The sequence below is a fragment of the Ranitomeya variabilis genome, chromosome 4 (assembly GCF_051348905.1).
Source record: "Ranitomeya variabilis isolate aRanVar5 chromosome 4, aRanVar5.hap1, whole genome shotgun sequence".
Classification (NCBI taxonomy): domain Eukaryota; kingdom Metazoa; phylum Chordata; class Amphibia; order Anura; family Dendrobatidae; genus Ranitomeya; species Ranitomeya variabilis.
In genome coordinates, this window is record NC_135235.1 from 742209317 (window position 1) to 742281405 (window position 72089).

A 72089-nucleotide genomic window follows, 5' to 3' on the forward strand; every position below is an offset into this window, starting at 1 on the left:
ACGATTATTTTCAGTGAATTTGGCTAATGGTAAATAGGTAAACCAGTTTTTCTGACTTTCAGAAACGAAACCCCTTAGATACGTCTCTAGCTTCTGTTAACCTGTTCAGTCTGTCCAATAGACTGCGGGTGAAAAGCGGAAGAAAATGACAAATGAATCCCCAGACGGGTGCAAAATGCCCCCCAAAACTTAGAGACAAACTGCACCCCCCGATCAGAAACAATATCAGTCGGGATCATATGCAATCATAATAATAATAATAATAATAATTTATTTATATAGCGCCAACATATGCCGCAGCGCTTTACAAATTATAGAGGGGACTTGTACAGACAATAGACATTACAGCATAACAAAAATCACAGTTCAAAATAGATACCAGGAGGAATGAGGGCCCTGCTCGCAAGCTTACAAACTATGAGGAAAAAGGGGAGAGACGAGAGGTGGATGGTAACATTTGCTTTCGTTGTTCGCACCAGCCTTAGTGTAAGGATCGGGTGTTCATGTAAAGCTGCATGAACCAGTTAACAGCCTAAGTATGTAACAGTACAGCCCAGAGGGCTATTAACTGCATGAAGTGTGTGAGAACATGATGCAAGGAATCTGATTATGGTTTAAGTTTTTTGAATGGGCCGCACAGGGATAGTTAGGTTAATGTGTTGAGGCGGTAAGCCAGTCTGAACAAATGTGTTTTTAGGGCACGCTTAAAACTGTGGGGATTGGGGATTAATCGTATTAACCTGGGTAGTGCATTCCAAAGAATTGGTGAAGCACGTGAAAAGTCTTGGAGATGGGACTGGGAGGTTCTGATTATTGAGGATGCTAACCTCAGATCATTAGCAGAACGGAGAGCACGGGTAGGGTGGTAGACTGAGACCAGGGAGGAGATGTAGGGTGGTGCTGAGCTTTGGAGTGCTTTGTGGATGAGGGTAATAGTTTTGTACTGGATTCTGGAGTGGATGGATAACCAGTGTAATGACTGGCACAGGGTAGAGGCATCGCTGTAACGGTTGGTGAGGAATATAATCCTGGCTGCAGCATTCAGGACAGATTGGAGCAGGGAGAGTTTGGTAAGAGGGAGGCCGATTAGTAGAGAGTTACAATAGTCCAGATGAGAATGAATGAGTGAAACAGTAAAAATTTTTGCAGAGTTGAAAGTAAGAAAAGGGCGAATTCTAGAAATGTTTTTGAGATGCAGATAAGAAGAGCGAACCGGTGATCGGACGTGGGGGAGTGAGGGAAAGCTTGAAATCAAATATGACCCCAAGGCAGCGGGCATGTTGCTTGGGAGTAATGGTGGAACCACACACGGACATGGCAATGTCAGGCAAAGGTAGGTTAGTAGAGGGAGAGAACACGAGGAGTTCAGTTTTTGACAGGCTCAGTTTCAGATAGAGGGAGAACATGATGTTAGAGACAGCAGTAAGACAATCAATAGTGTTTTCTAAAAAGGCAGGCGTGATATCAAGAGAAGAGGTGTATAATTGGGTGTCGTCAGCATAGAGATGGTACTGGAAACCAAATCTACTAATTGTTTGTCTAATAGGGGTAGTGTAGAAAGAGAAGAGGAGGAGGCCTAGGACTGATCCTTGAGGAACTCCAACAGTAAGGGGAAGGTGAAAGGAGGAAGAACCAGCAAAAGATACAATGAGGGAGCTGTCAGAGAGATAGGAGGAGAACCAGGAGAGAATGGTGTCCTTGAGGCCGATGGAGTGTAGCATAGTGAGGAGGAGCTGATGATCTGAGTCCCCTGCCAGGGCCATGAGGTACCCGGTACCGGGTCCGGTGCTCACAGAGGGATGTCATGGTGGCGATCCAGTCCGTGGCCCTGGGCACCCATGTAAAAGGGAAATTGATTAAAGTTCGTATTTGTGACACCACCATTGGTATTCAGTCAGTAGGGACCGACCCTGCTTTAAGGGGTCCTCTGGGGTGATGTTATGGCAGCTAGATGGTATAACTTCCCACAGGTGTAGTATATCCCCAGGGCTCCCGGTGTGTAGATGGAAGATGGTGAATGGTGCAGTAATGAATGAGGACACAGGTTTGCAGTCTCTTTACCTGGTTTATTGAAGGCTTCAAGCAACCGCAGTCCAGGGCACCAGATCACAGGACAGGCAGGGTCCGGCCGGCTTAGAAGCAAATCCAGAGTGTTATGATCCCAATGGCAAAGGATCTCAGAGATTACAGCAAAGTCTGCAAACATAAATACCAGCTCATAGGGACGTGGTAACTAGGCTGACCATATACCTGATCCTAGCACAAACACTAACAGTAGCCGGGGAACGTGCCTACGTTGATCCTAGACGTCTCGCGCCAGCCGGAGAACTAATTAACCCTATAAGGGAAAGTAAGACCTCTCTTGCCTCCAGAGAAAAGACCCCAAAGTAATACAAGCCCCCAACAAATAATAACGGTGAGGTAAGCAGAAAAGACAAACGTAAGAATGAACTAGATTTTAGCAAAGAGAGGCCCACTGACTAATAGCAGAATATAGTAAGATGACTTATATGGTCAGCAAAATCCCTGCAAAATATCCACGCTGAATATCCAAGAACCCCCAAACCGACTAACGGTGTGGGGGGAGAATATCAGCCCCCTAGAGCTTCCAGCGATATCAGGAATCACATTTTGTACAAGCTGGACAAAAATATAAACAATGCAAATGATCAAAAATAAGAAAGCAGGACTTAGCTTATCTTGCAAAGAACCAGGACCTGAAGACAGGAGCAAACAGAAATGAACTGATTACAACGATGCCAGGCACTGGACTGAGAATCCAGGAAGTTTAAATAGCAACACCCCAGGCCTAACGAAGCAGGTGAGTACCAACCTGGTAAAAGACAATCCAAGTGCCCTCACCGAACCCTCACCAAGACCACCAGGGCGACCAGGATGAGCAGCATGGAAGGCACGAACCAAATCGGCCGCATGAACATCAGAGGCGGCCACCCAGGAATTATCCTCCTGACCATAGCCCTTCCATTTGACCAAATACTGAAGCCTCCGTCTAGAGAGACGAGAATCCAAGATCTTCTCTACCACGTACTCCAACTCGCCCTCAACCAACACCGGAGCAGGAGGCTCAACAGCAGGAACCACAGGCACAACGTACCGCCGCAACAAAGACCTATGGAACACGTTGTGAATGGCAAACGACACCGGAAGATCCAAACGAAAAGAAACCGGGTTAAGAACTTCCAAAATTTTATAAGGACCAATAAAGCGAGGCTTAAACTTAGGAGAGGAAACCTTCAGAGGAACATACCGAGAAGACAACCAAACCAAATCCCCAACACGAAGTCGGGGGCCCACACCGCGGCGGCGGTTGGCAAAACGCTGAGCCTTCTCCTGTGACAACCTCAAGTTGTCCACCACAAGATTCCAAATCCGCTGCAACCTATCCACCACAGAATCCACCCCAGGACAGTCAGAAGACTCAACATGACCCGAGGAGAAACGAGGATGAAAACCAGAGTTGCAGAAGAATGGCGAAACCAAAGTAGCGGAACTAGCCCGATTATTAAGGGCAAACTCCGCCAATGGTAAGAAGGTCACCCAATCATCATGGTCCGCCGAAACAAAACATCTCAAATAAGCCTCCAGTGTCTGATTAGTTCGCTCCGTTTGACCATTAGTCTGAGGATGGAAGGCAGATGAAAACGACAAATCAATGCCCATTTTAGCACAAAAAGATCGCCAGAATCTGGACACAAACTGGGATCCTCTGTCGGACACGATATTCTCCGGAATGCCGTGCAAACGAACCACATTCTGAAAAAACAAAGGAACCAGATCGGAAGAGGAAGGCAACTTAGGCAAGGGTACCAAATGGACCATCTTGGAAAAACGATCACACACCACCCAGATGACAGACGTTCCTTGAGACACCGGAAGATCAGAAATGAAATCCATGGAAATGTGTGTCCAAGGCCTCTTCGGGACGGGCAAGGGCAGAAGCAACCCGCTAGCACGAGAACAACAAGGCTTAGCCCGAGCACAAGTCCCACAGGACTGCACAAATGACCGCACATCCCGTGACAAGGAAGGTGTTATGGTTCTCAATGGCAAGAGAACATAGCCCAGCATACATAGGAACTAGCTCTTGGAAGGATGGAAACTTAAACTGACCATGAACTAAACCTGCCGCACAACTAACAGTAGCCGGGTAGCGTAGCCTGCGTTTTATCCCTAGACGCCCAGCGCCGGCCGGAGGACTAACTAATCCTGGCAGAGGAAAATATAGTCCTGGCTCACCTCTAGAGAAATTTTCCCGAAAGGCAGACAGAGGCCCCCACATATATTGGCGGTGATTTAAGATGAAAATGACAAACGTAGTATGAAAATAGGTTTAGCAAAATCGAGGTCCGCTTACTAGATAGCAGGAAGACAGAAAGGGTACTTTCATGGTCAGCTGAAAACCCTATCAATACACCATCCTGAAATTACTTTAAGACTCTAGTATTAACTCATAACATCAGAGTGGCAATTTCAGATCACAAGAGCTTTCCAGACACAGAAACGAAACTGCAGCTGTGAACTGGAACAAAATGCAAAAAACAAACAAGGACAAAAGTCCGACTTAGCTGGAAGTTGTCTGGTAGCAGGAACATGCACAGAAAGGCTTCTGATTACAATGTTGACCGGCATGGAAGTGACAGAGGAGCAAGGTTAAATAGCGACTCCCACATCCTGATGGGAACAGGTGAACAGAGGGGATGATGCACACAAGTTCAATTCCACCAGTGGCCACCGGGGGAGCCCAAAATCCAATTTCACAACAGTACCCCCCCCCTCAAGGAGGGGGCACCGAACCCTCACCAGAACCACCAGGGCGATCAGGATGAGCCCTATGAAAGGCACGGACCAGATCGGAGGCATGAACATCAGAGGCAGTCACCCAAGAATTATCCTCCTGACCGTATCCCTTCCATTTGACCAGATACTGGAGTTTCCGTCTGGAAACACGGGAGTCCAAGATTTTTTCCACAACGTACTACAACTCGCCCTCAACCAACACCGGAGCAGGAGGCTCAACGGAAGGCACAACCGGTACCTCATACCTGCGCAACAATGACCGATGAAAAACATTATGAATAGAAAAAGATGCAGGGAGGTCCAAACGGAAGGACACAGGGTTAAGAATCTCCAATATCTTGTACGGGCTGATGAACCGAGGCTTAAACTTAGGAGAAGAAACCCTCATAGGGACAAAACGAGAAGACAACCACACCAAGTCCCCGACACAAAGCCGAGGACCAACCCGACGCCGGCGGTTGGCAAAAAGCTGAGTCTTCTCCTGGGACAACTTCAAATTGTCCACCACCTGCCCCCAAATCTGATGCAACCTCTCCACCACAGCATCCACTCCAGGACAATCCGAAGATTCCACCTGACCGGAGGAAAATCGAGGATGAAACCCCGAATTACAGAAAAAAGGAGACACCAAGGTGGCAGAGCTGGCCCGATTATTGAGGGCAAACTCCGCTAAAGGCAAAAAAGCAACCCAATCATCCTGATCTGCAGACACAAAACACCTCAAATATGTCTCCAAAGTCTGATTCGTCCGCTCGGTCTGGCCATTAGTCTGAGGATGGAAAGCAGACGAGAAAGACAAATCTATGCCCATCCTAGCACAGAATGCCCGCCAAAATCTAGACACGAATTGGGTTCCTCTGTCAGAAACGATATTCTCCGGAATACCATGCAAACGAACCACATTTTGAAAAAACAGAGGAACCAACTCGGAAGAAGAAGGCAACTTAGGCAGGGGAACCAAATGGACCATCTTAGAGAAACGGTCACACACCACCCAGATGACAGACATCTTCTGAGAAACAGGAAGATCCGAAATAAAATCCATCGAGATGTGCGTCCAAGGCCTCTTCGGGATAGGCAAGGGCAACAACAATTCACTAGCCCGAGAACAACAAGGCTTGGCCCGAGCACAAACGTCACAAGACTGCACAAAGCCTCGTACATCTCGTGACAGGGAAGGCCACCAGAAGGACCTTGCCACCAAATCCCTGGTACCAAAGATTCCAGGATGACCTGCCAACGCAGAAGAATGAACCTCAGAAATGACTTTACTGGTCCAATCATCAGGAACAAACAGTCTACCAGGTGGGCAATGATCAGGTCTATCCGCCTGAAAATCCTGCAAGGCCCGCCGCAGGTCTGGAGAAACGGCAGACAATATCACTCCATCCTTAAGGATACCTGTAGGTTCAGAATTACCAGGGGAGTCAGGCTCAAAACTCCTAGAAAGGGCATCCGCCTTAACATTCTTAGAACCCGGTAGGTATGACACCACAAAATTAAACCGAGAGAAAAACAACGACCAGCGCGCCTGTCTAGGATTCAGGCGTCTGGCGGACTCAAGATAAATTAAATTTTTGTGGTCGGTCAATACCACCACCTGATGTCTAGCCCCCTCAAGCCAATGACGCCACTCCTCAAAAGCCCACTTCATGGCCAAAAGCTCCCGATTCCCAATATCATAATTCCGCTCGGCGGGCGAAAATTTACGAGAAAAAAAAGCACAAGGTTTCATCACGGAGCAGTCGGAACTTCTTTGCGACAAAACCGCCCCAGCTCCGATTTCAGAAGCGTCGACCTCAACCTGAAAAGGAAGAGCAACATCAGGCTGACGCAACACAGGGGCGGAAGAAAAGCGGCGCTTAAGCTCCCGAAAGGCCTCCACAGCAGCAGGGGACCAATCAGCAACATCAGCACCCTTCTTAGTCAAATCAGTCAATGGTTTAACAACATCAGAAAAACCAGCAATAAATCGACGATAAAAGTTAGCAAAGCCCAAAAATTTCTGAAGACTCTTAAGAGAAGAGGGTTGCGTCCAATCACAAATAGCCCGAACCTTGACAGGATCCATCTCGATGGAAGAGGGGGAAAAAATGTATCCCAAGAAGGAAATCTTTTGAACCCCAAAAACGCACTTAGAACCCTTCACACACAAGGAATTAGACCGCAAAACCTGAAAAACCCTCCTGACCTGCTGGACATGAGAGTCCCAGTCATCCGAAAAAATCAGAATATCATCCAGATACACGATCATAAATTTATCCAAATAATCACGGAAAATGTCATGCATAAAGGACTGAAAGACTGAAGGGGCATTTGAAAGGCCAAAAGGCATCACCAAATACTCAAAGTGGCCCTCGGGCGTATTAAATGCGGTTTTCCACTCATCCCCCTGCTTAATTCGCACCAAATTATACGCCCCACGGAGATCTATCTTAGAGAACCACTTGGCCCCCTTTATGCGAGCAAACAAATCAGTCAGCAGTGGCAACGGATATTGATATTTAACCGTGATTTTATTCAAAAGCCGATAATCAATACACGGCCTCAAAGAGCCATCTTTCTTAGACACAAAGAAAAAACCGGCTCCTAAGGGAGATGACGAAGGACGAATATGTCCCTTTTCCAAGGACTCCTTTATATATTCTCGCATAGCAGCATGTTCAGGCACAGACAGATTAAATAAACGACCCTTAGGGTATTTACTACCCGGAATCAAATCTATGGCACAATCGCACTCCCGGTGCGGAGGTAATGAACCAAGCTTAGGTTCTTCAAAAACGTCACGATAGTCAGACAAGAATTCAGGAATCTCAGAGGGAATAGATGACGAAATGGAAACCAAAGGTACGTCCCCATGCATCCCCTTACATCCCCAGCTTAACACAGACATAGCGTTCCAGTCGAGGACTGGGTTATGAGATTGCAGCCATGGCAATCCAAGCAGCAACACATCATGTAGATTATACAGCACAAGAAAGCGAATAATCTCCTGATGATCCGGATTAATTCGCATAGTTACTTGTGTCCAGTATTGTGGTTTATTACTAGCCAATGGGGTGGAGTCAATCCCCTTCAGAGGTATAGGAGTTTCAAGAGGCTCTAAATCATACCCACAGCGTTTGGCAAAGGACCAATCCATAAGACTCAAAGCGGCGCCAGAGTCGACATAGGCATCCGCGGTAATAGATGATAAAGAACAAATCAGGGTCACAGATAGAATAAACTTAGACTGAAAAGTGCCAATTGAAACTGACTTATCAAGCTTCTTAGTACGCTTAGAGCATGCTGATATAACATGAGTTGAATCACCACAATAAAAGCACAACCCATTTTTTCGTCTAAAATTCTGCCGTTCGCTTCTGGACAGAATTCTATCACATTGCATATTCTCTGGCGTCTTCTCAGTAGACACCGCCAAATGGTGCACAGGTTTGCGCTCCCGCAGACGTCTATAGATCTGGATAGCCATTGTCATGGACTCATTCAGACCCGCAGGCACAGGGAACCCCACCATAACATCCTTAACGGCATCAGAGAGACCCTCTCTGAAATTCGCCGCCAGGGCGCACTCATTCCACTGAGTAAGCACAGACCATTTACGGAATTTTTGGCAGTATATTTCAACTTCATCTTGCCCCTGAGATAGGGAAATCAAGGCTTTTTCCGCCTGAAGCTCTAAATGAGGTTCCTCATAAAGCAACCCCAAGGCCAGAAAAAACGCATCCACATTGAGCAACGCAGGATCCCCTGGAGCCAATGCAAAAGCCCAATCTTGAGGGTCGCCCCGGAGCAAGGAAATCACAATCCTGACCTGCTGAGCAGGATCTCCAGCAGAGCGAGATTTCAGGGACAAAATCAACTTGCAATTATTTTTGAAATTTTGAAAGCAAGATCTATTCCCCGAGAAAAATTCAGGCAAAGGAACTCTAGGTTCAGATATAGGAACATGAACAACAAAATCTTGTAAATTTTGAACTTTCGTGGTGAGATTATTCAAACCTGCAGCTAAACTCTGAATATCCATTTTAAACAGGTGAACACAGAGCCATTCCAGGATTAGAAGGAGAGAGAGAGAGGAAGGCTGCAATATAGGCAGACTTGCAAGTGATTCAATTGAAAGCACACTCAGAACTGAAGGAAAAAAAAAAAAAAAAAAAAAAATTTTTCAGCAGACTTCTTTTTTCTCTCCTTTCTCTGCCAATTAATTTAACCCTTTGTGGGCCGGTCAAACTGTTATGGTTCTCAATGGCAAGAGAACATAGCCCAGCATACATAGGAACTAGCTCTTGGAAGGATGGAAACTTAAACTGACCATGAACTAAACCTGCCGCACAACTAACAGTAGCCGGGTAGCGTAGCCTGCGTTTTATCCCTAGACGCCCAGCGCCGGCCGGAGGACTAACTAATCCTGGCAGAGGAAAATATAGTCCTGGCTCACCTCTAGAGAAATTTTCCCGAAAGGCAGACAGAGGCCCCCACATATATTGGCGGTGATTTAAGATGAAAATGACAAACGTAGTATGAAAATAGGTTTAGCAAAATCGAGGTCCGCTTACTAGATAGCAGGAAGACAGAAAGGGTACTTTCATGGTCAGCTGAAAACCCTATCAATACACCATCCTGAAATTACTTTAAGACTCTAGTATTAACTCATAACATCAGAGTGGCAATTTCAGATCACAAGAGCTTTCCAGACACAGAAACGAAACTGCGGCTGTGAACTGGAACAAAATGCAAAAAACAAACAAGGACAAAAGTCCGACTTAGCTGGAAGTTGTCTGGTAGCAGGAACATGCACAGAAAGGCTTCTGATTACAATGTTGACCGGCATGGAAGTGACAGAGGAGCAAGGTTAAATAGCGACTCCCACATCCTGATGGGAACAGGTGAACAGAGGGGATGATGCACACAAGTTCAATTCCACCAGTGGCCACCGGGGGAGCCCAAAATCCAATTTCACAACAGGAAGGCCACCAAAAGGACCTAGCCACCAAATCTCGGGTACCAAAAATTCCCGGATGCCCTGCCAACACCGAGGAATGAACCTCGGAAATGACTTTGCTGGTCCATTTATCAGGAACAAACAGTCTGTCGGGTGGACAAGAGTCAGGTCTACCAGCCTGAAATCTCTGCAACACACGTCGCAAATCAGGAGATATGGCCGACACGATTACTCCCTCTTTAAGAATACCAGCTGGCTCCGAGACTCCAGGAGAGTCAGGCACAAAGCTCCTAGAAAGAGCATCAGCCTTAACATTCTTCGAACCAGGCAGGTACGAGACCACAAAGTCAAAACGAGAGAAAAACAATGACCAATGAGCCTGTCTAGGATTCAGGCACTTAGCAGACTCGAGATACATCAGATTTTTGTGATCAGTCAAGACCACCACACGATGCTTAGCACCCTCGAGCCAATGATGCCACTCCTCAAATGCCCACTTCATGGCCAACAACTCCCGATTACCAACATCATAGTTCCGCTCAGCAGGCGAAAACTTCCTAGAGAAAAAAGCACATGGTCTCATCACAGAGCAACCAGAGCCTCTCTGCGACAAAACAGCCCCAGCACCGATCTCAGAAGCATCCACTTCAACCTGAAAGGGAAGTGAGACATCAGGCTGGCACAAAACAGGCGCCGAAGTAAACCGGCGCTTCAGCTCCTGGAAGGCCTCCACGGCTGCAGGGGCCCAACTAGTCACATCAGAACCTTTCTTGGTCATATCCGTCAAAGGTTTAACCACGCTAGAAAAGTTAGCGATAAAGCGACGGTAGAAATTAGCAAACCCCAAGAACTTCTGAAGACTCTTAACAGACGTGGGCTGAGTCCAATCATGAATAGCTCGGACCTTGACTGGGTCCATCTCCACAGCAGAAGGGGAGAAAATAAAACCCAAAAAGGAAACCTTCTGCACTCCAAAGAGACACTTTGAGCCCTTCACAAACAAAGCATTATCACGCAAAACCTGAAACACCATCCTGACCTGCTTTACATGAGAATCCCAATCATCCGAGAAAACCAAAATATCATCCAGATAAACAATCATAAATTTATCCAGATACTTCCGGAAGATATCATGCATAAAGGACTGAAACACTGAAGGAGCATTAGAGAGCCCAAAGGGCATCACCAAGTATTCAAAATGACCTTCGGGCGTATTGAATGCAGTTTTCCATTCATCTCCCTGCCTAATGCGCACAAGGTTGTACGCACCACGAAGATCTATCTTGGTGAACCACTTGGCACCCTTAATCCGAGCAAACAAGTCTGACAATAGTGGCAAAGGATACTGAAACTTAACAGTGATTTTATTCAGAAGCCGATAGTCTATACAAGGTCTCAAAGACCCGTCCTTCTTGGCCACAAAAAAGAATCCCGCACCAAGAGGGGAAGAGGATGGACGAATATGCCCCTTCTCCAAAGACTCCTTGACATAAGAACGCATTGCGGCATGCTCGGGTACAGACAAATTAAATAATCGTCCCTTAGGAAATTTACTGCCAGGAATCAAATCTATTGCGCAGTCACAGTCCCTATGAGGAGGAAGAGCACTGGACCTGGACTCACTGAATACATCCTGATAGTCACACAAATACTCAGGAACCTCTGAAGGAGTAGAAGTAGCAATAGACACCAGCGGAGAATCGCAATGAATTCCCTGACAACCCCAACTCGACACCGACATAGCCTTCCAATCCAAAACAGGATTATGGGTCTGTAACCATGGCAGACCCAACACAACCAAATCATTCATTTTATGCAGAACAAGAAAACGAATCACCTCCTGATGTTCAGGAGTCATGCACATGGTCACTTGTGTCCAATACTGCGGTTTATTTTCCGCCAGTGGCGTAGCATCAATTCCTCTGAGAGGAATAGGAACCTTTAAAGGCTCCAGGACAAAACCACAGCGCTTGGCAAACGACAAGTCCATAAGACTCAGGGCAGCACCTGAATCCACAAACGCCATAACAGGGTAGGAAGACAATGAACAAATTAAAGTCACAGACAAAATAAATTTAGGCTGCAAATTACCAATGGAGACAGGACTGACAACCTTGGTTAGGCGTCTAGAGCATGCTGATATAACATGTGTAGAATCACCACAGTAGAAACACAGCCCATTCCGTCGTCTATGATTTGGTCGTTCGGTTCTAGTCAGGATTCTATCACATTGCATTGCTGGATCGGGGTTTCTATCACATTGCATTGAAACAGGTGTCTGTTCAGACAACAGCGCCAGAGGATTAGCGGATTTGCGCTCCCGCAAACGCCGATCAATCTGAATAGCCAGCGCCATAGAATCATTCAGACTTGTAGGAATTGTGAAACCCACCATCACATTCTTAATGGCTTCAGAAAGACCATTTCTGAAATTTGCGGCCAGAGCACATTCATTCCATTGAGTAAGCACGGACCATTTCCGAAATTTTTGACAATACACTTCGGCTTCATCCTGGCCCTGAGAGATAGCCAGTAGAGCTTTTTCTGCCTGAATTTCAAGGTTAGGCTCCTCATAAAGCAATCCGAGCGCCAGAAAAAACGCATCAACATCCGCCAATGCTGGATCTCCTGGCGCTAACGAGAAAGCCCAATCCTGAGGGTCGCCACGCAAAAAGGAGATAACAATTTTAACTTGCTGAGCTGAATCTCCAGACGAACGAGGTTTCAAAGATAGAAACAATTTACAATTATTCCTAAAATTCCTAAATTTAAATCGATCTCCAGAGAACAGCTCAGGAATAGGTATCTTAGGCTCAGACATAGGACTGCTAACAACAAAATCCGGAATGCTCTGCACTCGTGCAGCAAGCTGATCCACACTAGTAATCAAGGTCTGAACATTCATGTCTGCAGCAAAGCTTACAGCCACTCTGAGAAAAAGGGGAAGGAAGAAAGAGGAGAAAAAAACCCAAAAAAAAACAACTCAGAACTCCTTTTCTTTTAATCCCACTTCTGCAATGCATTAACTATTTATTGGCCTGGCATACTGTTATGATCCCAATGGCAAAGGATCTCAGAGATTACAGCAAAGTCTGCAAACATAAATACCAGCTCATAGGGACGTGGTAACTAGGCTGACCATATACCTGATCCTAGCACAAACACTAACAGTAGCCGGGGAACGTGCCTACGTTGATCCTAGACGTCTCGCGCCAGCCGGAGAACTAATTAACCCTATAAGGGAAAGTAAGACCTCTCTTGCCTCCAGAGAAAAGACCCCAAAGTAATACAAGCCCCCAACAAATAATAACGGTGAGGTAAGCAGAAAAGACAAACGGAAGAATGAACTAGATTTTAGCAAAGAGAGGCCCACTGACTAATAGCAGAATATAGTAAGATGACTTATATGGTCAGCAAAAACCCTGCAAAATATCCACGCTGAATATCCAAGAACCCCCAAACCGACTAACGGTGTGGGGGGAGAATATCAGCCCCCTAGAGCTTCCAGCGATATCAGGAATCACATTTTGTACAAGCTGGACAAAAATATAAACAATGCAAATGATCAAAAATAAGAAAGCAGGACTTAGCTTATCTTGCAAAGAACCAGGACCTGAAGACAGGAGCAAACAGAAATGAACTGATTACAACGATGCCAGGCACTGGACTGAGAATCCAGGAAGTTTAAATAGCAACACCCCAGGCCTAACGAAGCAGGTGAGTACCAACCTGGTAAAAGACAATCCAAGTGCCAAATCACTAGTGACCACAAGAGGGAGCCAAGAAGTATAGTTCACAACACCCTTACCAGGTGGAGTTAAAAGCCTTCCTTATAGCGCGGTGGTATTATAGTCCCTTACTGACTATAGCTTCTGATAAGTTCCTCACAGTTCTCTCTGTCCTCTATAAAGGTGGGACACAAACCCGTATGGCAGGTGTTGTGAACTCTATTTTTGGGCTCCCTCTAGTGGTCACAAGCGGTACTGTGTAGTGTTGTCTTTCTGCAGGTTGCAGCATCAGCTGGTTCGTTATCCTTGGTTGGTTTCCTATTTAGCTCACCTGGATACTCAGTTCCTTGCCTGCTATCAATGTATTCAGTGCTCTTCAGATTCCTTGTGGCTACCTTGCTCCCAGTCCCTCCAAGACAAGCTAAGTTTTTGTTTGATCATTTTTTGATTATCAGCGTTCATTATGTTTTTAGTCCAGCTCGCTAAAATGTGATTTCCTCGCTTGCTGGTTGCTCTAGGGGACTGAGTTTCTCCCCCCACACTGTTAGTTGGTGTGGGGGTTCTTGAAATCTCAGAGTGGATATTTTGTAAGGGTTTTTTACTGACCGCATAGATTCCCTTTTCTATTTTCTGCTATCTAGTATTAGTGGGCCTCATTTGCTGAATCTGCTTTCACCCCTGTGTATGTGCCTTCCTCTTACCTCACCGTTATTATTTGTTGGGGGCTTCTATATCTTTGGGGATTATTTCTCTGGAGGCAAGAGAGGTCTTTCTTTCTCTCTAGGGGTAGTTAGTTCCTCAGGCTGGCTCGAGACGTCTAGGATTTTTTAGGCACGTTCACCGGCTACTTCTAGTGTGTTTGGATAGATTCAGATTTGCGGTCAGTCCAGTTTGCCACCTCCCTAGAGCTTGTCCTATGTTTGTTACTTAGCTGGAGTAATTTGTGATCCTCAACCACTAAGGATCATAACAGCAGGTGACTTGAGCCTTTTTACAGGGTCTCTATCATGACCCGAGCTCTATGTGTCACTGTGCCTCCTGGGTGTTAGGGCGGACAGGTGATATGTAATCCAGCTGTCCTGCCGGTTTCTGCTGTCAGTCTCAGAGTCCCTCACAACCTCGGTGTTCCAGCTACCAGTAATCTGCACCAGCCAGGGAGGTAGCTAATTCACTGCTCTGCTCCACTGGTATCATTCTCCTGTGCTTCGCTCTCCTGCACACTTTCCACAAGCTGTCCTTTCCTTCTTAATTCTCTTTCTTCAGGAGCTGTAGCAACTCTGGTTACACGGCTCCTTCAGTCCTTCCAACACTCAATGTCTGACTGCTCTCTTCTCTGTCCTCTGACAGAATCTTTAATCTGCTTTCCCTTCAGACCATAATATAGGGAAGTTCCCCTTAATCTGGGTTCAGAGCTCCCCTGTTGTGAATTCCGTTCTCCGGCTCCCTCCTGTGGTCATGAGTGGTACTTTGTGAGTTCTGTTCATGGGCTCCCTCTGGTGGCTTTTAGTGTTACGGCTGGTCTGTAGCTGGACTCCAGCTGCCTCGTTTCCTGCTAGGCCTGCTGCCTATTTAACTCCATCTGGACCTTTACTTGTTGCCTGCTGTCATTGTATTCAGTACTGGTTCAGATCTCTCTGGGACTTCCCTTGTGACCTGTCTCCTCGTGGAGAAGCTAAGTTCATGCTAGTCCATTTTTGCTCATTTCTATTTGAAAATGTTTCTCAGTATGTTATGAGTTCAGTCCAGCTTGCTTATATGCTATTTGATTGCTAGCTGGAAGCTCTGGGGTGCGGAGTTGCGCCCCTCACATCGTGCGTCGGTGTGGGGGTCTTTTTGTATTCTCTGCGTGGATACTTTTGTAGTATTTTATACTGACCGCACAGATTCCTTGCTATCTTCTGACTATTTAGTTATTAGCGGGCCTCATTTGCTAAAACCTATTTTCATTTCTATGTTTGTGTTTTCCCCTTAAACTCACCGTTATTATTTGTGGGGGGCTGCTTCACTTTGGGGAAAATTTCTCTGAGGCAAGTGAGGCTTTGTTTCTCTCTAGGGGTAGCTAGTTTCTCAGGCTGTGAACGAGGCGTCTAGGCCGAGTTAGGAACGCTCCACGGCTGCCTATAGTGTGGTTTGATAGGATCAGAATTGCGGTCAGTAAAGTTCCCACATTCCCAGAGCTTGTCCTTATTTTTGGGTTTACTTATCAGGTCAGTTCATGTGTCCTAACCACCAGGATCATAACAGTACAGCAGGCCAGTAAAGTGTTAATGCATCGCAAAAGAGGGATAAGAGAAGCTCTGAGGTTTTTTTTTTTTTCCTCTGCAGTGTGTTTAGCCTCTCTCCTCCCCTTAATCTCTGGGTGGTTCAGGACTCAGCTGCAGATATGGACATTCAAGGTCTGTCCTCTTGTGTGGATCAGCTTGCTACAAGGATACAAAGTATTCAGGATTATGTAGTTCGCAGTCCTATGTCAGAACCTAAAATACCAATTCCTGAGCTGTTCTCTGGAGATAGATCTAGGTTTTTGAATTTCAAAAATAATTGCAAATTGTTTCTTTCTCTGAGACCTCATTCCTCTGGTGACCCTGCTCAGCAAGTTAAAATTATTATTTCTTTGTTACGTGGTGACCCTCAAGATTGGGCATTCTCCCTGGTGCCAGGAGATCCTGCATTGCTAAATGTGGATGCGTTTTTTCTGGCGCTTGGATTGCTTTATGAGGAACCTAATCTAGTAGACCAGGCAGAAAAGATTTTCCTGGCTCTCTCTCAGGGTCAGGATGAAGCAGAGGTTTACTGTCAGAAGTTTAGGAAGTGGTCTGTGCTCACTCAATGGAATGAGTGTGCCCTGGCAGTGATTTTCAGAAAGGGTCTTTCTGAAGCCCTTAAGGATATTATGGTGGGGTTCACCACGCCTGCGGGTCTGAATGAGTCAATGTCTTTGGCCATTCAAATTGATCAGCGTTTGCGGGAGCGCAAACGTGTGCACCATCTGGCGGTGTTTTCTGAACAGAAGCCTGAGTCTATGCAATGTGACAGGATTCTGACCAGAATTGAACGGCAAAATCACAGACGTCAGAATGGGTTGTGCTTTTACTGTGGTGACTCCACTCATGTTATCTCTGATTGTTCTAAGTGCACAAAGAGGTTCGCTAAGTCTGTCACCATTGGTACTGTACAGCCTAAATTCATTTTGTCTGTTACTTTGATTTGCTCTCTGTCATCCTACTCTGTTATGGCTTTTGTGGATTCAGGCGCTGCCCTGAATTTGATGGATTTGTCATTTGCCAGGCGCTGTGGTTTTATCTTGGAGCCATTGCAATTCCCTATTCCACTAAAGGGAATTGATGCTACGCCATTGGCCAAGAATAAGCCTCAGTACTGGACTCAAGTGACTATGTGCATGATTCCTGCACATCAGGAGGTTATTCGCTTTCTGGTGTTATATAATTTGCATGATGTTGTCGTGTTGGGTCTGCCATGGCTGCAGGTTCATAATCCAGTCCTGGATTGGAAAGCAATGTCTGTGTCAAGTTGGGGTTGTCAAGGGGTACATGGCGATGTTCCTTTGGTGTCAATTGCTTCTTCTACTCCTTCTGAAGTCCCTGAATTTTTGTCGGATTACCAGGATGTATTTGATGAGCCCAAATCCAGTGCCCTACCTCCTCATAGGGATTGTGATTGTGCCATAAATTTGATTCCTGGTAGTAAGTTCCCTAAGGGTCGACTTTTTAATTTATCTGTACCAGAACATACCGCTATGCGGAGCTTTATAAAGCAGTCTTTGGAGAAAGGGCATATTCGTCCGTCCACGTCACCTTTGGGTGCAGGGTTCTTTTTTGTGGCCAAGAAGGATGGTTCTCTGAGACCCTGTATAGATGTATAGATTATCGCCTTCTAAATAAAATCACAGTCAAATTTCAGTACCCTTTACCTCTGCTGTCCGATCTGTTTGCTCGGATTAGGGGGGCTAGTTGGTTCACCAAGATAGATCTTCGAGGAGCTTATAATCTTGTGCGTATAAAGCAGGGCGATGAATGGAAGACAGCATTTAATACGCCCAAAGGTCATTTTGAGTACTTGGTGATGCCTTTTGGGCTTTCTAATGCCCCTTCCGTGTTTCAGTCCTTCATGCACAACATCTTCCTAGAGTATCTGGATAGATTCATGATTGTGTACCTGGATGATATTTTGGTCTTTTCTGATGATTGGGAGTCTCATGTGAAGCAGGTCAGGATGGTGTTTCAGGTCCTGCGTGCCAATGCCTTGTTTGTGAAGGGCTCTAAATGTCTCTTTGGAGTCCAGAAGGTTTCCTTTTTGGGCTTTATTTTTTCCCCTTCTACTATCGAGATGGATCCAGTTAAAGTCCAGGCCATCTATGACTGGACTCAACCTACATCGGTGAAGAGCCTTCAGAAGTTCTTGGACTTTGCTAATTTTTACCGGCGCTTCATCACTAATTTTTCTAGTGTGGTTAAGCCTTTGACGGATTTGACTAGAAAGGGAGCTGATGTGACTAATTGGTCTTCTGCGGCCGTTGAGGCCTTTCAGGAGCTGAAACGTCGGTTTTCTTCGGCTCCTGTCTTGCGTCAGCCTGATGTCTCTCTTCCCTTTCAGGTCGAGGTTGATGCTTCTGAGATTGGAGCAGGGGCTGTCTTGTCACAGAGAAGCTCTGATGGCTCGGTGATGAGACCATGTGCTTTCTTTTCTAGAAAGTTTTCGCCTGCCGAGCGAAATTATGATGTTGGTAATCGGGAGTTGTTGGCAATGAAGTGGGCATTCGAGGAGTGGCGACATTGGCTTGAGGGAGCCAAGCATCGCGTGGTGGTCTTGACGGATCACAAGAATTTGATTTATTTTGAGTCTGCCAAGCGGTTAAATCCTAGACAAGCTCGATGGTCGCTGTTTTTCTCCCATTTTGATTTCGTGGTTTCATACCTTCCGGGCTCAAAGAATGTGAAGGCTGATGCCCTTTCTAGGAGTTTTGTGCCTGACTCTCCGGGAGTTTCTGAGCCAGCTGGTATCCTCAGAGAGGGGGTGATCTTGTCTGCCATCTCACCTGATTTGCGGCGGGTGCTGCAGGAGTTTCAGGCCGATAGACCTGACCGTTGTCCACCGGAGAGACTGTTTGTCCCGGATAGATGGACCAGTAGAGTTATTTCTGAGGTTCATTCTTCGGTGTTGGCGGGTCATCCTGGGATCTTTGGTACCAGGGATTTGGTGGCTAGGTCCTTTTGGTGGCCTTCTTTGTCGCGGGATGTGCGTTCTTTTGTGCAGTTCTGTGGGATTTGTGCTCGGGCCAAGCCTTGCTGTTCTCGTGCCAGTGGATTGCTTTTGCCTTTGCCTGTCCCGAAGAGGCCTTGGACGCATATTTCCATGGATTTTATTTCGGATCTTCCAGTCTCTCAGAGGATGTCTGTCATCTGGGTGGTTTGTGATCATTTTTCTAAAATGGTCCATTTGGTGCCTTTGCCTAAGTTACCCTCCTCCTCTGATTTGGTTCCGCTGTTTTTAAAGAATGTGGTCCGTTTGCATGGTATTCCGGAGAACATTGTGTCTGACAGAGGGTCCCAGTTTGTGTCCAGATTTTAGCGGTCCTTTTGTGCTAAGATGGGCATTGATTTGTCTTTTTCTTCGGCCTTCCATCCTCAGACGAATGGCCAAACCGAACGTACGAATCAGACCTTGGAAACTTATCTGAGATGTTTTGTTTCTGCTGATCAGGATGATTGGGTGACTTTTTTGCCATTGGCTGAGTTTGCCCTCAATAATCGGGCTAGTTCCGCTACTTTGGTTTCGCCTTTTTTTTGTAATTCTGGTTTTCATCCTCGTTTTTCCTCAGGTCAGGTTGAACCTTCTGACTGTCCTGGGGTGGATTCTGTGGTGGATAGGTTGCAGCAGATTTGGAACCATGTGGTGGACAATTTGAGGTTGTCACAGGAGAAGGCTCAGCGCTTTGCCAACCTCCGCCACGGTGTGGGTCCCCGACTTCGTGTTGGGGATTTGGTGTGGCTGTCTTCTCGGTATGTTCCTATGAAGGTCTCCTCTCCTAAATTCAAGCCTCGCTTCATCGGTCCTTATAAGATCTTGGAAATCCTTAACCCGGTGTCTTTTCGTTTGGATCTCCCAGCATCGTTTGCCATTCATAATGTGTTCCATAGGTCTTTGTTGCGGAGGTATGTGGTACCTGTGGTTCCTTCTGTTGAGCCTCCTGCTCCGGTGTTGGTCGAGGGCGAATTAGAGTACGTGGTGGAGAAGATTTTGGATTCTTGTATCTCTAGACAGAGGCTTCAGTATTTGGTTAAGTGGAAGGGCTATGGTCAGGAGGATAATTCCTGGGTTGTCGCCTCTGATGTTCATGCGGCCGATTTGGTTCGTGCCTTCCACGTGGCTCATCCTGATCGCCCTGGGGGTCTTGATGAGGGTTCGGTGACCCCCCCTCAAGGGGGGGTACTGTTGTGAACTCTATTTTTGGGCTCCCTCTAGTGGTCACAAGCGGTACTGTGTAGTGTTGTCTTTCTGCAGGTTGCAGCATCAGCTGGTTCGTTATCCTTGGTTGGTTTCCTATTTAGCTCACCTGGATACTCAGTTCCTTGCCTGCTATCAATGTATTCAGTGCTCTTCAGATTCCTTGTGGCTACCTTGCTCCCAGTCCCTCCAAGACAAGCTAAGTTTTTGTTTGATCATTTTTTGATTATCAGCGTTCATTATGTTTTTAGTCCAGCTCGCTAAAATGTGATTTCCTCGCTTGCTGGTTGCTCTAGGGGACTGAGTTTCTCCCCCCACACCGTTAGTTGGTGTGGGAGTTCTTGAAATCTCAGTGTGGATATTTTGTAAGGGTTTTTTACTGACCGCATAGATTCCCTTTTCTATTTTCTGCTATCTAGTATTAGTGGGCCTCATTTGCTGAATCTGCTTTCACCCCTGTGTATGTGCCTTCCTCTTACCTCACCGTTATTATTTGTTGGGGGCTTCTATATCTTTGGGGATTATTTCTCTGGAGGCAAGAGAGGTCTTTCTTTCTCTCTAGGGGTAGTTAGTTCCTCAGGCTGGCTCGAGACGTCTAGGATTTTTTAGGCACGTTCACCGGCTACTTCTAGTGTGTTTGGATAGATTCAGATTTGCGGTCAGTCCAGTTTGCCACCTCCCTAGAGCTTGTCCTATGTTTGTTACTTAGCTGGAGTAATTTGTGATCCTCAACCACTAAGGATCATAACAGTATAGCAGGCCTAAAAGTGTTTAATGCATCGCAGAAGTGGGATAAAAAGAAGACCTGAGTACATTTTTTTTTTCCTCCCACTTTTCCTTTGATGCAGTCTGTTTAGCTTCTTTCATCCCCTTGAACTCTGGGTGGTTTTGAGCTCAGCTGCAGACATGAATGTTCAGACTCTGACTTCTAGTGTGGATCATCTTACTGCACGGGTGCAAAGTATCCAGAATTTTGTTATTCGTAGCCCTATGTCAGAACCAAAGATACCCATTCCTGAGTTGTTTTCTGGAGATAGATCTAGGTTTCAAAATTTTAAGAATAATTGTAAGTTATTTCTATCTCTGAGACCTCGTTCCTCTGGTGATTCCGCTCAGCAAGTTAAAATTGTTATCTCCTTGTTGCGTGGCGACTCTCAAGATTGGGCTTTCTCTCTGGCGCCAGGAGATCCTGCATTGCTTAATGTAGATGCATTTTTTCTGACTCTTGGACTGCTTTATGAGGAGCCTAATCTTGAGAATCAGGCAGAAAAAGCGTTGCTGGCTATCTCTCAAGGTCAGGATGAAGCAGAGGTGTATTGGTAAAAATTTCGGAAATGGTCGGTGCTTACTCAATGGAATGAGTGTGCCCTGGCTGCAAATTTCAGAGAAGGTCTTTCTGAGGCCGCTAAGAATGTTATGGTGGGGTTTCCCACCCCTACAAGTCTGAGTGATTCTATGGCTTTAGCCATTCAGGTTGATCGGCGTTTGCGGGAGCGCAAATCTGCTCATCCTTTGGCGGTATTTTCTGGACAGAGACCTGAGTTTATGCAATGTGACCGAACTCTGACCAGAATTGAGCGACAAAGTCATAGACGTCAAAATGGGTTGTGCTTTTACTGTGGTGATTCTACTCATGTTATCTCAGCATGCTCTAAACGGTTAAAAAAAATCGCTAAACCTGTCACCATTGGTACTATACAGCCTAAGTTTATTTTGTCTGTTACTTTGATTTGTTCTGTGTCGTCCTACCCGGTTATGGCTTTTGTGGATTCGGGTGCTGCCCTGAATCTGATGGATTTGTCGTTTGCCAGGCGCTGTGGTTTTGTCCTGGAGCCTTTGGAATTTCCTATTCCTCTGAGGGGAATTGATGCTACGCCATTGGCTGAGAATAAGCCTCAGTATTGGACGCAAATGACCATGTGCATGACTCCCGTACATCAGGAGGTGATTCGCTTTCTCGTTCTGCATAATTTGCATGATGTTGTCGTTTTGGGTCTGCCATGGCTGCAAGCTCATAATCCAGTTTTAGATTGGAAAGCTATGTCAAGTTGGGGTTGTAAGGGAATTCATGGCGATACTCCGTTGGTGTCTATTGCTTCTTCCACTCCTTCTGAGGTCCCTGAGTTTTTGTCTGACTACCAGGATGTATTTGATGAGCCCAGGTCCAGTGCCCTGCCCCCTCATAGGGATTGTGACTGTGCTATAAATTTAATTCCTGGTAGTAAATTCCCTAAGGGACGACTTTTTAATTTGTCTATACCAGAGCATGCCGCGATGCGGAGTTATATAAAGGAGTCTTTGGAGAAGGGACATATTCGCCCATCCTCTTCCCCTCTTGGTGCAGGATTTTTTTTTTGTGGCCAAGAAGGACGGTTCTTTGAGACCTTGTATAGATTATCGTCTTCTGAATAAAATTACAGTCAAATTTCAGTATCCTTTGCCACTATTGTCTGATTTGTTTGCTCGGATTAAGGGTGCCAGTTGGTTCACCAAGATAGATCTCCGTGGTGCGTATAACCTTGTGCGCATTAAGCAGGGAGATGAATGGAAAACAGCATTTAATACGCCCGAAGGCCATTTTGAGTACTTAGTGATGCCTTTTGGACTCTCTAATGCTCCTTCTGTGTTTCAGTCCTTCATGCATGACATCTTCCGAGAATATCTGGATAAATTTATGATTGTTTATTTGGATGACATTTTGGTCTTTTCTGATGATTGGGAGTCCCATGTGAAGCAGGTCAGGATGGTGTTTCAGGTCCTGCGTGCTAATGCTTTATTTGTGAAGGGCTCAAAATGCCTCTTCGGAGTACAGAAGGTCTCCTTTTTGGGTTTTATTTTTTCTCCTTCTACTGTGGAGATGGACCCAGTCAAGATCCAGGCTATCCATGACTTGACTCAGCCCACGTCTGTTAAGAGTCTTCAGAAGTTCTTGGGTTTTGCTAATTTTTACCGTCGTTTCATCGCTTATTTTTCTAGCGTGGTTAAACCTTTGACGGATTTGACCAAGAAGGGTTCTGATGTGACTAATTGGTCTCCTGCGGCCGTGGAGGCCTTTCGGGAGCTGAAGCACCGGTTTTCTTCAGCTCCAGTATTATTGTAAGCCAGATGTCTCTCTTCCCTTCCAGGTCGAGGTTGATGCTTCTGAGATTGGAGCAGGGGCTGTCTTGTCGCAGAGAAGCTCTGATGGCTCTGTGATGAAGCCATGTGCTTTCTTTTCAAGAAAGTTTTCGCCTGCCGAGCGGGATTATGATGTTGGTAATCGGGAGTTGTTGGCTATGAAGTGGGCATTTGAAGAGTGGCGACATTGGCTCGAAGGAGCTAAACATCGTGTGGTGGTCTTGACTGATCACAAAAATCTGATTTACCTTGAATCTGCCAAGCGCCTGAATCCTAGACAGGCTCGTTGGTCGTTGTTTTTCTCCCGTTTCAACTTCGTGGTCTCATACCTGCCTGGTTCGAAGAACGTGAAAGCTGATGCACTTTCTAGGAGTTTTGTGCCTGACTCTCCGGGAGTTTCTGAGCCGGCTGGTATTCTCAGAGAGGGAGTGATTTTGTCTGCCATTTCCCCAGATTTGCGACGAGTACTGCAAAAATTTCAGGCGGATAGACCTGACCGTTGTCCACCAGAGAGACTGTTTGTCCCGGATAGATGGACCAGCAGAGTTATTTCCGAGGTTCATTCTTCAGTGTTGGCGGGTCATCCTGGGATTTTTGGTACCAGAGATTTGGTGGCTAGGTCCTTCTGGTGGCCTTCCTTGTTGCGGGATGTGCGTTCCTTTGTGCAGTCTTGTGGGATTTGTGCTCGGGCTAAGCCTTGCTGTTCTCGTGCCAGCGGTTTGCTTTTGCCTTTGCCTGTTCCGAAAAGGCCTTGGACGCACATTTCCATGGATTTTATTTCGGATCTTCCAGTATCTCAGAAAATGTCTGTCATCTGGGTGGTGTGTGATCGTTTTTCCAAGATGGTCCATTTGGTGCCCTTGCCTAAGTTGCCTTCTTCCTCCGATTTGGTTCCTCTATTTTTTCAGAATGTGGTTCGCTTGCACGGCATTCCTGAAAATATTGTGTCTGATAGAGGATCCCAGTTTGTGTCAAGGTTTTGGCGGACTTTTTGTGCCAAGATGGGCATTGATTTGTCTTTTTCGTCGGCCTTCCATCCTCAGACTAATGGCCAAACCGAGCGAACTAATCAGACGTTGGAAACTTATTTGAGATGTTTTGTTTCTGCTGATCAGGATGATTGGGTGACTTTTTTGCCTTTGGCCGAGTTTGCCCTTAATAATCGGGCTAGTTCTGCTACTTTGGTTTCACCTTTTTTCTGCAATTCTGGTTTCCATCCTCGTTTTTCCTCGGGTCAGGTTGAGTCTTCTGACTGTCCTGGGGTGGATTCTGTGGTGGATAGGTTGCAGCAGATTTGGAACCATGTGGTGGACAATTTGAGGTTGTCACAGGAGAAGGCTCAGCGCTTTGCCAACCTCCGCCGCGGTGTGGGTCCCCGACTTCGTGTTGGGGATTTGGTGTGGCTGTCTTCTCGGTATGTTCCTATGAAGGTCTCCTCTCCTAAATTCAAGCCTCGCTTCATCGGTCCTTATAAGATCTTGGAAATCCTTAACCCGGTGTCTTTTCGTTTGGATCTCCCAGCATCGTTTGCCATTCATAATGTGTTCCATAGGTCTTTGTTGCGGAGGTATGTGGTACCTGTGGTTCCTTCTGTTGAGCCTCCTGCTCCGGTGTTGGTCGAGGGCGAATTAGAGTACGTGGTGGAGAAGATTTTGGATTCTCGTATCTCTAGACAGAGGCTTCAGTATTTGGTTAAGTGGAAGGGCTATGGTCAGGAGGATAATTCCTGGGTTGTCGCCTCTGATGTTCATGCGGCCGATTTGGTTCGTGCCTTCCACGCGGCTCATCCTGATCGCCCTGGGGGTCTTGATGAGGGTTCGGTGACCCCCCCTTAAGGGGGGGTACTGTTGTGAACTCTATTTTTGGGCTCCCTCTAGTGGTCACAAGCGGTACTGTGTAGTGTTGTCTTTCTGCAGGTTGCAGCATCAGCTGGTTCGTTATCCTTGGTTGGTTTCCTATTTAGCTCACCTGGATACTCAGTTCCTTGCCTGCTATCAATGTATTCAGTGCTCTTCAGATTCCTTGTGGCTACCTTGCTCCCAGTCCCTCCAAGACAAGCTAAGTTTTTGTTTGATCATTTTTTGATTATCAGCGTTCATTATGTTTTTAGTCCAGCTCGCTAAAATGTGATTTCCTCGCTTGCTGGTTGCTCTAGGGGACTGAGTTTCTCCCCCCACACCGTTAGTTGGTGTGGGGGTTCTTGAAATCTCAGAGTGGATATTTTGTAAGGGTTTTTTGCTGACCGCATAGATTCCCTTTTCTATTTTCTGCTATCTAGTATTAGTGGGCCTCATTTGCTGAATCTGCTTTCACCCCTGTGTATGTGCCTTCCTCTTACCTCACCGTTATTATTTGTTGGGGGCTTCTATATCTTTGGGGATTATTTCTCTGGAGGCAAGAGAGGTCTTTCTTTCTCTCTAGGGGTAGTTAGTTCCTCAGGCTGTTTTAGGCACGTTCACCGGCTACTTCTAGTGTGTTTGGATAGATTCAGATTTGCGGTCAGTCCAGTTTGCCACCTCCCTAGAGCTTGTCCTATGTTTGTTACTTAGCTGGAGTAATTTGTGATCCTCAACCACTAAGGATCATAACAGCAGGTGACTTGAGCCTTTTTACAGGGTCTCTATCATGACCCGAGCTCTATGTGTCACTTTGCCTCCTGGGTGTTAGGGCGGACAGGTGATATGTAATCCAGCTGTCCTGCTGGTTTCTGCTGTCAGTCTCAGAGTCCCTCACAACCTCGATGTTCCAGCTACCAGTAATCTGCACCAGCCAGGGAGGTAGCTAATTCACTGCTCTGCTCCACTGGTATCATTCTCCTGTGCTTCGCTCTCCTGCACACTTTCCACAAGCTGTCCTTTCCTTCTTAATTCTCTTTCTTCAGGAGCTGTAGCAACTCTGGTTACACGGCTCCTTCAGTCCTTCCGATACTCAATGTCTGACTGCTCTCTTCTCTGTCCTCTGACAGAATCTTTAATCTGCTTTCCCTTCAGACCATAATATAGGGAAGTTCCCCTTAATCTGGGTTCAGAGCTCCCCTGTTGTGAATTCCGTTCTCTGGCTCCCTCCTGTGGTCATGAGTGGTACTTTGTGAGTTCTGTTCATGGGCTCCCTCTGGTGGCTTTTAGTGTTACGGCTGGTCTGTAGCTGGACTCCAGCTGCCTCGTTTCCTGCTAGGCCTGCTGCCTATTTAACTCCATCTGGACCTTTACTTGTTGCCTGCTGTCATTGTATTCAGTACTGGTTCAGATCTCTCTGGGACTTCCCTTGTGACCTGTCTCCTCGTGGAGAAGCTAAGTTCATGCTAGTCCATTTTTGCTCATTTCTATTTGAAAATGTTTCTCAGTATGTTATGAGTTCAATCCAGCTTGCTTATATGCTATTTGATTGCTAGCTGGAAGCTCTGGGGTGCGGAGTTGCGCCCCTCACATCGTGAGTCGGTGTGGGGGTCTTTTTGTATTCTCTGCGTGGATACTTTTGTAGTATTTTATACTGACCGCACAGATTCCTTGCTATCTTCTGACTATTTAGTTATTAGCGGGCCTCATTTGCTAAAACCTATTTTCATTTCTATGTTTGTGTTTTCCCCTTAAACTCACCGTTATTATTTGTGGGGGGCTGCTTCACTTTGGGGAAAATTTCTCTGAGGCAAGTGAGGCTTTGTTTCTCTCTAGGGGTAGCTAGTTTCTCAGGCTGTGAACGAGGCGTCTAGGCCGAGTTAGGAACGCTCCACGGCTGCCTATAGTGTGGTTTGATAGGATCAGAATTGCGGTCAGTAAAGTTCCCACATTCCCAGAGCTTGTCCTTATTTTTGGGTTTACTTATCAGGTCAGTTCATGTGTTCTAACCACCAGGATCATAACAGTACAGCAGGCCAGTAAAGTGTTAATGCATCGCAAAAGAGGGATAAGAGAAGCTCTGAGATTTTTTTTTTTCCTCTGCAGTGTGTTTAGCCTCTCTCCTCCCCTTAATCTCTGGGTGGTTCAGGACTCAGGTGCAGATATGGACATTCAAGGTCTGTCCTCTTGTGTGGATCAGCTTGCTACAAGGATACAAAGTATTCAGGATTATGTAGTTCGCAGTCCTATGTCAGAACCTAAAATACCAATTCCTGAGCTGTTCTCTGGAGATAGATCTAGGTTTTTGAATTTCAAAAATAATTGCAAATTGTTTCTTTCTCTGAGACCTCATTCCTCTGGTGACCCTGCTCAGCAAGTTAAAATTATTATTTCTTTGTTACGTGGTGACCCTCAAGATTGGGCATTCTCCCTGGTGCCAGGAGATCCTGCATTGCTAAATGTGGATGCGTTTTTTCTGGCGCTTGGATTGCTTTATGAGGAACCTAATCTAGTAGACCAGGCAGAAAAGATTTTGCTGGCTCTCTCTCAGAGTCAGGATGAAGCAGAGGTTTACTGTCAGAAGTTTAGGAAGTGGTCTGTGCTCACTCAATGGAATGAGTGTGCCCTGGCAGCGATTTTCAGAAAGGGTCTTTCTGAAGCCCTTAAGGATATTATAGTGGGGTTCCCCACGCCTGCGGGTCTGAATGAGTCAATGTCTTTGGCCATTCAAATTGATCGGCGTTTGCGGGAGCGCAAACGTGTGCACCATCTGGCGGTGTTTTCTGAACAGAAGCCTGTCTATGCAATGTGACAGGATTCTGACCAGAATTGAACGGCAAAATCACAGACGTCAGAATGGGTTGTGCTTTTACTGTGGTGACTAGTGTTGAGCATTCCGATACCGCAAGTATCGGGTATCGGCCGATACTTGCGGGTATCGGAATTCCGATACCGAGATCCGATACTTTTGTGGTATCGGGTATCGGTATCGAAACAACATTAATGTAAAAATGTGTAAAAGAGAGAATTAAAATAAAAAATATTGCTATACTCACCTCTCCGACGCAGCCTGCACCTTACCGAGGGAAGCGGCAGCGTTCTTTGTTTAAAATTCGCGCTTTTCTTTCCTTTACGTGAAGTCCCGGCTTGTGATTGGTTGCGTCGCAGTCACATGGGCGACGCAACCAATCACAGCAAGCCGTGACGTAATTTCAGGCCCTTAAGGATTTTAAAATTACGTCCCGGCTTTGTGATTGGTTGCGTCGCAGTCACATGGGCGACGCAACCAATCACAAGCCGTGACGTCACGGGAGGCTGGACATGCGCGCATTTTAAAATGCGCGCTTGTCCAGCCTCCCGTGACGTCCCGGCTTGTGATTGGTTGCGTCGCGGTCAACCAATCACAAGCCGGGAGGCTGGACACGCGCGCATTTTAAAATGCGTGCTTGTCCAGCCTCCCGTGACGTCCCGGCTTGTGATTGGTTGCGTCGCGGTCAACCAATCACAAGCCGGGAGGCTGGACACGCGCGCATTTTAAAATGCGCGCTTGTCCAGCCTCCCGTGACGTCCCGGCTTGTGATTGGTTGCGTCGCGGTCAACCAATCACAAGCCGGGAGGCTGGACACGCGCGCATTTTAAAATGCGCGCTTGTCCAGCCTCCCGTGACGTCCCGGCTTGTGATTGGTTGCGTCGCGGTCAACCAATCACAAGCCGGGAGGCTGGACAAGCGCGCATTTTAAAATGCGCGCGTGTCCAGCCTCCCGGCTTGTGATTGGTTGACCGCGACGCAACCAATCACAAGCCGAAACGTCACGGGAGGCTGGACAAGCGCGCATTTTAAAATGCGCGCGTGTCCAGCCTCCCGTGACGTCACGGCTTGTGATTGGTTGCGTCGCCCATGTGACTGCGACGCAACCAATCACAAAGCCGGGACGTAATTTTAAAATCCTTAAGGGCCTGAAATTACGTCACGGCTTGCTGTGATTGGTTGCGTCGCCCATGTGACTGCGACGCAACCAATCACAAAGCCGGGACGTAATTTTAAAATCCTTAAGGACCTGAAATTACGTCACGGCTTGCTGTGATTGGTTGCGTCGCCCATGTGACTGCGACGCAACCAATCACAAAGCCGGGACTTCACGTAAGGAAAGAAAAGCGCGAATTTTAAGCAAACAACGCTGCCGGTTCCCTCGGAGAGGTGAGTATAGCAATATTTTTTATTTTAATTCTTTCTTTTACACATTAATATGGTTCCCAGGGCCTGAAGGAGAGTTTCCTCTCCTTCAGACCCTGGGAACCATCAGGAATACCGTCCGATACTTGAGTCCCATTGACTTGTATTGGTATCGGGTATCGGTATCGGATTGGATCCGATACTTTGCCGGTATCGGCCGATACTTTCCGATACCGATACTTTCAAGTATCGGACGGTATCGCTCAACACTAGTGGTGACTCCACTCATGTTATCTCTGATTGTTCTAAGTGCACAAAGAGGTTCGCTAAGTCTGTCACCATTGGTACTGTACAGCCTAAATTCATTTTGTCTGTTACTTTGATTTGCTCTCTGTCATCCTACTCTGTTATGGCTTTTGTGGATTCAGGCGCTGCCCTGAATTTGATGGATTTGTCATTTGCCAGGCGCTGTGGTTTTATCTTGGAGCCATTGCAATTCCCTATTCCACTAAAGGGAATTGATGCTACGCCATTGGCCAAGAATAAGCCTCAGTACTGGACTCAAGTGACTATGTGCATGATTCCTGCACATCAGGAGGTTATTCGATTTCTGGTGTTACATAATTTGCATGATGTTGTCGTGTTGGGTCTGCCATGGCTGCAGGTTCATAATCCAGTCCTGGATTGGAAAGCAATGTCTGTGTCAAGTTGGGGTTGTCAAGGGGTACATGGCGATGTTCCTTTGGTGTCAATTGCTTCTTCTACTCCTTCTGAAGTCCCTGAATTTTTGTCGGATTACCAGGATGTATTTGATGAGCCCAAATCCAGTGCCCTACCTCCTCATAGGGATTGTGATTGTGCCATAAATTTGATTCCTGGTAGTAAGTTCCCTAAGGGTCGACTTTTTAATTTATCTGTACCAGAACATACCGCTATGCGGAGCTATATAAAGGAGTCTTTGGAGAAAGGGCATATTTGTCCGTCCACGTCACCTTTGGGTGCAGGGTTCTTTTTTGTGGCCAAGAAGGATGGTTCTCTGAGACCCTGTATAGATGTATAGATTATCGCCTTCTAAATAAAATCACAGTCAAATTTCAGTACCCTTTGCCTCTGCTGTCCGATCTGTTTGCTCGGATTAGGGGGGCTAGTTGGTTCACCAAGATAGATCTTCGAGGAGCTTATAATCTTGTGCGTATAAAGCAGGGCGATGAATGGAAGACAGCATTTAATACGCCCAAAGGTCATTTTGAGTACTTGGTGATGCCTTTTGGGCTTTCTAATGCCCCTTCCGTGTTTCAGTCCTTCATGCACAACATCTTCCTAGAGTATCTGGATAGATTCATGATTGTGTACCTGGATGATATTTTGGTCTTTTCTGATGATTGGGAGTCTCATGTGAAGCAGGTCAGGATGGTGTTTCAGGTCCTGCGTGCCAATGCCTTGTTTGTGAAGGGCTCTAAATGTCTCTTTGGAGTCCAGAAGGTTTCCTTTTTGGGCTTTATTTTTTCCCCTTCTACTATCGAGATGGATCCAGTTAAAGTCCAGGCCATCTATGACTGGACTCAACCTACATCGGTGAAGAGCCTTCAGAAGTTCTTGGACTTTGCTAATTTTTACCGGCGCTTCATCACTAATTTTTCTAGTGTGGTTAAGCCTTTGACGGATTTGACTAGAAAGGGTGCTGATGTGACTAATTGGTCTTCTGCGGCCGTTGAGGCCTTTCAGGAGCTGAAACGTCGGTTTTCTTCGGCTCCTGTCTTGCGTCAGCCTGATGTCTCTCTTCCCTTTCAGGTCGAGGTTGATGCTTCTGAGATTGGAGCAGGGGCTGTCTTGTCACAGAGAAGCTCTGATGGCTCGGTGATGAGACCATGTGCTTTCTTTTCTAGAAAGTTTTCGCCTGCCGAGCGAAATTATGATGTTGGTAATCGGGAGTTGTTGGCAATGAAGTGGGCATTCGAGGAGTGGCGACATTGGCTTGAGGGAGCCAAGCATCGCGTGGTGGTCTTGACGGATCACAAGAATTTGATTTATCTCGAGTCTGCCAAGCGGTTAAATCCTAGACAAGCTCGATGGTCGCTGTTTTTCTCCCATTTTGATTTCGTGGTTTCATACCTTCCGGGCTCAAAGAATATGAAGGCTGATGCCCTTTCTAGGAGTTTTGTGCCTGACTCTCCGGGAGTTTCTGAGCCGGCTGGTATCCTCAGAGAGGGGGTGATCTTGTCTGCCATCTCACCTGATTTGTGGCGGGTGCTGCAGGAGTTTCAGGCCAATAGACCTGACCGTTGTCCACCGGAGAGACTGTTTGTCCCGGATAGATGGACCAGTAGAGTTATTTCCGAGGTTCATTCTTCGGTGTTGGCGGGTCATCCTAGGATCTTTGGTACCAGGGATTTGGTGGCTAGGTCCTTTTGGTGGCCTTCTTTGTCGCGGGATGTGCGTTCTTTTGTGCAGTCCTGTGGGATTTGTGCTCAGGCCAAGCCTTGCTGTTCTCGTGCCAGTGGATTGCTTTTGCCTTTGCCTGTCCCGAAGAGGCCTTGGATGCATATTTCCATGGATTTTATCTCGGATCTTCCAGTCTCTCAGAGGATGTCTGTCATCTGGGTGGTTTGTGATCATTTTTCTAAAATGGTCCATTTGGTGCCTTTGCCTAAGTTACCCTCCTCCTCTGATTTGGTTCCGCTGTTTTTTCAGAATGTGGTCCGTTTGCATGGTATTCCGGAGAACATTGTGTCTGACTGAGGGTCCAAGTTTGGGTCCAGATTTTGGCGGTCCTTTTGTGCTAAGATGGGCATTGATTTGTCTTTTTCTTCGGCCTTCCATCCTCAGACGAATGGCCAAACCGAACGTACGAATCAGACCTTGGAAACTTATCTGAGATGTTTTGTTTCTGCTGATCAGGATGATTGGGTGACTTTTTTGCCATTGGCTGAGTTCGCCCTCAATAATCGGGCAAGTTCCGCTACTTTGGTTTCGCCTTTTTTTTGTAATTCTGGTTTTCATCCTCGTTTTTCCTCAGGTCAGGTTGAACCTTCTGACTGTCCTGGGGTGGATTCTGTGGTGGATAGGTTGCAGCAGATTTGGAACCACGTAGTGGACAATTTGACGTTGTCACAGGAGAAGGCTCAGCGCTTTGCTAATCGCCGTCGCTGTGTGGGTCCCCGACTTCGTGTGGGGGATTTGGTATGGTTGTCATTTTGTTTGGACCTCCCAGCATCTTTTGCCATTCATAATGTGTTCCATAGGTCATTGTTGCGGAGGTATGTGGTGCCTGTGGTTCCGTCTGTTGACCCTCCTGCTCCGGTGTTGGTCGAGGGAGAATTGGAGTATGTGGTGGAGAAGATCTTGGATTCTCGTATTTCGAGACGGAAGCTCCAGTACTTGGTTAAATGGAAGGGCTATGGTCAGGAGGATAATTCCTGGGTTGTTGCCTCTGATGTCCATGCTGCCGATTTGGTTCGTGCCTTTCATTTGGCTCGTCCTGATCGGCCTGGGGGCTCTGGTGAGGGTTCGGTGACCCCTCCTCAAGGGGGGGGCACTGTTGTGAATTCCGTTCTCGGGCTCCCTCCTGTGGTCATGAGTGGTACTTTGTGAGTTCTGTTCATGGGCTCCCTCTGGTGGCTTTTAGTGTTACGGCTGGTCTGTAGCTGGACTCCAGCTGCCACGTTTCCTGCTAGGCCTGCTGCCTATTTAACTCCATCTGGACCTTTACTTGTTGCCTGCTGTCTGCTGTATTCAGTACTGGTTCAGATCTCTCTGGGACTTCCCTTGTGACCTGTCTCCTCGTGGAGAAGCTAAGTTCATGCTAGTCCATTTTTGCTCATTTCTATTTGAAAATGTTTCTCAGTATGTTATGAGTTCAGTCCAGCTTGCTTATATGCTATTTGATTGCTAGCTGGAAGCTCTGGGGTGCGGAGTTGCGCCCCTCACATCGTGAGTCGGTGTGGGGGTCTTTTTGTATTCTCTGCGTGGATACTTTTGTAGTATTTTATACTGACCGCACAGATTCCTTGCTATCTTCTGACTATTTAGTTATTAGCGGGCCTCATTTGCTAAAACCTATTTTCATTTCTATGTTTGTGTTTTCCCCTTAAACTCACCGTTATTATTTGTGGGGGGCTGCTTCACTTTGGGGAAAATTTCTCTGAGGCAAGTGAGGCTTTGTTTCTCTCTAGTGGTAGCTAGTTTCTCAGGCTGTGAACGAGGCGTCTAGGCCAAGTTAGGAACGCTCCACGGCTGCCTATAGTGTGGTTTGATAGGATCAGAATTGCGGTCAGTAAAGCTCCCACATTCCCAGAGCTTGTCCTTATTTTTGGGTTTACTTATCAGGTCAGTTCATGTGTTCTAACCACCAGGATCATAACACTCCCCCTTCTGGCCTGGAGTGTGAACATGTTGTGTGTATGGTGATTACGTGATAAAGGATATCCTTCATCGCTTCTAAGCGTGACATCACTCTCCCCGTCAGGAAAGCAATGTCACTGTGATGACCAGTTATTTGATCATCAGAGACTTTAGTGAGGGCAGTTTCAGTAGAGTGTAAAGAGCAGAAACCAGATTGAAGAGGGTCGAGAAGAGAGTTATTTGAGAGATAGCGGGTAAGACGGGAGTGGACCAGGCGTTTGAGGAGTTTAGAGATGAAGGGAAGATTAGAGACAGGTCTATAATTAGTGGCACAGTTTTGATCGAGGGATGGTTTTTTAAGTAATGGATGTATGAAGGCATGCTTAAATGAGGAGGGAAAAATATCGGCAGAGAGAAAGGTTGAATATTTTTGTTAGGTGAGAGGTGACAGCCGGGGAAAGGGACTGGAGGAGATGTGATGGAATGGGGTTACTGGTGCAAGTGGTCGGGGGGAGATGATGCATGGAGCCTAATTACTTGTTCTTCTGTAACTGGTTCAAAGTCAGAAAGTGAACTAGATGCAGTGGGGGAGGGAGGATGGTGCATGGTATGAAGGGGTTGGGAGATAATTTCCTGTCGGATGTGGTACATTTTTTCTTTGACGTAATTGGCCAGATTGTCAGCGTGGAGATCCGTGGTTGGGGCCTGCACTCTTTAGTTGAGAAGGGAATGGAAAGTGTCAAAGAGACGATTAGGGTTATTGGACAGTGAGGTGATGAAGGTGCTAAAATAGGTTTGTTTGGAGAGGTGGAGGGCAGATGTTTTAAGCATGAACTTATAATGGATGAAATCTTCGGGTAGATTAGATTTTCTCCACAGAAACCAGAGGTTCAGCACACCTGGAGCACCGCTGCAGGAAACGTGTTTGCAGAGCGTGCCACGGTTGTCGCCGTCTGTGCCGAGTTGTTCTATGTATAGGAGGTGCAATTTCATCCAAGGCACTTTTCAGGGTTTCATTGTAATACTTCAGTGCAGAAACAGGACATGAGATGGAGGAGATAGGTGCCAATGAGGACTGCAAGTTCTTCATAAGTTTCTGGGTGTTAATGGTCTGTATATTTCTATAAGTGTGGAAAGTGGGGGTGACCTGAGTGGGATGGCAGTTCTTGATAGAGAATGAAATAAGGTTGTGGTCAGAGAGCGGGAGAGGGGAGTTTGTGAAATTGTCCACCGAGCAAAGCCGGGAGAACACCAAGTCAAGGGAGTTTCCGTCTTCATGCGTTGGAGAGTTAGTATGCTGCAAGAGGCCAAAAGAGGAGGTTAGAGATAAAAGGTGAGAAGCAGATTGGGAGAGGGGAAAAGCAATGGGGATGTTGAAATCATTCATGATGAGGGTGGGGATGTCACAGGAGAGAAAGTGCGGAAGCCAGGTGGCAAAGTGATCCAGGAACTGATGAGAGGGGCCGGGAGGACGATACACCAAATTTTCCTGACCAAACCTTGCGCCAAGGATTTGGTGTTCGGTAATGCTGAAAAAGCGATAAAATTAGACATTTTACTAAATCTTCCACCTTCAGAATTACAGTATTACCCGCCGACACGATCTGTGATTAAATCGACCGACAAGTGAGTCCAAGATTTGATGGGAATCTCCAATGGTTGGAGAGCCCCTGATGGAAGAGTGTGAGAGGTCTTAGAACAGGCACAGACAATGCAGGCAGCTACGTACTGCCGAACATTCTGATGAGCACCTGGCCACCAAAAACGCAGAGTAAGCAGATCAGTGGTGGCATTATTATCAGGGTGTCCGGCTAACACTGAATTATGATGTTCTCTATGGACTCTAAGATGGAGATTTACAGAGACAGACAGTTCACCAAGTGGACAAGCAGCAGGGACATCCACCTGAATGTCAACAACCTCTCTTTTCAGATCAGAGAATATAGATGCCATAACCACCCCTTACGCCAGACAACAGACAGTTTAGAAGGATGTGATGCTTCACCCACCTGCATGGGTTCCTCAGTAGGTTCAGTGCTGACCTCCCTTGACCCCGGACCTCCCGCACACAGAGGTGACTCCCTATGTCTCTAGCGAAGACAGCAATCATCCCGCATTGCCAGAGACAAGGCTGCCTCAAGGTATTCAGGAGTCTCATACAGAGCCAAGGCTTCCTTCACCCTTACAGTTACACCCTGACTACAGAGTGCGGGGTCATTCCACTTAGTGTCAGTGGTCACCTCCAGAACTCAGGGCAATATTCCTCTGCTAAAGAGATGAAGTAGAGGTCATCATAAATAAGGCCCAGTGCCTGAAAAAATCCCTCCACCGTCTGAAGCTACAGAGTCGGAAGGGAGAGAAAACACCCATGCTTGGGGGTAACCCTGAAGGAGCAAGATGACTGTTCACACACGCTGCTCCTCTGTACCTGAGGAAACTGAATGTAACTTGAAGTACAGTTTACAGGCCTCTCTGAAAACAACAAACATATCATGCCACCCACCGAACTTGTCAGGCTGCGCCACCTTGGGCTCCACTATGGTTTGCCTCAGAGACAAGATTCCCACACCAGATGTATTAGGGTGCTGCAAAACCACAGTGCGTAAATCTGACACCTCCAGACTGAGCTGCTGCAATTGCCCTGTCAGAGCAGTGATTAGATCCATAATGGATCAGAGAAAATGGTTGCGGTCAGAGCTAATGTCACGACACAGCTGTCGGGTGACCCGGGACCAGGGGCTCCTTCCCTGTCCCTAACACTAGGGGGCACCCTAGCTCGCCCTGCTCCCTGGGATACTTCAGACGGCGAAGATGCTGGGGCCTTATCTAAGTTAGACCTTCTTCTGTTTTCTTCCCCCCCATGGAAGAGGGGGCTCTACAATGCATCATCGTACACCAACCCGACAAACAAGGCAACATGGACAAGGGTTAACAGAAAACTCCAGGAATACAAAATATTCACTCACATGTAACAGAGGAATGCACCGGGGTGTGCAGGTAAGGGAATAAACAAAATCAGAAGGATAAGGAATTACCACTCATACAAAACCAAACAACAGTCACTAATAACGTCTTCAATTCTCCTTCTCATATGTACTCCTGTCCCACCGTTAGCCATGGAGCAAATGTCAGCTCTGACGAGGATTAGTAACAGATAATAAAGGGAAAAGGAGTGGCTAACCGAGCACAGCTGTGAGAACAGGGATTTCCAACATGGTCGATTATCCCCGTTCTGCCAGAAGAAATAATCACATTTAAAATGAAGGAGAAGTGCTTCTTCTCAGCGCCGGAATAGGAGCAATCAGACGATGCGGTCTTCTGCCTCCAAACTGTCACGGTAACCCTGTGACAATGTGAGTGCCAGCATCTGAGGTGAATGCCGGTAGGTTGATATGGTCCTTCCATTTGGCCCATTCGGGTTATCCTGGCACCATGGGTCCTAGTGCCCTTTGTAGAAGGGGGGTACTGTCAGGAGTATGTCACACCAACCTAGGAGATCTAGTGGGTAGAAGATAACTGCTTATTGTGAATCGCAGTGCTTCCATTTAGCTTGTGTATTTGGCTTCCTTTGGTGCTGAAGTGGTTAATGACCCTCTCTATGCTTCTCAGAAACATAAAGCTCCATTTCAGCTGCTTCTTATCTGGTCGTTAACTCTTCCTATAAAACCTGACCAGACCTGCTCTGTCCTGCTGGTGAAAGTGCTGCTTCCTTGTGTAGCGCCCCCACTGCCACAGGGCCGAGGGGTACGCGGTACCGGGCCTCTGAGTCTCTGCTCTGGGGTTGTCACGGTGGCTAGGCCCCGGTCCGTGACCCTGCCGTGGGGCGCACAGTGTAGAGATGTGGATGGATGATGTTAGTGAGGCTGTAGTGGTGCAGTGCAGTAAATAACGAGGACACCAGGTTGCAGTCTCTTTACCTCTTTACTGAAGATCTCTGGGTCCTCAGTCCAGAATACGGTTCACCAGGCTGCGCAAGTCCGGCCGGTCCAATGGCACCTCCAGAGTTCTCTTCACAGGTGGAAATCCGTGCCTTCCTTCTAGCGCTATGTGTTGTGGTCCTTCCCTGCTGTGCTTACAGAAAGTCCCCACAACTGTTGTGTCTGTTTCTTAAGTTCCCTCACAACTCGATTAGATGATGTTCTGCTAATACTCCGTCCCTCCCTGATGTTCTGGTTGGGATGGCACCCGTTTGACGGGTAGGCTCGGAGCTCTTCCGGGACCCTAGAGTCGCCCCTCTCCACAGGTTGCCCCCCAAGACTGCATAGGTGATTTAAGTGAGACAGCCCGCCTTAGACTGACTGTCCTGCTGCTGTTTAGAGTATTGCTTGAAGCTAGATATTATGATACTCTCTCGGCGTTCCGGCCACCGGTAGTGCGCCTCAGTAGGATGTTGCCTCGGTCTTACAGCACGACTCCTACTGGTGTTTCTCCTCTTGCTTTGATCTCGTTTCTCACTCAGCACAATCTATCTCGCTTCTGATCCTTCCTTGGGCACCGCCGCTATCCTGAGCAGGCACGGTCCCGTTACGTTCGCTCAAATTGCCAAGCCTCTGTCAGGATCCCACCCCTGACAGAGACCCTACTGTATCTTCCCCCACAACACCCTCTGCCACAAGGTGTTGCCTGGTTCCAACCCAGTCAGCTTTCTCATCTAACTTCCTGCCTGACCCCCAGTTTACCCACTATGGTGGGGAGTGGCCTAGTGAATAGCACCCTTAGCTCCCCCCGGAGGCCCGACTGTGAAATGTATTGGTGTCTGTGATACCTGGTCAGATGAACTCCTTCAGTGCCATCAGACGTACCATAGCTCCCCTTAGTGGCAGAGCCACAGTACTGCAACGACCAGGACTCTGGGGCGCTGCACTCCCCCCTGGTTAAACACAGTACTCCGGGACTGAGAAGAAAACAACAATACAGGTTAGCAAAAAGACATACAATTTTTGTGAGTGCAATAACAGTAAGCATATTTAAACAGGCTTCCCTTTATGGGAGGTAAGGACACTTGAACGTTACAAACATGGTTAAATATCATAGCAACATGCTATAACTAACTTTCTTTTACCCAACCGGGTATTCTACTAAGTGCAAAATTGTTGAACAATAATTTAACATCGCCTTTAAGGATGTACACTCTGAATCCGCTAAAGACCTTCTTATAATCACATTATAAGGCAATTTAACTTTTACATTCTCCTTCTTTAAATCTGCAGGACCGCCTGTCCTAACGGCACCAGACCTACTGCCTTTCCTTTCTTACAGGACCGCTCCTTTCAGCCCGAGCCTTCTGTCTTTTCCACTACTATACACAGTATAGAACATAACATTACTTTCAGTTTAAGAACACCGAGCCATCTGTACATGACTCCTAGGAGGACTCAGGGTTCACCTTCTATCCTCATTATCTATCAACATTATCAAACATTTTCTATAGAACATTAAACCTTCTCATTATCTTTCTCACTAACATGCATGCTGGACACCACGTCTACCCCTACGGGCCCACTGCATCCTTCTTCTAGCTTTCACTTTCTTTCAGGGAACATCATCAGCATTTCTTTACAATTAACTAACTAGATACATATAACTTTCTCACACAAACATTATCATCACGTTCTCTTCATCAAAACATTATTGCTATCTCTCAGTCTTGAAGCAATACTATTCTCTTAAGTGCAACACATGAACGTCCCCTTTAAGAGGGGACCAAGTCTCTATGAGGTAGCATATCTTCTCAAGCTACCAGTCCGTACTCAGCAAAGGTTCCAGTGTGGTATCTTCACAAAGAGTCCCTTTTGAAGTAAAAACCAGTAGGAAGCACCTTTAAGAAGGTGCAAACTATATACAAAGAGTTTGTATCATGCATTGTTCATGATCCAGCAGTTCTTTGTAAACTTGGGTAAACAAGGAGCAAAAGGAAAATAAAAACAAAAATAAAAGCAATAGGGATCCCGGGTAAACAAAGGGATCCCTTTAAGAATAACCCAGGTCGGGTTTAAAGTAGCAAAAAGCAGGGAAACAAACAGTTAACTATGTACAGTTTCAGGTTTCCAAGGTTTAGTTGGACGGCTTCCAGGGCTGCACCTGGCACTTAACCCTTCCTGGCCTGGGAAAAGTGAGGTCCAGGGTTACACCCAGTGCTGGACAAACGCCGTTAATCCGTCTTTCATGTACGGTTAAATCATGCGCAACGATGGAGGTCTGCGCAGCTTGAGTATGGGCATTTGCTGCAGCAGAGGTAGCGGCTGCTGCAAGATCAGTCACTGGAACGGAATCAGCAGCTGTGGCACTAGCAGTCGCTGGAGTGGTGTCGGTCGTCAGGGCAGGGTCGTCCTTCATACCTGCTTCAGACGTGGTCCCTCCGGTGCCGGTCTGCTCTGCCTCCGCTGGGATCTGGAACGCTGGTTGCGGGGCCTTGCGCTGCGGCGTTGTCATCTCCGTTTGCAGCATCTCGCTTTCCGGCAGGGCCTTGCCTTCTGGCTTCGGAGCGCTGGAACTTCTTTCCTGCTCCGGACCAGATGAGCTGCCGACAGATGTCTGGTGAGGCTCCTGATGATGGCCTTCTTCCACCCGGCCTCAGTGCTCAGCTGCGTCCGCCGGGGTCGGTCGCTGAGCTCGTCCACTCCGGCCTGCAGGAATTCAGCATCAGCGGTGGAGGCCTGGTTGCGGTGCCCCTCCGGGTGGCTGGGGGAGTCCTCTGCTCCGACCCTACGCTCCGGCTCCGGGCGGCTCGCCATGGCGTCCTCCATGTCGCTCACTCCTTCTTCCTGGTCCTTTTCCCGCTCTCTCCTTCGTGGGCGGTTTCGTTTTCTCTGTCTCTGCCCACCATTGAGGATCAGGAGGCGGATCTCGGCTGCTGACGGACACGTCCTCAAGGGGCCGAGATATTTAGACTGGGCGGCCATTGTCTTTCGCGCTCTTCAGCTTGTTCACGCCCACTTCCACGCCCTTCTTCTTCTCCTGCGCTCTCCTTAGCGCTGTAATAGCGGCGGTTTTTGGCGGCAAATGGCGCAGCACAGACCTTGCAATAAAGTACAGTCCAAGCACAATAAATCACAGTTCCAAGGCACACATGACCTGATTCTTCAGGATTAAGTAGATCCTGTTCGTGACGCCAAGTTGTAGCGCCCCCACTGCCACAGGGCCGAGGGGTACCCAGTACCGGGCCTCTGAGTCTCTGCTCTGGGGTTGTCACGGTGGCTAGGCCCCGGTCCGTGACCCTGCCGTGGGGCGCACAGTGTAGAGATGTGGATGGATGATGTTAGTGAGGCTGTAGTGGTGCGGTGCAGTAAATAACGAGGACACCAGGTTGCAGTCTCTTTACCTCTTTACTGAAGATCTCTGGGTCCTCAGTCCGGAATCCGGATAACCAGGCTGCGCAAGTCCGGCCGGTCCAATGGCACCTCCAGAGTTCTCTTAGCAGGTGGAAATCTGTGCCTTCCTTCTAGCGCTATGTGTTGCGGTACTTCCCTGCTGTGCTTACAGAAAGTCCCCACAACTGTTGTGTCTGTTTCTTAAGTTGCCTCACAACTCGATTAGATGATGTTCTGCTAATCCTCCGTCCCTCCCTGATGTTCTGGTTGGGACGGCACCCGTTTGACGGGTAGGCTCGGAGCTCTTCCGGGACCCTAGAGTCGCCCCTCTCCACAGGTTGCCCCCCAAGACTGCATAGGTGATTTAAGTGAGACAGCCCGCCTTAGACTGACTGTCCTGCCGCTGTTTAGAGTATTGCTTGAAGCTAGATATTATGATACTCTCTCGGCGTTCCGGCCACCGGTAGTGCGCCTCAGTAGGATGTTGCCTCGGTCTTACAGCACGACTCCTACTGGTGTTTCTCCTCTTGCTTTGATCTCGTTTCTCACTCAGCACAATCTATCTCGCTTCTGATCCTTCCTTGGGCACCGCCGCTATCCTGAGCAGGCACGGTCCCGTTACGTTCGCTCAAATTGCCAAGCCTCTGTCAGGATCCCACCCCTGACAGAGACCCTACTGTATCTTCCCCCACAACACCCTCTGCCACAAGGTGTTGCCTGGTTCCAACCCAGTCAGCTTTCTCATCTAACTTCCTGCCTGACCCCCAGTTTACCCACTATGGTGGGGAGTGGCCTAGTGAATAGCACCCTTAGCTCCCCCCGGAGGCCCGACTGTGAAATGTATTGGTGTCTGTGATACCTGGTCAGATGAACTCCTTCAGTGCCATCAGACGTACCATAGCTCCCCTTAGTGGTGGAGCCACAGTACTGCAACGACCAGGACTCTGGGGCGCTGCACTTGCTCTTAGGAGATGCTGTGCTCTGTGATAAAGCTAAGTAGTTGAAGTTTGGAGATGTGGTGTTCTATAGTTTGGTGTTGTATGTGTGTGTTTATTTCCTGGTCTCTTTTCCCATTCACCTTATTTCTCCCTGTCCCTATCCTCCTCCCTATTGTTGATTAGTGTTTTTGTATGATAGAGATTTTCTGTGATCCCTATTTTGTCTTTGTGTCTGGTTTACCTTTCATTTCTGTCCCATGCCTCATGGGGTGGGGGAGATGACATATTAGGGTTTATACAGGAGCATAGTAAGGTCGGAAACTTGGGCCTCTCTACCTTTAATAGTACCCCTGGGACAGGAATAGTTAGGTCCCTGCTCCAGGAACAGTTTTAGGCCCCTCTTCTTTACTGAAGACAGTCACAGCGTGACAATTGTCAACAAAATAAAACACACCCAAAAATAAGAGAACTCCCTATAAAACCCCAACAATAACACACAGATATAAAACACCTTTCTGCAGGTGAGGCTGTGGGTGAAGTATTTCCATAGTTGTCTCTTTTAAAGTAGAAAAAATAGCGTCCTAGTCACTGTTGAGCGTATGGTTGAATTGCTCCTAGAACCCAAGTCTCCTTTGGGGATAATTCAACCCCAATTAGGCATAAAAACAGCGATATAATAGATCCTGAAGAAAAAAAAACGTTTGTAAAGAACTGTCCAACAAGCAGGGACACACCTCTTCCCATATCCTCATGGATCACCGTGTTTTTGAAAAATTAGAGTTTGTACCACAGGATCTTCAACTTGTAACATCCCGAATTTTATACCAGCATATTTGCCTCCCTTTCATAGCCAGTCAGTGAACGGCTTCTTTTGAATCTTGAATAAAGTGCACAGAACCTCTGGCTACAACCCTTAACTTGGCAGGGTATATCATTGAATATGGAATGTGTAGATCTCTTTGGCTCTTTGTTTCTGCACTTCTGTAAAGTAATCTGGAAGATCGAGATTTTGGATGTATCGCTAGATCTGGGTGATCCCTTTGCCTGTGACAAGAATATCTTTGGCTCAGTAGTGTAAAATGTTAGCCAGTGCATGTTTTGGTGGAGGTCCAGGAGGAAGACGATGGGTCAGCACCCTATGAGGCCATACTATAACGTATAGGGGGTTAAGTTTTCAAGTCAAATTATAAATTTCAGCCAGCTTTTAAAGAATTCAGTAGGAGAGGAGCTTTTTTTTTTTCAGACACACCAACAGTCGTATATTATTACGCCTTGATCTTTTTTCAAGGTCATCTGTTTTTGCCAGCAGTTGTGATATTTGCTGTGCTGCACACCTGTTATCATTGCTTGTATCGGCTATCTGATTCTGCTCTGTTTTCTATTTTCTGCAGTTTGTGACTTATACCTGCTCATCTTTAAGAACACCAAACTGTACATTCAAAGCAGATAGAGATGATTTACAATGTACCACAGCCATGAAAACGTCTTTTAAAGTAGGTTCCACAGGTACCTGTATATCCCCTTGATGAAGATTAGGTTGTGGGGCAGATAGTACTGTGCAAGTTCCACGGTCTTTTCGCCACCTTCATTAATATGGTCTCCTCTCCCATCTCCTTCGCACCTGACTTCCGATCCAGAACCTATGCACAGCAGCGGGGTAGGTGCTAAATGAAGACTATTGTCACCTACTGAGACCTTTGTTTCTGTGCAGAAAAAAAAAATCGCTCCAGCGTGGCCACCATTTCCCTCCTCCTCGTCTCCCCTGCTCAATCTGTCTCCAGCGTGATCATCTTGGAGCTGAATGTCCGCTTCTCCCGCCATGTTTCTGTAGCTTTTCCCAGTCATTTTTTTCCTCAGGAAACAAATAACTCCACACTCAGGAAGTTATCCGGTAGAAGTATGGTAATTTTCAGGATGATCTTCAGGTCCTATATCGGATACATAACTAGATGTGTGACACCCCAGGGCCCTGGTTGTCACAGTGGCATTGCTTTCCTCATGGGAAGAGTGATGTCACGCTTGGAAGCGATGGAAGATTCCTCTTAACAGGTAATTAGCACATACAACACCGTTCTGACTCCAGGCCAGAAGGGCGAGCTCTACACCCGACTTCAGGGGAGCTGCTCTCTCTGGTCCAGAGGAGGAGTTAGTTGCTAGGCAGTTAGGAAGATTTGGACAGTTGGTGCCGGACAGCAGACTGGAGCAGTCTGAGGCAGAAGGACAGGTGAGGGGGCCATACAGCCTGAGTTGCTGTAACTCCTAGATAGCGAGATACAGAAGGAAGGACAGCCTTTAGCTAAAGTGCCGGAGAGCGAAGCACAGGAGGGTGACAACAAGGGAGAATTGATGCGACTGGGCTACATCCCTGATTGAGCGCAGACACCGGTAGCCGGAAGACCGAGGCTTTTGTGGGACTTTAAGACACATAGCAGAAACCGGCAGGACAGCTGGATTATACATCACCTGTTTGCCCTAACACCCAGGAGACACAGTGACACATAGAGCCCGGGTCGTGATAAAGACCCTGTAAAAAGGCTGAAGTCACCTGTCATGCTTTTTGGAAGTGCATTTGAACAGCAAGGTGGATTGCTGTTGAGGGGAAATAGAGAGAAAAAAAAAATCTTTAAATCTTCAGCTTAGCGAGTGTGAGCGAGCTGAGTGTGACCTGAGCGTAAGTGTGGACGGCGATAAGTGTGACTTGTGATTCAGTGACTTTGGAGTCAGGGAGTTTCCAAGGGAGGAATTGCTGAATTGCTGTCTGTATTTTATTAATACTTTGTATTTATTTTTATTTAACGTTTCTGTGTGGTGCAATCCCCATTAGGAAATGTGCTCCACTATTGTTAATGCCACCCAGTGCACATCTTGCCACATGTATGCAATCCTTGATCAGCCGGTCGAGGGTGCATACTGCTGTGCGAGATGTGAGCACGTTGAGCATTTGGAAGCCCAGATTCTGGATCTAAATGTGCAGCTGGCAACACTGAGATCCATAGACAATATGGAAAGGAGTCTTCTGCTGACTGAGCTCAATGGGACAGATGGGGGGGGATGGTAGGATGGAGCTGCAGGACAGTTAAGTAGCAAGCTGGGTGACATTTAGGAAGCGGGGTAGAGGGAAGAGTGCCAGGTAGGCTAGTCCTGATCTGGCACACCCCAATAAGTTTGCTAAGTTGGCAGATGAGGGGGGTGCCAGTACAGGGGTAGCACTGCTGCAGCCAGGCATGTCCTCTGAAAGTGAGTGACTGCTCCAGTAAGGAGGGAAATAGGAGAGCAGGGCAGGCCAGACAGGTACTGGTAGTGGGGGACTCCATTATTAGGGGAACAGATAGGGCAATCTGTCACAAAGACAGGGATCGTCGAACGGTGTGCTGCCTACCTGGCGCTCGAGTCCGACACATCGCTGATCGGGTGGACAGATTACTGGGAGGGGCTGGTGAGAACCCAACGGTCATGGTGCACATTGGCACAAATGACAAAGTTAGAGGTAGGTGGAAGGTCCTTAAAGATGATTTCAGGGAATTAGGCTGCAAGCTGAAAGCAAGGACCTCCAACGTGGTATTTTCCGAAATACTGCCTGTACCACGTGCCACGCCAGAGAGGCAACGGGAGATTAGGGAGGTTAATAAGTGGCTCAAGAATTGGTGTAGGAAGGAGGGGTTTGGGTTCCTGCAGAACTGGGCCGACTTCTCAGTGGGCTACAGGCTCTACACTAGGGACGGGCTGCACCTCAATGGGGAAGGTGCAGCTGTGCTGGGGGAGAAAATGGCTAGAAGGTTGGAGGAGTGTTTAAACTAGGGATTGGGGGGAGGGTATTCAATTTATAGGAGGGGAAGATAGTGCAGATAGAGACCTGGGCACAAATAAGGAAGTTGGGGGTGGCGGAGGCATGGGGGGTGGGTTTAGAACAGTTAATAATTTAAGAAAGAATAGAGGTACAGAGAGGAACATCAAGTGCATGTATACTAATGCCAGAAGCCTCGCCAACAAAATGGATGAATTAGAATTAATGTTGTTGGAGCATAATTATGACATGGTGGGGATATCTGAAACATGGCTGGATGAGAGCCATGACTGGGCTGTTAACTTGCAGGGCTATAGCCTTTTCAGAAATGACCGTACAGATAAGCGAGGGGGTGGGGTGTGTCTATATGTAAAATCGTCCTTAAAACCCATCCGGCGTGATAATATAGGTGAATCTAATGAAAATGTAGAGTCCCTGTGGGTGGAGATAAGGGGAGGGGGAAAAAATAATAAATTACTGATAGGGCTTTTTATAAATCTCCAAAAATAATGGAAGCAATGGAGAATATCCTCGTAAAGCAAATAGATGAAGCTGCGACTCAAGGAGAAGTCATTATTATGGGGGACTTCAACTACCCTGAAATAGATTGGGGAACAGAAACCTGCAGTTCCAGTAAAGGTAATCGGTGTCTGACAACTATGAGAGACAATTACCTTTCTCAACTGGTTCAGGACCCAACAAGAAGGGGGGCACTGCTAGACCTAATATTAACCAACAGGCCAGACCGCATATCAAATATAAGGGTTGGGGGTCACTTGGGAAATAGTGATCACAAAATAATAAGTTTTCGTGTATCCTTTAATAAGATGTGTAGTAGAGGGGTTACAAGGACACTAAACTTCAGGAGGGCAAATTTCCAACAGATGAGAGAGGATCTTGGTGCAATTAACTGGGACGATATCCTGAGACATAAAAATACACAAAGAAAATGGGAGACGTTTATTAGCATCCTGGATAGGACCTGTGCACAGTATATACCGTATGGGAATAAACATACTAGAAATAGGAGGAAACCAATATGGCTAAATAGAGCTGTAAGGGGTGCAATAAGTGACAAAAAGAAAGCATTTAGAGAATTAAAGGAAGTAGGTAGTGAGGAGGCATTAAATAAATACAAAAGATTAAATAAATTCTGTAAAAAGCAAATCAAGGCAGCAAAGATTGAGACAGAGAGACTCATTGCCAGAGAGAGCAAAAATAATCCCAAAATATTCTTTAACTATATAAATAGTAAGAAATTAAAAAATGATAGTGTTGGCCCCCTTAAAAATAGTCTGGGTGAAATGGTGGATGAGGATGAGGAAAAAGCCAATATGCTAAATGACTTTTTTTCATCAGTATTTACACAAGAAAATCCCATGGCAGACAAAATGACTAGTGATAAAAATTCCCAATTAAATGTCACCTGCTTAACCCATCAGGAAGTACGGCGGCGTCTAAAAATCACTAAAATTTACAAATCTCCGCGCCCGGATGGGATACACCCTCGAGTACTGCAGGAATTAAGTACAGTCATTGATAGACCATTATTTTTAATCTTTAAAGACTCCATAATAACAGGGTCTGTACCACAGGACTGGCGTATAGCAAATGTGGTGCCAATATTCAAAATGGGGACAAAAACTGAACTCGGTAATTATAGGCCAGTAAGCTTCACCTCTACTGTGGGTAAAATCCTGGAGGGCATTCTAAGGGATGCTATACTGGAGTATCTGAAGAGGAATAACCTCATGACCCCGTATCAGCACGGGTTTACTAGGGGCCGGTCCTGTCAGACTAATCTGATCAGCTTCTATGAAGAGGTAAGTTCCGGACTGGACCAAGGGAACCCAGTGGACGTAGTGTATATGGACTTTTCAAAAGCTTTTGATACGGTGCCACACAAAAGGTTGTTACATAAAAAGAATAATGGGGATAGGGGAAAATATGTGTAAGTGGATTGAGAGCTAGCTCAGGGATAGGAAACAAAGGTGGTTATTAATGGAGCACAGTAGGACTGGGTCGCGGTTAGCAGTGGGGTACCACAGGGGTCAGTATTGGGCCCTCTTCTTTTTAACATATTTATTAATGACCTTGTAGGGGGCATTCAGAGCAGAATTTCAATATTTGCAGATGACACTAAACTCTGCAGGGTAATTAATACAGGGGAGGACAATTTTATATTACAGGATGATTTATGTAAACTAGAAGCTTGGGCTGATAAATGGCAAATGAGCTTTAATGGGGATAAATGTAAGGTCATGCACTTGGGTAGAAGTAATAAGATATATAACTATGTGCTTAATTCTAAAACTCTGGGCAAAACCGTCAATTAAAAAGAACTGGGTGTATGGGTGGATGACAAACTCATATTCAGTGGCCAGTGTCAGGCAGCTGCTACAAAGGCAAATAAAATAATGGGATGCATTAAAAGAGGCATAGATGCTCATGAGGAGAACATAATTTTACCTCTATACAAGTCACTAGTTCGACCACACTTAGAATACTGTGCACAGTTCTGGTCTCCGGTGTATAAGAAAGACATAGCTGAACTAGAGCGGGTGCAGAGAAGAGCGACCAAAGTTATTAGAGGACTGGGGGGTCTGAAATACCAAGATAGGTTATTACACTTGGGGCTATTTAGTTTGGAAAAACGAAGGCTAAGGGGTGATCTTATGTTAATGTATAAATATATGAGGGGACAGTACAAAGACCTTTCTGATGATCTTTTTAATCATAGACCGGTGACAGGGACAAGGGGGTATCCTCTACGACTGGAGGAAAGAAGGTTTAAGCATAATAACAGACGCGGATTCTTTACTGTAAGAGCAGTGAGACTATGGAACTCTCTGCCGTATGATGTTGTAATGAGTGATTCATTACTTAAATTTAAGAGGGGACTGGATGCCTGTCTTGAAAAGTATAATGTTACAGGGTATATACACTAGATTCCTTGATAGGGTGTTGATCCAGGGAACTAGTCTGATTGCCGTATGTGGAGTTGGGAAGGAATTTTTTTCCCCAAGGTGGAGCTTACTCTTTGCCACATGGGTTTTTTTTGCCTTCCTCTGGATCAACATGTTAGGGCATGTTAGGTTAGGCTATGGGTTGAACTAGATGGACTTAAAGTCTTCCTTCAACCTTAATAACTATGTAACTATGTCATATGGCTCAACTGGGACACCTGTTTGTGTCCCAGCTCAACAAAGAACAGAGATAACTGAAAGGACCTTGTTACAATGCCATAGGCAGTAAGGGAGTGTAACAGTACAGCGCTAGAAGAAAGGCTTTAACTCCACCTGATAAAGCTGTACCTGTACCTGTGATCTGGTGCCCTGGACTGTGGCTACCTGCTACCATAAGTAAACCAGGTAAAAAGACTGCACAACTGTGTCCTTCGTTCTTTACTGCACCACCCATCATCTTCTATCTACACACCGGGAGCCCTGGAGACCTACTTCACCTGTGGGAAGTTATACCATCTGGCTGCCCGAATACCACAGGTGGCGTCACAAACATTTATTGTTTTACAAATCCCTTTAAAGACTATCCCTTTAACATGGGCGCCCAGGGCGACGGACCGGGTCGCCGCCGCTACGACACATCCCTTTAAGTAATGGACCCAGTACCGAAAAGCCCTGCTCCCCGCGTCGGGCGCACCAGATGCTCAGCAGAAGCCCCTCCATCTGCCCGTTCTCACATGCCATCAAGGTGGTTGCCCTCTTACTTGGTTTTCATGGTGGACACACAAAGTACTGCTGCTTTCTGTGAGTGGGATAGGCGTGCAAGAGAATATCACTACAAAAAAAAAAGACAGGCCTCTCCATCATTCAGTTCAGCCAGGGAGTAAAAGGTCCTGCCTCCATTGCTTTTTGACCCACATAAAATTTTGTTACCACCATTGCATATCATATTGGGCATAATGAAGAACTTTGTAAAGGCAATGGATAAAAATGTATAAGCATTTAAGTATCTCATTAAGTCTTTCTTGGACCTCAGGTTTGTAAACTCCTTCAAGATGATGAGGTTCTCGGTTCGCTGCAGGGCAAGGAAAATGCTGCATGGGTAGCATTTGCATTAGTGGGGTTAGGAAATTACCATCACCCCTGCACATGTCCCCTTCCTTCATCCTGCAGGGATGCATATGAGTGTACTTTCCCATCTGCGCTCCCTCAGAGTCTGTCTGCTTGCAGAACCTGTGCATGGCACGCAGGTCTCCTGGGAGTGGGCTTAGGTCCCCATGTTCTTGATCCAATCTGCTCTATCTGTTCCTGTGCCAGTCCACCCTGCTATTTTTATCCCCAAATCTGGCCTGCATGTGCCTTATCCCGATGCTAATCCATCTGACCTGTTCTCGTGGCACTTATCTAGGCACTTTGAACTTGCACCTGAGAACCTGCACCTTGGTCCAGTATTGTGCCCATCTTGTGTTCCTGTTCCAGTCATGCTTGGACCGTACCACCTCACTACTTACTGGCCAGTCCTGCTTCCCTGTCCCCGTGGGGGGGTCAACTGCAACGGATCCATGGGTCCATCTTGCAGTAGCACCTGGCATGCACATGGAGCTAAGTCTAAGTCAACCATCAGGGACTCTAGTGAAGAGGCAGGGGCAGGCTTAGTTATGTCCATCCAGGCTCTCCCCGGAAAGTGGCACAGTGGTTCCACAACCACATGCATAACTGGTTGGTAAGGCCATGGGATCCGCTGACTCTCATACTCTTCCAGTCTTGGACCTATACCATAAGATGAGAGATCAGCAAGACAAGATCCTATCTTACCTACGAACTGTTAATAACCGTCTGGATGCCTTGATAACAGCCACCACAATCGCCCCGTTCAAGCAGCGGCAACCTTGGCATTCAATCTGCAAGTCATGCTTCTAGCCCTAGACCCTATATGTCTGCACTACCATGCTTTGACGTAGATACAAAGCAACGCTAAGGTTTTATCAATGAGCGCTCGCTGCATTTTGAACTGCTAGCCCACCAGTTTTCCATCAATATGGTAAAGGTAGCCTTTCTAATGTCTCATCTTGGAGGAAAAACTCTGGCATGGATCAACCTCTTGTGGGAAAGAGGAGATGCAATAGTTTCGGATCTGCAAACCTTCCAGGAAGTGTTACCCAAAGTGTTTGATGAACCAGACTGTGTTACTTCTGCTGCCTCATCCCTCCTCAGACTACGTCAGGCCACTCAGACTGAGTATTGGCCTACAGACAGTTTCCACAGCCTCGTTTCTGAACTCGGCTGCAACAACGAGGCGCTGGTAGCTGCCTTCAGGGAAGGATTATCCAGAAGAATTAACGAGGCTTAACAAGCAGGCCGAGACATTTCTACTACATTGGACGTCCTAGTTTCTCTGGCATCCGAATTGACCTCCGGTTCCAGGAGCGAAAGCCACGCTGCCTCTCTCTGTCCTTCCAAAGGCTGCTTGTTTCTTAACCTGCCACATCCTCAGCTTTTCTTGAACCTATGTAAATTGATGACATGGGGCTGGTTGAGCAATGGCAGATTTGTCTAGACAAGAGCTTGTGCTTCTATTGTGTAGACACCAGTCATCTCATTAATGCTTTTCCCAAGAAACCAGAAAACGTCCAAGCCTAGCGCTGCTAGGGGAGTCTGACCTGGGCAAAAACAATTCCTCTCCGCCCTTGATTTTGACCATATCTGTAATTTGTGGAGGTTCCCAGTTCATAGAGACAGCTTATCTAGATCCTGGCGTAGCAGGGAACTTCATACAGCAAGCTTTAGTAGATCTCTACCAAATTACAGTTCAAGCACTACACAGTTGACAACTGTTACCGAGCTAGTTGAGTTCCAGATAGGAATGCTGCAATCAGAGGATCGCCTTCCACGTGCTTCCTTGCCTGTCTCATCAGTTTCTTCTGGGCCTTCCGTGGCTCCACCTGCTTTAACCCATTCTGGACTAGAGCTCTGGAGAGGTGCTTCATTGGGGTCAGTATTGCCATGAGAAGTGTCTTGTACATGTACGTGCAATCCTGCCACTGGTGCCACCATCTTCTCTATTGGGATTACCATGTGCCTACTGGGCATATGCGGACGTATTTGACAAGAAAGAAGCTGAGACTTACTTCCACATAGGTCACATGATTGTCCTATAGACCTGCTTCCGGCATCCTAACCTCCACAAGGCCATATTTCCCCGATGTCCCAAGTAGAGACTCTAGCAATGTCTGAGTATGTCAAGTAAAATTTGGCTAGGGGTTTCATTCAAAAATCTTCTCCAGCTGGAGCCTGCTTCTTTGTAAAGAAAAAAAAAAGATGGGACAGCTTTCAACACCCGGGGCGATCACTATGAGTACTGAGTTATGCCGTTCAGGCTCAGCAATGCGAAAGCTACCTTCCAAGAATTTACAAATAATATCCTTTGTGAGACCTTCTCTACATTTGTGTCGTCTACCTGTTAGATACCTTGATCTTTTCAGCAGACCGTCCTCTCATAGGTGTTAAGTCCGTCAAGTTCTGCAATGACTCAGAGCCGCCTGTATGCTAAATTTGAGAAATGTTTCTTTATACAATCTTTTCTCCCTTTCCTAGGTTATATAGGAGATGTATCCAGAAAAGGTGTCTTTCATCCTTGAGTGACCACGTCTTGACAGAGTTAAAGCTATCCAGTGATTCCTAGGATACGCCAACTACTACTGGCAGTTCATTCAACATTTCTCGTCTTGGACTGCTCTCATCTCCACCATGATCCTTAAGGATGCCGACCCAAACGTATGGACTCCAGAAGCCGAGCGTGCTTTTCTTTCTCTAAGGCTGCCGTCACACTAGCAGTATTTGGTCAGTATTTTACATCAGTATTTGTAAGCCAAAACCAGGAGTGGGTGATAAATGCAGAAGTGGTGATTATGTTTCTATTATACTTCTCCTCTAATTGTTCCACTCCTGGTTTTGGCTTACAAATACTGATGTAAAATACTGACCAAATACTGCTAGTGTTAAGGCAGCCTAAAACAGGCCTTCTTCTCTGCTTTGGTATTACATTGTCCAGACATGAACAAACAGTTCTTCTGGAGGTTGACGCCTCATCATCTGGAGCTGGAGCCATTCTTACTCAGAAGTCTCCTTCTGGCTGTATGGAAACCTGTGGTGTCTTCTCCAAAGCCAAAAGCCTTTTCTGCCCCAGAGAGCAACTACTGAATTGGCGACCGACAGTTGTTAGCAATTAAGATGACTCTTGAGGAGTGGTGATACTTTTTTGAGGGAGCAGTCCATCCTGTCATTATTTATACCGACCACAAGAACCTGGCTTATCTGCAGACCGTGCAAAGGCTGAACCCACTCAATCTAGGTGGTCGCTGTTTTTTGCCCATTAGGATTTCATTCGGCATTTTCAGCCTGGTGATGCACTTCCCTGCTCCTTTCTGTCCGCTGATCAAGAGTAAGAACCTCAAATCCTCATCGAGCCATCCAAGATGGTTATTGAGGCTTAGGTAAACCTGTCCCAAATTCTGCTGGAAAAGACTTTAGAGGTTAGAGGGGAGGTCTGCAATGAGGGCATTATTCCAAGGTGGCTGGACAGAAAAATACTTTGCAGCTAATATGTCGCCACTACTGGTGGCCTACCATGCGTAACAAAATTGTGGAGTTGGTTTCCGCTTGTCCTCCCTGTGTCCATAACAAGAATCCTACGCAAATCCCAACTGGACGACTCCTACTTCTCCTGGTGCCCTCAGCTCCTTGGCAGCATATTGGTATGGATTTTATTACAGATCTTCCTGTGTCAAAAACCCAAACAAAATTTTCACTTAGGGTGTAATTTTTGAAAAAAAAAACACATAGAAAAACCCTAAAAACTTTCCTTTTATTAAATATGCTTTAAAAATTCTAAAAATTCCAAAAAACCACAGATACAAAAATGCACCTTTCAGTCCTTAAGAACAAGGTTTGTGTATATTAGTATATACACACTTATACAGAGATTTTAGGAAAAAATTATTCCTGTCATGTCCCTACCAACACCCTAATAATCTGGTAGCCTTCCTGACAGCAGAGGTTGGCACCCTAAATTCGATATGGCGCCCCCGCTCCATGTTGACTGTCCCTTATATCCCTGCAAACCCTTCGTCTAAGAGAATAATAATAATAATAATAATATTTTTTTATTTATATAGCGCCAACATATTCCGCAGCGCTTTACAACTTATAGAGGGGACTTGTACAGACAATAGACATTACAGCATAACAGAAATCACAGTTCAAAATAGATACCAGGAGGAATGAGGGCCCTGCTCGCAAGCTTACAAACTATGAGGAAAAGGGGAGACACGAGAGGTGGATGGTAACAATTGCTTTAGTTATTTGGACCAGCCATAGTGTAAGGCTCGGGTGTTCATGTAAAGCTGCATGAACCAGTTAACAGCCTAAGTATGTAGCAGTACAGACACAGAGGGCTATTAACTGCATAAAGTGTATGAGAACACGATGCAAGGAACCTGATTATGTGTTTTGTTTTTTTTCTATTTTTAATAGGCCACACAGGGATAGTTAGGTTAATGCGTTGAGGCGGTAGGCCAGTCTGAACAAATGCGTTTTTAGGGCACGCTTAAAACTGTGGGGACTGGGGATTAATCGTATTAACCTAGCTAGTGCATTCCAAAGAATCGGCGCAGCACGTGTAAAGTCTTGGAGACGAATTGGAGAAAGAATAATTAAATCCAACATGCATACCAAACAACAAGATGTGTATGACACTTACTAAGTTCAGCCTAGCTAGGATATAAATCAAGCTCTATATATGGGTCTCTTTTAATCTTTAGCAAGATTAGTATATTAAATAATGCTAATGATGTCTATATATTGCCTCAGTTAGAGGGAACCTGTCACCCCCAAAATCGATGATGAGGTAAGCTCACAGTACACAGGGGCTTATCTACAGCATTCTGTAATGCTGTAGATAAGCCCCCGAAAGAGGAGAAAAAGAGGTTATATTATACTCACCCAGGGGCGGTCCCGCTGCAGTCCGGTCCGATGGTCATCTTAGGTCCGCTCCGGCGCCTCCTATCTTCATTCCATGACGTCCTCTTCTGGTATTCAAGCCGCGGCTCCGGTGCAGGCGCACTTTGTCTGCCCTGTTGAGGGGAGAGTAAAGTACTGCAGTGCACAGGCGCCGGGCCTCTCTGACCTTTCCTGGTACCTGCGCACTGCAGTACTTTGCTCTGCCCTCAATAGGGCAGACAAAGTACGCCTGAGCCGGTGCCGCGGCGTGAAGACCAGAAGAGGACGTCATGGAATGAAGATGGGAGGTGCCGGAGCGGACCTGAGATGCCCATCGGAGCAGGACAGCCCCTGGGTGAGTATAATCTAACATCTTTTTCTCCTCTTTCAGGTAACATCGGCGGCTTATCTACAGCATTACAAAATGTTGTAGATTAGCCCCTGATGACGGTGAGCTTACCTCACCATCGATTTTGGGGGTGACAGGTTCCCTTTAAGTAGCAAACCAAAAAAAGTGCTGCCCATAGTGACAATTGCTACATCCCTTCCTAATAGGTCGCATATACACCGACCTTAATTTACTTAAAGATGAAATATAGTATATTTAGTGGTGTGAAAATAATAGAGCTGATAGGTCTATTATGGATGTTATAAGTATACGTTCATCATATAGACCAACAATTTAAGCAAGGCATCTGATTAAACAGATTAAACAGAATAAAATAAAGAACAACCCCATTTTGTAATCATTTCAGCAAGATCACAGTGGATCACTTAGCTTTGTTTCATTGTAGTAGTGGTCCCATGTCCCTACGCGTTTTGCCCCCTCCTCATATCGGGGCTCATTAGGGGATCAAGAAAAGGAGTGCACCTAAGTGGGAAGACAGGCTGCCCACGCCTCTTATTTATAGCCACGGACCCGTGATTACCTTAATCAGAGGCACTTGTGAGACCCTCGCTGTCTTTACAATCTCGTGTCTGCCACGCTGGTGTCAGGACTCTGAACATTTTTTACCTTTTGTGCATTACTGCCCTTTTCCAACATGGCATCTTTGGTCTCATGTGCACTTGTCTTCCTGCTATAAAACTCCACCCCAGCCTTCAGTCTGTGCTAGATTATTCTGCTTTGCATCCAGCTCCTAATTACTCCCTGGCCTTGCACCTGCACCTGCTCCTGTGAACCTGTGTTGGAGATCCTGCCACTCTGCTCTGAGTTCCTGCTGCATACACCAGTGTTCAGTAATCCTCCTTCATCTGCTGCTCGTGTTACTTCCATCTGCATTTGCTGGACATGTAAGCTGTTTGCTGCTCTGCAAAACCTGAGACTATTAACCAGGCCTCCCTGGTTGAGCTAAGATATGATTTGAACTGCCTTATAGCATATCTATCTGTGTCTGGACTAAGTCAAGGATCTATTCGTGTCAAGTTTCCTCAAGAATAACTGTGCTTCATAGACTTTCTGTTTGTTTGCATCTACCTCTGAAATTTCCTATTGACTGCTAAGCTGCGTTTATTATTTGCACCAAGTGTTGTGGACTTGAGTTTCTCTCTGCACCTGTTTGGATCACCGTGTGATAATATAAACTTTACCACTTATAAAACTGTGTCCTGTTGTCTTGTTCCACGCAAAGAGTCTCCTGAATTATCCCCTATAATTATTACAGCTGGATAGTAATAATAATAATCTTTATTTGTATATAGCGCTAACATATTCCGCAGCGCTTTACAGTTTGCACACATTATCATTGCTGGGGCTCACAATCTAAATTCCCTATCAGTATGTATTTGGAATGTGGGAGGAAACCGGAGTGCCCGGAGGAAACCCACGCAAACACAGGGAAAACATCCAAACTCTTTGCAGATGTTGTCCTTGGTGGGATTTGAACCCAGGACCCCAGTGCTGCAATGCTAAACACTGAGCTACCTTGCTGCCCATATATATATATATTTCCGGTCAGTGGAACGCATATGCATGTCAGCCTAGCTTCCTATGAAGCAGACTTCCGGTCTTTGGTACGCAGATTGCGTTCCCCTATAGTGGGAGCGCAGAATTCCGGTCTTAGATACGCAGATTGTGTTCCACCGTATTTACTATTCTGCATCTACAGGCATTCTTTCCGCATTATCCATCTAGCCCGTAGTCAGTTTAATCTGCTATATGTGCAGCGCCCCCATCGCCGCAGGGCCGAGGGGTACCCGGTACCGGGCCTCTGAGTCTCTGCTCTGGGGTTGTCACGGTGGCTAGGCCCGGTCCGTGACCCTGCCGAGGGGCGTACAGTAAATAAGTATAACGGATGATGGTGGTGAAGCTGTAGTGGTGCGGTGCAGTAAATAACGAGGACACCAGGTTGCAGTCTCTTTACCTCTTTACTGAAGATCTCTGGGTCCTCAGTCCGGAATCCGGATAACCAGGCTGCGCAAGTCCGGCCGGTCCAATGGCACCTCCAGAGTTCTCTTGGCAGGTGGAAATCTGTGCCTTCCTTCTAGCGCTATGTGTTGCGGTACTTCCCTGCTGTGCTTACAGAAAGTCCCCACAACTGTTGTGTCTGTTTCTTAAGTTCCCTCACAACTCGATTAGATGATGTTCTGCTAATCCTCCGTCCCTCCCTGATGTTCTGGTTGGGACGGCACCCGTTTGACGGGTAGGCTCGGAGCTCTTCCGGGACCCTAGAGTCGCCCCTCTCCACAAGTTGCCCCCCAAGACTGCATAGGTGATTTAAGTTAGACAGCCCGCCTTAGACTGACTGTCCTGGCGCTGTTTAGAGTATGGCTTGAAGCTGGATGTTGTAATACTCCCTCGGCGTTCCGGCCACCGGTAGTGCGCCTCAGTAGGATGTTGCCTCGGTCTTACAGCACGACTCCTACTGGTATTTCTCCTATTGCTTTGATCTCGTTTCTCACTCAGCACAATCTATCTCGCTTCTGGTCCTTCCTTGGGCACCGCCGCTATCCTGAGCAGGCACGGTCCCGTTACGTTCGTTCAAGTTGCCAAGCCTCTGTCAGGATCCCACCCCTGACAGAGACCCTACTGTATCTTCCCCCACAACACCCTCTGCCACAAGGTGTTGCCTGGTTCCAACCCAGTCAGCTTTCTGATCTCACTTCCTGCCTGACCCCCAGTTTACCCACTATGGTGGGGAGTGGCCTAGTGAATAGAACCCTTAGCTCCCCCCGGAGGCCCGACTGTGAAATGTATTGGTGTCTGTGATACCTGATCCGACGAACTCCTTCAGTGCCATCAGACGCACCATAGCTCCCCATAGTGGCGGAGCCACAGTACTGCAACGACCAGGACTCTGGGGCGCTGCACCCCCCCTTGGTTAAACACAGTACTCCGGGACTGAGAAGAAAACAACAATACAAGTTAGCAAAAAGACATACAGTTTTGTTGAGTGCAATAACAATAAGCATATTTAAACAGAGCTTCCCTTTATGGGAGGTGAGGACGCTTGAACGTTACAAACATGGTTAAATGTCATAGCAACATGCCATAAATAACTTGCTTTTACCCAACCGGGTATTCTACTAAGTGCAAAATTATTGAACAATAATTTAACATTGCCTTTAAGGACATACACTAAAGACCTTCCTATAATCACATTATAAGGCAATTTAACTTTTTCATTCTCCTACTTTAAATCTGCAGGACCGCCTGTCCTAACGGCACCAGACCTACTGCCTCTCCTTTCAGTTACAGGACCGCCCCGTTCAGCCAGGGCCTACTGCCTTTTCAACTACTATACACAGTATAGAGCATAACATTACTTTCAGTTTAAGAGCACTGAGCCATCTCTACTTGGCTCCTAGGAGGACTCAGGGTTCACCTTCTATCCTCGTTGTCTATCAACATTATCAGCATTTCCTTACAATTAACTAGTTGGATACATATAACTTTCTCATGTAAACATTATCATCACTTTCTTTCGTCAAAACATTATTGCTACCTGTCTTAAAGCAATATCACCATTTAAATGCAACAAATGAACATCCCCTTTAAGAGGGGACCAAGTCTCTATGAGGTAGCACATCTTCTCAAGCTACCAGTCCGTACTCAGCAAAGGCTCCGGTGCGGTATCTTCGCAAAGAGTCTCTCTTTAAGTAAAACCAGTAAGAAGCCCCTTTAAGAAGGTGCAACTATTTACAAGGAGTTTGTATCATGCATTGTTCATGATCCAGCAGTTCTTTCAGGGATGAATAAACAGGAAACAAAACAAAAAGCAGAAGAAGGGATCCCGGGTAAACAAAGGGATCCCTTTAAGAATAACCCAGGTCGGGTTTAAAGTAGCAAAAAGCAGGGAAACAAACAGTTAACTATGTACAGTTTCAGGTTTCCGAGGTTTAGTTGGACGGCTTCCAGGGCTGTACCCGGCACTTAACCCTTCCCGGCCTGGGCAAAGTGAGGTCCAGGGTTACACCCAGTGCTGGACAAACGCCGTTAATCCGTCTTTCATGTACAGTTAAGTCATGCACAGCGATGGAGGTCTGCGCAGCTTGAGTAGGGGCATTTGCTGCAGCAGAGGTAGCGGCTGCTGCAAGATCAGTCACTGGAATGGAGTCAGCAGCTGTGGCACTAGCAGTCACTGGAGTGGTGTCGGTCGTCAGGGCAGGGTCGTCCTTCATACCTGCTTCAGATGCGGTCCCTCCGGTGCCGGTCTGCTCCGTCCCCGCTGGGGTCTGGAACGCTAGCTGCAGGGCCTTGCGCTGCGGCGTTGTCATCTCCGTTTGCAGCATCTCGCTTTCCGGCAGGGCCTTGCTTTCTGGCTTCGGAGCGCTGGAACTTCTTTCTTGCTCCGGACCAGACGAGGCTGCCGACAGATGTCTGGTGAGGCTCCCATTGATGGTCTTCTTCCACCCGGCCTCAGTGCTCAGCTGCGTCTGCAGGAGTTGATGGATCAGCTCGTCCGCTCCGGTTTGCAGGAGGTCAGCACCAACTGTGGAGGTTTGGCTGCGGGGCCTCTCTGGGTAGCTGGGGGAGTCCTCGGCTCCGACCCCACGCTCCGGCTCCGGGCGGCTGGCCATTGCGTCCTCCATGTCGCTGACTTCTTCTTCCTGGTCCTTTTCCCGCTCTCTCCTTCGTGGGTGGTTTCGTTTTCTCTGTCTCTGCCCACCATTGAGGATCAGGAGGCGGATCTCGGCTGCTGACGGACACGTCCTCAAGGGGCCGAGATATTTAGACTGGGCAGCCATTGTCTTTCGCGCTCTTCAGCTTGTTCACGCCCACTTCCACGCCCTTCTTCTTCTCCTGCGCTCTCCTTAGCGCTGTAATAGCGGCGGTTTTTGGCGGCAAATGGCGCAGCACAGACCTTGCAATAAAGTACAGTCCAAGCACAATAAATCACAGTTCCAAGGCACACATGACCTGATTCTTCAGGATTAAGTAGATCCTGTTCGTGACGCCAAGTTGTAGCGCCCCCACTGCCACAGGGCCGAGGGGTACCCAGTACCGGGCCTCTGAGTCTCTGCTCTGGGGTTGTCACGGTGGCTAGGCCCCGGTCCGTGACCCTGCCGTGGGGCGCACAGTGTAGAGATGTGGATGGATGATGTTAGTGAGGCTGTAGTGGTGCAGTGCAGTAAATAACGAGGACACCAGGTTGCAGTCTCTTTACCTCTTTACTGAAGATCTCTGGGTCCTCAGTCCAGAATACGGTTCACCAGGCTGCGCAAGTCCGGCCGGTCCAATGGCACCTCCAGAGTTCTCTTCACAGGTGGAAATCCGTGCCTTCCTTCTAGCGCTATGTGTTGTGGTCCTTCCCTGCTGTGCTTACAGAAAGTCCCCACAACTGTTGTGTCTGTTTCTTAAGTTCCCTCACAACTCGATTAGATGATGTTCTGCTAATACTCCGTCCCTCCCTGATGTTCTGGTTGGGATGGCACCCGTTTGACGGGTAGGCTCGGAGCTCTTCCGGGACCCTAGAGTCGCCCCTCTCCACAGGTTGCCCCCCAAGACTGCATAGGTGATTTAAGTGAGACAGCCCGCCTTAGACTGACTGTCCTGCTGCTGTTTAGAGTATTGCTTGAAGCTAGATATTATGATACTCTCTCGGCGTTCCGGCCACCGGTAGTGCGCCTCAGTAGGATGTTGCCTCGGTCTTACAGCACGACTCCTACTGGTGTTTCTCCTCTTGCTTTGATCTCGTTTCTCACTCAGCACAATCTATCTCGCTTCTGATCCTTCCTTGGGCACCGCCGCTATCCTGAGCAGGCACGGTCCCGTTACGTTCGCTCAAATTGCCAAGCCTCTGTCAGGATCCCACCCCTGACAGAGACCCTACTGTATCTTCCCCCACAACACCCTCTGCCACAAGGTGTTGCCTGGTTCCAACCCAGTCAGCTTTCTCATCTAACTTCCTGCCTGACCCCCAGTTTACCCACTATGGTGGGGAGTGGCCTAGTGAATAGCACCCTTAGCTCCCCCCGGAGGCCCGACTGTGAAATGTATTGGTGTCTGTGATACCTGGTCAGATGAACTCCTTCAGTGCCATCAGACGTACCATAGCTCCCCTTAGTGGTGGAGCCACAGTACTGCAACGACCAGGACTCTGGGGCGCTGCACTTGCTCTTAGGAGATGCTGTGCTCTGTGATAAAGCTAAGTAGTTGAAGTTTGGAGATGTGGTGTTCTATAGTTTGGTGTTGTATGTGTGTGTTTATTTCCTGGTCTCTTTTCCCATTCACCTTATTTCTCCCTGTCCCTATCCTCCTCCCTATTGTTGATTAGTGTTTTTGTATGATAGAGATTTTCTGTGATCCCTATTTTGTCTTTGTGTCTGGTTTACCTTTCATTTCTGTCCCATGCCTCATGGGGTGGGGGAGATGACATATTAGGGTTTATACAGGAGCATAGTAAGGTCGGAAACTTGGGCCTCTCTACCTTTAATAGTACCCCTGGGACAGGAATAGTTAGGTCCCTGCTCCAGGAACAGTTTTAGGCCCCTCTTCTTTACTGAAGACAGTCACAGCGTGACAATTGTCAACAAAATAAAACACACCCAAAAATAAGAGAACTCCCTATAAAACCCCAACAATAACACACAGATATAAAACACCTTTCTGCAGGTGAGGCTGTGGGTGAAGTATTTCCATAGTTGTCTCTTTTAAAGTAGAAAAAATAGCGTCCTAGTCACTGTTGAGCGTATGGTTGAATTGCTCCTAGAACCCAAGTCTCCTTTGGGGATAATTCAACCCCAATTAGGCATAAAAACAGCGATATAATAGATCCTGAAGAAAAAAAAACGTTTGTAAAGAACTGTCCAACAAGCAGGGACACACCTCTTCCCATATCCTCATGGATCACCGTGTTTTTGAAAAATTAGAGTTTGTACCACAGGATCTTCAACTTGTAACATCCCGAATTTTATACCAGCATATTTGCCTCCCTTTCATAGCCAGTCAGTGAACGGCTTCTTTTGAATCTTGAATAAAGTGCACAGAACCTCTGGCTACAACCCTTAACTTGGCAGGGTATATCATTGAATATGGAATGTGTAGATCTCTTTGGCTCTTTGTTTCTGCACTTCTGTAAAGTAATCTGGAAGATCGAGATTTTGGATGTATCGCTAGATCTGGGTGATCCCTTTGCCTGTGACAAGAATATCTTTGGCTCAGTAGTGTAAAATGTTAGCCAGTGCATGTTTTGGTGGAGGTCCAGGAGGAAGACGATGGGTCAGCACCCTATGAGGCCATACTATAACGTATAGGGGGTTAAGTTTTCAAGTCAAATTATAAATTTCAGCCAGCTTTTAAAGAATTCAGTAGGAGAGGAGCTTTTTTTTTTTCAGACACACCAACAGTCGTATATTATTACGCCTTGATCTTTTTTCAAGGTCATCTGTTTTTGCCAGCAGTTGTGATATTTGCTGTGCTGCACACCTGTTATCATTGCTTGTATCGGCTATCTGATTCTGCTCTGTTTTCTATTTTCTGCAGTTTGTGACTTATACCTGCTCATCTTTAAGAACACCAAACTGTACATTCAAAGCAGATAGAGATGATTTACAATGTACCACAGCCATGAAAACGTCTTTTAAAGTAGGTTCCACAGGTACCTGTATATCCCCTTGATGAAGATTAGGTTGTGGGGCAGATAGTACTGTGCAAGTTCCACGGTCTTTTCGCCACCTTCATTAATATGGTCTCCTCTCCCATCTCCTTCGCACCTGACTTCCGATCCAGAACCTATGCACAGCAGCGGGGTAGGTGCTAAATGAAGACTATTGTCACCTACTGAGACCTTTGTTTCTGTGCAGAAAAAAAAAATCGCTCCAGCGTGGCCACCATTTCCCTCCTCCTCGTCTCCCCTGCTCAATCTGTCTCCAGCGTGATCATCTTGGAGCTGAATGTCCGCTTCTCCCGCCATGTTTCTGTAGCTTTTCCCAGTCATTTTTTTCCTCAGGAAACAAATAACTCCACACTCAGGAAGTTATCCGGTAGAAGTATGGTAATTTTCAGGATGATCTTCAGGTCCTATATCGGATACATAACTAGATGTGTGACACCCCAGGGCCCTGGTTGTCACAGTGGCATTGCTTTCCTCATGGGAAGAGTGATGTCACGCTTGGAAGCGATGGAAGATTCCTCTTAACAGGTAATTAGCACATACAACACCGTTCTGACTCCAGGCCAGAAGGGCGAGCTCTACACCCGACTTCAGGGGAGCTGCTCTCTCTGGTCCAGAGGAGGAGTTAGTTGCTAGGCAGTTAGGAAGATTTGGACAGTTGGTGCCGGACAGCAGACTGGAGCAGTCTGAGGCAGAAGGACAGGTGAGGGGGCCATACAGCCTGAGTTGCTGTAACTCCTAGATAGCGAGATACAGAAGGAAGGACAGCCTTTAGCTAAAGTGCCGGAGAGCGAAGCACAGGAGGGTGACAACAAGGGAGAATTGATGCGACTGGGCTACATCCCTGATTGAGCGCAGACACCGGTAGCCGGAAGACCGAGGCTTTTGTGGGACTTTAAGACACATAGCAGAAACCGGCAGGACAGCTGGATTATACATCACCTGTTTGCCCTAACACCCAGGAGACACAGTGACACATAGAGCCCGGGTCGTGATAAAGACCCTGTAAAAAGGCTGAAGTCACCTGTCATGCTTTTTGGAAGTGCATTTGAACAGCAAGGTGGATTGCTGTTGAGGGGAAATAGAGAGAAAAAAAAAATCTTTAAATCTTCAGCTTAGCGAGTGTGAGCGAGCTGAGTGTGACCTGAGCGTAAGTGTGGACGGCGATAAGTGTGACTTGTGATTCAGTGACTTTGGAGTCAGGGAGTTTCCAAGGGAGGAATTGCTGAATTGCTGTCTGTATTTTATTAATACTTTGTATTTATTTTTATTTAACGTTTCTGTGTGGTGCAATCCCCATTAGGAAATGTGCTCCACTATTGTTAATGCCACCCAGTGCACATCTTGCCACATGTATGCAATCCTTGATCAGCCGGTCGAGGGTGCATACTGCTGTGCGAGATGTGAGCACGTTGAGCATTTGGAAGCCCAGATTCTGGATCTAAATGTGCAGCTGGCAACACTGAGATCCATAGACAATATGGAAAGGAGTCTTCTGCTGACTGAGCTCAATGGGACAGATGGGGGGGGATGGTAGGATGGAGCTGCAGGACAGTTAAGTAGCAAGCTGGGTGACATTTAGGAAGCGGGGTAGAGGGAAGAGTGCCAGGTAGGCTAGTCCTGATCTGGCACACCCCAATAAGTTTGCTAAGTTGGCAGATGAGGGGGGTGCCAGTACAGGGGTAGCACTGCTGCAGCCAGGCATGTCCTCTGAAAGTGAGTGACTGCTCCAGTAAGGAGGGAAATAGGAGAGCAGGGCAGGCCAGACAGGTACTGGTAGTGGGGGACTCCATTATTAGGGGAACAGATAGGGCAATCTGTCACAAAGACAGGGATCGTCGAACGGTGTGCTGCCTACCTGGCGCTCGAGTCCGACACATCGCTGATCGGGTGGACAGATTACTGGGAGGGGCTGGTGAGAACCCAACGGTCATGGTGCACATTGGCACAAATGACAAAGTTAGAGGTAGGTGGAAGGTCCTTAAAGATGATTTCAGGGAATTAGGCTGCAAGCTGAAAGCAAGGACCTCCAACGTGGTATTTTCCGAAATACTGCCTGTACCACGTGCCACGCCAGAGAGGCAACGGGAGATTAGGGAGGTTAATAAGTGGCTCAAGAATTGGTGTAGGAAGGAGGGGTTTGGGTTCCTGCAGAACTGGGCCGACTTCTCAGTGGGCTACAGGCTCTACACTAGGGACGGGCTGCACCTCAATGGGGAAGGTGCAGCTGTGCTGGGGGAGAAAATGGCTAGAAGGTTGGAGGAGTGTTTAAACTAGGGATTGGGGGGAGGGTATTCAATTTATAGGAGGGGAAGATAGTGCAGATAGAGACCTGGGCACAAATAAGGAAGTTGGGGGTGGCGGAGGCATGGGGGGTGGGTTTAGAACAGTTAATAATTTAAGAAAGAATAGAGGTACAGAGAGGAACATCAAGTGCATGTATACTAATGCCAGAAGCCTCGCCAACAAAATGGATGAATTAGAATTAATGTTGTTGGAGCATAATTATGACATGGTGGGGATATCTGAAACATGGCTGGATGAGAGCCATGACTGGGCTGTTAACTTGCAGGGCTATAGCCTTTTCAGAAATGACCGTACAGATAAGCGAGGGGGTGGGGTGTGTCTATATGTAAAATCGTCCTTAAAACCCATCCGGCGTGATAATATAGGTGAATCTAATGAAAATGTAGAGTCCCTGTGGGTGGAGATAAGGGGAGGGGGAAAAAATAATAAATTACTGATAGGGCTTTTTATAAATCTCCAAAAATAATGGAAGCAATGGAGAATATCCTCGTAAAGCAAATAGATGAAGCTGCGACTCAAGGAGAAGTCATTATTATGGGGGACTTCAACTACCCTGAAATAGATTGGGGAACAGAAACCTGCAGTTCCAGTAAAGGTAATCGGTGTCTGACAACTATGAGAGACAATTACCTTTCTCAACTGGTTCAGGACCCAACAAGAAGGGGGGCACTGCTAGACCTAATATTAACCAACAGGCCAGACCGCATATCAAATATAAGGGTTGGGGGTCACTTGGGAAATAGTGATCACAAAATAATAAGTTTTCGTGTATCCTTTAATAAGATGTGTAGTAGAGGGGTTACAAGGACACTAAACTTCAGGAGGGCAAATTTCCAACAGATGAGAGAGGATCTTGGTGCAATTAACTGGGACGATATCCTGAGACATAAAAATACACAAAGAAAATGGGAGACGTTTATTAGCATCCTGGATAGGACCTGTGCACAGTATATACCGTATGGGAATAAACATACTAGAAATAGGAGGAAACCAATATGGCTAAATAGAGCTGTAAGGGGTGCAATAAGTGACAAAAAGAAAGCATTTAGAGAATTAAAGGAAGTAGGTAGTGAGGAGGCATTAAATAAATACAAAAGATTAAATAAATTCTGTAAAAAGCAAATCAAGGCAGCAAAGATTGAGACAGAGAGACTCATTGCCAGAGAGAGCAAAAATAATCCCAAAATATTCTTTAACTATATAAATAGTAAGAAATTAAAAAATGATAGTGTTGGCCCCCTTAAAAATAGTCTGGGTGAAATGGTGGATGAGGATGAGGAAAAAGCCAATATGCTAAATGACTTTTTTTCATCAGTATTTACACAAGAAAATCCCATGGCAGACAAAATGACTAGTGATAAAAATTCCCAATTAAATGTCACCTGCTTAACCCATCAGGAAGTACGGCGGCGTCTAAAAATCACTAAAATTTACAAATCTCCGCGCCCGGATGGGATACACCCTCGAGTACTGCAGGAATTAAGTACAGTCATTGATAGACCATTATTTTTAATCTTTAAAGACTCCATAATAACAGGGTCTGTACCACAGGACTGGCGTATAGCAAATGTGGTGCCAATATTCAAAATGGGGACAAAAACTGAACTCGGTAATTATAGGCCAGTAAGCTTCACCTCTACTGTGGGTAAAATCCTGGAGGGCATTCTAAGGGATGCTATACTGGAGTATCTGAAGAGGAATAACCTCATGACCCCGTATCAGCACGGGTTTACTAGGGGCCGGTCCTGTCAGACTAATCTGATCAGCTTCTATGAAGAGGTAAGTTCCGGACTGGACCAAGGGAACCCAGTGGACGTAGTGTATATGGACTTTTCAAAAGCTTTTGATACGGTGCCACACAAAAGGTTGTTACATAAAAAGAATAATGGGGATAGGGGAAAATATGTGTAAGTGGATTGAGAGCTAGCTCAGGGATAGGAAACAAAGGTGGTTATTAATGGAGCACAGTAGGACTGGGTCGCGGTTAGCAGTGGGGTACCACAGGGGTCAGTATTGGGCCCTCTTCTTTTTAACATATTTATTAATGACCTTGTAGGGGGCATTCAGAGCAGAATTTCAATATTTGCAGATGACACTAAACTCTGCAGGGTAATTAATACAGGGGAGGACAATTTTATATTACAGGATGATTTATGTAAACTAGAAGCTTGGGCTGATAAATGGCAAATGAGCTTTAATGGGGATAAATGTAAGGTCATGCACTTGGGTAGAAGTAATAAGATATATAACTATGTGCTTAATTCTAAAACTCTGGGCAAAACCGTCAATTAAAAAGAACTGGGTGTATGGGTGGATGACAAACTCATATTCAGTGGCCAGTGTCAGGCAGCTGCTACAAAGGCAAATAAAATAATGGGATGCATTAAAAGAGGCATAGATGCTCATGAGGAGAACATAATTTTACCTCTATACAAGTCACTAGTTCGACCACACTTAGAATACTGTGCACAGTTCTGGTCTCCGGTGTATAAGAAAGACATAGCTGAACTAGAGCGGGTGCAGAGAAGAGCGACCAAAGTTATTAGAGGACTGGGGGGTCTGAAATACCAAGATAGGTTATTACACTTGGGGCTATTTAGTTTGGAAAAACGAAGGCTAAGGGGTGATCTTATGTTAATGTATAAATATATGAGGGGACAGTACAAAGACCTTTCTGATGATCTTTTTAATCATAGACCGGTGACAGGGACAAGGGGGTATCCTCTACGACTGGAGGAAAGAAGGTTTAAGCATAATAACAGACGCGGATTCTTTACTGTAAGAGCAGTGAGACTATGGAACTCTCTGCCGTATGATGTTGTAATGAGTGATTCATTACTTAAATTTAAGAGGGGACTGGATGCCTGTCTTGAAAAGTATAATGTTACAGGGTATATACACTAGATTCCTTGATAGGGTGTTGATCCAGGGAACTAGTCTGATTGCCGTATGTGGAGTTGGGAAGGAATTTTTTTCCCCAAGGTGGAGCTTACTCTTTGCCACATGGGTTTTTTTTGCCTTCCTCTGGATCAACATGTTAGGGCATGTTAGGTTAGGCTATGGGTTGAACTAGATGGACTTAAAGTCTTCCTTCAACCTTAATAACTATGTAACTATGTCATATGGCTCAACTGGGACACCTGTTTGTGTCCCAGCTCAACAAAGAACAGAGATAACTGAAAGGACCTTGTTACAATGCCATAGGCAGTAAGGGAGTGTAACAGTACAGCGCTAGAAGAAAGGCTTTAACTCCACCTGATAAAGCTGTACCTGTACCTGTGATCTGGTGCCCTGGACTGTGGCTACCTGCTACCATAAGTAAACCAGGTAAAAAGACTGCACAACTGTGTCCTTCGTTCTTTACTGCACCACCCATCATCTTCTATCTACACACCGGGAGCCCTGGAGACCTACTTCACCTGTGGGAAGTTATACCATCTGGCTGCCCGAATACCACAGGTGGCGTCACAAACATTTATTGTTTTACAAATCCCTTTAAAGACTATCCCTTTAACATGGGCGCCCAGGGCGACGGACCGGGTCGCCGCCGCTACGACACATCCCTTTAAGTAATGGACCCAGTACCGAAAAGCCCTGCTCCCCGCGTCGGGCGCACCAGATGCTCAGCAGAAGCCCCTCCATCTGCCCGTTCTCACATGCCATCAAGGTGGTTGCCCTCTTACTTGGTTTTCATGGTGGACACACAAAGTACTGCTGCTTTCTGTGAGTGGGCTAGGCGTGCAAGAGAATATCACTACAAAAAAAAAAGACAGGCCTCTCCATCATTCAGTTCAGCCAGGGAGTAAAAGGTCCTGCCTCCATTGCTTTTTGACCCACATAAAATTTTGTTACCACCATTGCATATCATATTGGGCATAATGAAGAACTTTGTAAAGGCAATGGATAAAAATGTATAAGCATTTAAGTATCTCATTAAGTCTTTCTTGGACCTCAGGTTTGTAAACTCCTTCAAGATGATGAGGTTCTCGGTTCGCTGCAGGGCAAGGAAAATGCTGCATGGGTAGCATTTGCATTAGTGGGGTTAGGAAATTACCATCGCCCCTGCACGTGTCCCCTTCCTTCATCCTGCAGGGATGCATGTGAGTGTACTTTCCCATCTGTGCTCCCTCAGAGTCTTTCTGCTTGCAGAACCTGTGCATGGCACGCAGGTCTCCTGGGAGTGGGCTTAGGTCCCCATGTTCTTGATCCAATCTGCTCTATCTGTTCCTGTGCCAGTCCACCCTGCTATTTTTATCCCCAAATCTGGCCTGCATGTGCCTTATCCCGATGCTAATCCATCTGACCTGTTCTCGTGGCACTTATCTAGGCACTTTGAACTTGCACCTGAGAACCTGCACCTTGGTCCAGTATTGTGCCCATCTTGTGTTCCTGTTCCAGTCATGCTTGGACCGTACCACCTCACTACTTACTGGCCAGTCCTGCTTCCCTGTCCCCGTGGGGGGGTCAACTGCAACGGATCCATGGGTCCATCTTGCAGTAGCACCTGGCATGCACATGGAGCTAAGTCTAAGTCAACCATCAGGGACTCTAGTGAAGAGGCAGGGGCAGGCTTAGTTATGTCCATCCAGGCTCTCCCCGGAAAGTGGCACAGTGGTTCCACAACCACATGCATAACTGGTTGGTAAGGCCATGGGATCCGCTGACTCTCATACTCTTCCAGTCTTGGACCTATACCATAAGATGAGAGATCAGCAAGACAAGATCCTATCTTACCTACGAACTGTTAATAACCGTCTGGATGCCTTGATAACAGCCACCACAATCGCCCCGTTCAAGCAGCGGCAACCTTGGCATTCAATCTGCAAGTCATGCTTCTAGCCCTAGACCCTATATGTCTGCACTACCATGCTTTGACGTAGATACAAAGCAACGCTAAGGTTTTATCAATGAGCGCTCGCTGCATTTTGAACTGCTAGCCCACCAGTTTTCCATCAATATGGTAAAGGTAGCCTTTCTAATGTCTCATCTTGGAGGAAAAACTCTGGCATGGATCAACCTCTTGTGGGAAAGAGGAGATGCAATAGTTTCGGATCTGCAAACCTTCCAGGAAGTGTTACCCAAAGTGTTTGATGAACCAGACTGTGTTACTTCTGCTGCCTCATCCCTCCTCAGACTACGTCAGGCCACTCAGACTGAGTATTGGCCTACAGACAGTTTCCACAGCCTCGTTTCTGAACTCGGCTGCAACAACGAGGCGCTGGTAGCTGCCTTCAGGGAAGGATTATCCAGAAGAATTAACGAGGCTTAACAAGCAGGCCGAGACATTTCTACTACATTGGACGTCCTAGTTTCTCTGGCATCCGAATTGACCTCCGGTTCCAGGAGCGAAAGCCACGCTGCCTCTCTCTGTCCTTCCAAAGGCTGCTTGTTTCTTAACCTGCCACATCCTCAGCTTTTCTTGAACCTATGTAAATTGATGACATGGGGCTGGTTGAGCAATGGCAGATTTGTCTAGACAAGAGCTTGTGCTTCTATTGTGTAGACACCAGTCATCTCATTAATGCTTTTCCCAAGAAACCAGAAAACGTCCAAGCCTAGCGCTGCTAGGGGAGTCTGACCTGGGCAAAAACAATTCCTCTCCACCCTTGATTTTGACCATATCTGTAATTTGTGGAGGTTCCCAGTTCATAGAGACAGCTTATCTAGATCCTGGCGTAGCAGGGAACTTCATACAGCAAGCTTTAGTAGATCTCTACCAAATTACAGTTCAAGCACTACACAGTTGACAACTGTTACCGAGCTAGTTGAGTTCCAGATAGGAATGCTGCAATCAGTGGATCGCCTTCCACGTGCTTCCTTGCCTGTCTCATCAGTTTCTTATGGGCCTTCCGTGGCTCCACCTGCTTTAACCCATTCTGGACTAGAGCTCTGGAGAGGTGCTTCATTGGGGTCAGTATTGCCATGAGAAGTGTCTTGTACATGTACGTGCAATCCTGCCACTGGTGCCACCATCTTCTCTATTGGGATTACCATGTGCCTACTGGGCATATGCGGACGTATTTGACAAGAAAGAAGCTGAGACTTACTTCCACATAGGTCACATGATTGTCCTATAGACCTGCTTCCAGCATCCTAACCTCCACAAGGCCATCTTTCCCCGATGTCCCAAGCAGAGACTCTAGCAATGTCTGAGTATGTCAAGTAAAATTTGGCTAGGGGTTTCATTCAAAAATCTTCTCCAGCTGGAGCCTGCTTCTTTGTAAAGAAAAAAAAAAGATGGGACAGCTTTCAACACCCGGGGCGATCACTATGAGTACTGAGTTATGCCGTTCAGGCTCAGCAATGCGAAAGCTACCTTCCAAGAATTTACAAATAATATCCTTTGTGAGACCTTCTCTACATTTGTGTCGTCTACCTGTTAGATACCTTGATCTTTTCAGCAGACCGTCCTCTCATAGGTGTTAAGTCCGTCAAGTTCTGTAATGACTCAGAGCCGCCTGTATGCTAAATTTGAGAAATGTTTCTTTATACAATCTTTTCTCCCTTTCCTAGGTTATATAGGAGATGTATCCAGAAAAGGTGTCTTTCATCCTTGAGTGACCACGTCTTGACAGAGTTAAAGCTATCCAGTGATTCCTAGGATACGCCAACTACTACTGGCAGTTCATTCAACATTTCTCGTCTTGGACTGCTCTCATCTCCACCATGATCCTTAAGGATGCCGACCCAAACGTATGGACTCCAGAAGCCGAGCGTGCTTTTCTTTCTCTAAGGCTGCCGTCACACTAGCAGTATTTGGTCAGTATTTTACATCAGTATTTGTAAGCCAAAACCAGGAGTGGGTGATAAATGCAGAAGTGGTGATTATGTTTCTATTATACTTCTCCTCTAATTGTTCCACTCCTGGTTTTGGCTTACAAATACTGATGTAAAATACTGACCAAATACTGCTAGTGTTAAGGCAGCCTAAAACAGGCCTTCTTCTCTGCTTCGGTATTACATTGTCCAGACATGAACAAACAGTTCTTCTGGAGGTTGACGCCTCATCATCTGGAGCTGGAGCCATTCTTACTCAGAAGTCTCCTTCTGGCTGTATGGAAACCTGTGGTTTCTTCTCCAAAGCCAAAAGCCTTTTCTGCCCCAGAGAGCAACTACTGAATTGGCGACCAACAGTTGTTAGCAATTAAGATGACTCTTGAGGAGTGGTGATACTTTTTTCAGGGAGCAGTCCATCCTGTCATTATTTATACCGACCACAAGAACCTGGCTTATCTGCAGACCGTGCAAAGGCTGAACCCACTCAATCTAGGTGGTCGCTGTTTTTTGCCCATTAGGATTTCATTCGGCATTTT